Here is a 54,349-nt window from a genome sequence, read left to right on the forward strand (position 1 = left end):
CCATGGCTGCTCCAGATAGTTTCCAGACAACCTCACTCCTCCGCCTGTTTAAAGGGCTCCCTTCCCTTTATGTGAAATGTCAGAAGGCCAACAAGTCCTGGACAAACAGTAAGACCTGCACATGGTCGTCCATGCTGCCCTTTATTGTATCTCACCCTTCTGTGATGCTGGAGAAAGAAATTTCCCCTCGCTGGGACCAGTGAAGTTCTGTATTATCTCATCTTATCTTGTTCAGAAAGGACTGAGCACCCGTGACCACTTCTGATAAGATAAAATACTGACACATCCTCACCATCACTGCCAGCAGCCTGTTGCTGCTAGCATCCACCACACATCACACTTCCAGTCAGCAGAAGAGCTCTCACGACCATTTCCAGTGGTTTCACACCAGTGCTGAACAGGATCCATGGATCTGGTTAGAATTCACTCTGCAATTTGCGCTTCTTTGATATTTTGCACTGTTACCATTTTGCAGGAATACTGTGCATATACTCCAGGTCTCCCACTTCTTTGTATACTGTGTATTTCTGTGAGTGTCCATGCGTGTCTCTGTAGGTAGTGTCCTTGTCTGTGCATAGGGTATGTGCTGTGCTGCTGACTGGTGTGATGCTACACGGCATCGCTGCTCTGTGCAGAGACAATAGAGATTCTTGTCTACTTTCAAGTCTCAGACATATTAATACTCTTCCCTCCCATTACTATAAATGATGACTGCAGGGACTGAAGAAAGCTGATGGGGTGAGATGGCCGGAATCTGAAGGTCTCACAGTGTGAAAAACGATGAGAAGGCGGAAAGGCAAAGGCCCACAGACCTGCCAAGTGCCACAACTGCAGGGAGGAGCGAGGGAGGAAGACCAGGGGAGTGAGGGATGAAGATCTAGACTGGGGGAGAGAGGGATGAAGACCAGTAGATAGAGGGATGTAGAACAGAAGAGAGAGGGATGAAGACCAGGAGAGGCCTGCCAAGTGCCACAGCTGCAGAGAGGAGAGAAGGAGGAAGACCAGGAGAGAGAGGGATGTAGATGTAGACCGGAGGAGAGAGGGATGAAGACCAGGAGAGGCCTGCCAAGTGCCTTTGACAGTTCTTTTGATTTCCCCATAGCTCAGTACCTAGCAAAGTCAGAACAGCCCAGTATTAATTTAAATCGACTATTTACACACAGACACACAGATACTGATTTCAAGAGAAATCACAGGTGTGGATACTTACCTTCAACTACCCTTATTTTTAACCTGCTTTTGTCAGCTTGTTTGTATATTGTCAGGTCCAACATGTGACGACATGTTAACGTTTGTATCAGGGCCCATTCGGGTGATTTCTGTTACCATTATGACTTAAAGGGGACACACAATAATGTGATAATAATAAATTGCTTTGCCTGACTACTGACCCTAAATAAAAGAGAACTTTTCTGCACGATCAGTCATTTTTTCCAAATATTTTATAAATTCTGCCAGGGTCTGTAAGTTTATGATGAGTTTAGGGAGTTTAAAATGCATAAAAGCACCACATAGATTTGTGTACTGCATCAGGAACCACTATTTAACCAAAATTATTCTTTTTAAAAATTCACTAGGCAAGGCATGCCAGACATGTAAGGCAAGATAAGACGAATTCATCTACTTATATAATTCTGCTGAGGTTAATTTTAGCATTTATTTTTTATTGAAAATGACAGTTATGCTGTCAAAAGAAAGGTCCAGAAAGCCACACCAAAAATATTATGTCGCGTCACTAGCGACACCCCCCCCCCCCCCCCGCCGTTAACTACCCACCCGAGCCTCAGACAATACAACAGGATAAGCAAACGATACAATCTTTTATTAAAGACAAGAGACTTCACTTAATATACGGGGGAAGCACAATATCAAACACCGCAACGGGGAGGGAGAGGACATGCCCTACGTACACCTTTTCCACTGAGTACACCCCCACAGATTCAACACTCCCGAATTACCATGCGAATGATCACATTACACAGCAAATAAGTACAACCCATCACAGCAATCTGGCGTACACATGCAAGTATACCACACCTCCCAAAACCTTAGATTAGTATCAAACCACACACCCAGTTACAGACAGGTGACCATAGCGGTGGCAGCCACACACGCCCCCTTAGTGGAAACTTCCCCCGCCCCTTTCCCCACATAAAGCAAATAAATAAAACTTAGTACTGGTCGGCAGGCCCCTCCGACCAGTACATAAAAACACAGACCCGGATCCGCCCAAGTACTTCACCTCCCGTTGAAACAGCTTGCATTTCTGTGGATGCAACTTCAAGCCATGGTGCCCCAAACGCTCAAAAACCTGTTCATGGTGCTGCAGATGTGTATCTAAAATCACCTGAATAAACAATAACATCACCCAAATACTGTAGATCAACAGGAAGTCATTCACCTGCCCCCCCAAACACCTCTGCATCAGGCGCTGGAAGGTAGCAGGTGCATTGCAAAGACCAAACGGCATCCGTTCCCACTGGTAGAGGCCCTTGGGTGTCGTAAAGGCAGTCTTCTCCTTATCCTGGGGATGAACTTCCACCTGCCAGTAGCCACTGGCTAAATCCAGCGTAGAGTACCACATCATGTACTGGTCGGCAGGCCCCTCTGACCAGTACATAAAAACACAGACCCGGATCCGCCCCTAAACCAACCTCGATTCATACAAACTCATGTCCAGTTGCTAACAACCCAGCGAAAGTCAATACCGGCATTCCCCCCCTACGGCGATGGCGTCATCAGCGTCCTACGTCGTCTTCAGGGGAAGCAGGAAGACAGAAAATCCAGCTTTCCAAGGTTCCAGTCCGTGCCCAATTGCAGGCTCCGTACACCGCGGCTTGAAGCTTCACTTGGGATTTACAATACAGCCAGAACTTTCCCGGAACGGTGGTGCTTGAGAACACAGACGATCCCGACGTCACCCCCCCGTCCGGCCACTGGCACCTTATCCTGCGCTGGCGGGACACAGCGACCGCCTGTCCGATCTCCAATCCCGCCGCCTCCGAAGGTAGAAGCCTTGTCCGTAGCCGCTCACGAGCACTTGTCCAGCGAGCTCATTCCATACCCCGTGTGCAGTTGGGTCCTCCCTCTCCTCCATACCCCACCTAATTTATAATAAAACACAGCCTATCCCCGCCCAGCACCCATTACTAACCCGTAAATTAGCAATCGAGATGTTCTTGGTGCTGGGAAGGGAGATTTGTTAATTAACAATCAAACCATAACAAACAGGGAAAAAAACATTCAATTATAATCCAACCAACGGCACCCCGCCAGCTTAAATAAACCCTCGATACCCCTCAATCAACACGACAATTACAACCAATCTTTTCATGGATAAGGAAGCTTAACAAGGCAATCAAGAGGTAAGAAACAAATTGGATGATAAATTATTGTTTTGAGGGTATTTTATGGCTGATTTAAGACACGGGTCGGCACCGACCCGTCTAACATAAGATATAGGAACAGAAAACTAACACCATAGCAAGGTTAAATAAGAAAAGGATTTCATTTTTTGGTCAAAGTTCCAAGTGTCAACACTGTGCTTCACCCACTTTAAACATCACCATCCACTGCTGTGTGGTATTCTGGCTGCAGACAGTGACACAGCGGCCTGAACAGGCCCTACGGCAGGCCGAGAGGGACATAATAGGTGTGCAAGACCTAAAACCAAAGCCAATAGTTGTGCTCATAAGTTTACATACCCTGTCAGAATGTGTGAGATGTGTACCACTCTTTAAAGAAAACATGAATGATCATGCAAAACACATTTAATTTATTTTGAATGGGATTCAGATTAAATTATAAGGCATAACAAAATAGCACAATCATTAAATGAAATATAGCAGCAAGGATAATAATGAGATGGGCCTGTTTAAAAGTTTGCATTCCCTTAGTTCTTGTTCTGCTTTTGCTCATTGGCCTTGTTGGGTCCAATCCAAACAGTTTATGGTTGTGACATTGAAGTTTAGTTTTGGCCTCTTCACTCCAAATGACTTTGTTCCAGAAGTTTTGCGGCTTGTCTAGAAGCTGTTCGGCACATTGTAAGTTGTTTTGAGGCAAAGCTACAGTAAGAACTTTTGTCTTGCAACTCAACCACACAGCTCATTAAGTGCCTCCTTATTGTGCATCTTGAAAGAGCAACACCACTTTTTTGCAGAGAAGCCTCTATTTCAGCTGAAGTGGATTGTGGGTTTTGCTTTGGATCCCGACAACTATTCCTGCCAGTTGTGGCTGAGATCTTGGTTAGTCGACCTGACCGTGGCTTGGTATCAACAGACCCCCAAATTTTCAACTTCTTTTTTAGAGTTTGAAAGAATGGATGAGAGTATAAGATCTGTCAACGGCTCCACACAAGAAGACTGAATAAAAAAAAAACAAAACGAAAACAAAAGATGGAACTAACCATCTTAGAACAACCTCACACATGTGGCATGTTTCTGATGCTCATCCTCACCACCACTGCCCACAGCCTGCAACGCTGCTGCTAGCGTGCATCACACATCACACTTCCAGTCAGCAGAAGAACTCTCACGACCATTTCCAGTGGTTTCACACCAGTGCTGAACAGGATCCATGGATCTGGTTAGAATTAACTCTGCAATTTGCGCTTCTTTGATATTTTGCACTGTTACCATTTTGCAGGAATACTGTGCATATACTCCAGGTCTCCCACTTCTTTGTATACTGTGTATTTCTGTGAGTGTCCATGCGTGTCTCTGTAGGTAGTGTCTTTGTCTGTGCATAGGGTATGTGCTGTGCTGCTGACTGGTGTGATGCTACACGGCATCGCTGCTCTGTGCAGAGACAATAGAGATTCTTGTCTACTTTCACATCTCAGACATATTAATACTCTTCCCTCCCATTACTATAAATGACAACTGCAGGGACTGAAGAAGATGGCCGAAATCTGAAGGTTTCAGTGTGAAAAACGATGAGAAGGTGGAGAGGCAAAGGCCCACAGGCCTGCCAAGTGCCACAACTGCAGGGAGGAGCGAGGGAGGAAGACCAGGGGAGTGAGGGATGAAGATCTAGACCAGGGGAGAGAGGGATGAAGACCAGGAAAGGCCTGCCAAGTGCCACAGCTCAGGCAAAGACCCACAGGCCTGCCATGTACCGCCATTCAGCCAAAGGCCCACAGGCCTGCCATGTACCGCCATTCAGCCAAAGGCCCACAGGCCTGCCAAGTGCCACAGCCACAGAGAGGAGCGAGGGAGGAAGACCAGGGGAGTGAGGGATGTATAGCAGAGGAGATAGAGATGAAGACAAGGGCAGTGAGAGCCTCTGTAAATGCTAGCATGGGAGAGAAGCTGTACAGATACACAGACACTAATGTGCTTACAGTTTACCTTAAATTTACTGAGCACTTTAGGAGGTTGTTGGTTCATATCCCACGGCTGGAAGAGAAATCATATCACTGCTGGACCCTTCAGCTTGACGTAGCATGTACCTTTGGACCTAACATGACAGCTGTGTGACCATATTTTACCAGTCATCCTTTGTGAAAATAATAATGTTGGGCATATTTGATATTACATGCATGGCACAGAGGGGTGGTGAGGGCTTTCTCTGGTGGCTTCCAGCCATGGGGAACCACCAGGGTGGAGAGTTATATTCATATGCTGAGATCTCCAGTTCATCAAGCCTGAACCTGAATCAGAAATTTCTTCACATTTATTTGAGAATCACTGGCTGCAGTCTGTCACACTTGTTCAGATGATTGACTCCACTGTGTGCTACCAGCAAAAATAGGATTAGAATGAGATCAGTCACAAAGCAAGAGCCATATGAAAGCGATGAAGTAAATCTGCGGACGTGTGAAAAGTGTTTAGTCAGGGCTGCACAATTTTTTTTTTCGGGGGCAAGGACTCAACTGGGGGCACCTGCATCCCCTCTGTAAAATTGCTCTAATGGGAGGCATTTTCAATTGTTCGGGCAAAAGCGGCAGGTGCTCAGCCCCCGCCCCCCGCAATGCATAGCTGGGAGGGCTTACACTCCAGCACAGAGAGGAAGCCCCCACCTTTAAATAGGTCCGTTTCTACACCGCGCACAGACGACGCTTCTAAAGGGTTTATGACAATGACCTGCATCCGCATCCTCGCCGGTGTCCTCTTCCTCAGCGCTTTGGCGGAATCAGGTATGACTCTGAGTTACGTTACTGCTGATTCTTAATGACAGCATGCTTACACGTCCTCTCTTCACTCCTTCTGATTTTGATGCTCTTGCATCCCTACAGCCATCGTGGACCGCTGGGAGTACCGCGAGGTGTACTTTCAGAACTTCAACGAGGTGAGCGGTGAAGCACATTTATTACCTTAATATTAATAATACCTTAATACTCCAGTCATCACCCTGCAAAGTGAATACATTCACACTGCAGCCTCTCCATCACACTGCTTGGAGATAATTGACTAATGGATCCATTCTCCTTTACATTCTAGATGTTAAGCCACGGACAGGCGTATCATAATAAAAATGATGAAAAATTCATTCTGTATGTTAATTCTGACGATGCGGGTCTATCATGTTTCTGTGGTTAACTAACTTTTCCCGGCTCATCCACCCGCCCGCCCCAGACCATCAAAGACCTTCAGGAGCTGGAGGCTCTGCTGGAGGAGCAGGGTCTGGACCTCTGCCTTGCTTGCAAATGGATTGTGGTGACAGTAGAGCACGGCTTGGGGAGCGATAAAAACCCGGTAATGACTCCCCCCTCCATTGGCCTTTTTGAACCGGTGAAGGACCCCAGAGGCAAAGGGGGCATCAGCGTCCCAGCTGACGCACTTGTGCATTAAATAGATGCTCTGGATATTTACATAGGACATTTTGAAAATGATCGATACATACAGACATCTGAAAGCCAAGCATAATCAAGGAGTCAATTATATTCATGACACTGAACAGTGTTTTCTGAAACTTTTTCTTCAGGGACTTATCCGAAAACTCCTACATGATGTGTGTGAGTTTTTCCCAGATTCATGTGCGTGCCAGAGATTCGTCAACAGCGTGCTTAATACGCTGGTAAGACTGATGTCGAGGACGAATGACGACGCGCCTCTTATCTGCCAAATTGTCAAAGCCTGCAAGTATGAGACTTGAGTCACAGTAAGTATGAGAGTAAGTGCACCTCACAGGCAGAGTTTGATACGGGGCGGGAGGGGGGACATCATTTAAATACAAATGTCTGTTTAGTGGGGTAGTGAATGAAGCCAATTTAAACACCCCTGCTCACAGGTAGCACTTAATGTCCTGCGTATGGAGACACGATTAAAATGTAGGTAGAGGGGGGTCTTCAGGTATGAACTCGATTGTACGCTAACCTGTGAACTTGTGTGCTGTTTGCTTTTAAAGGTAACCTGCAGAAGGATTCCTGAGATGCATCTGAAGGCCAGACACAGATGTCAGCTTCTATTCAAAATGTCATGCAAAGTTTAAAAAAAATAAAAATAAATAAAAGTAAGCAGCATTAAAAAAAAAACAATGGTCCTGTGATATTAACTTTCACCTCCCTGCGGCAGCGTCGGCACTCAGGTGGCACTGGGTGCTGCTGCATTTACACACATCCCACTCGCTTAGCTGAAGGAGTCTCAGTCAATTAGGGCAGCAGAAAAACTGGGATCCAACAGAAAGGATGAAAACTTCCATGGTTTTAATATGCACCATTAATTCAGGTCCATCACACTTACGGACAGATCCAAGTGATTTTTTTAAAGGGCACGAGACATCCATAACAATTCAGAAACCCCACACTTATAGCTCTACATCACCCTACACACACACACACACAAAGGGTGGACACACACACACACACAAACACACAGACACACACACACACAAACACACAGACACACACAAATCAGTACATAATAAATATAGTCCTTAACGCCAAGGGCTCCAGGGAAAGCATCCATCTGATAGATCTTCAGAAGCTGGTGGAGCAGGTGTCTGGTCTTCCTGGGGGGCGGGTGCGGCGTCACAGGGCAGGGGAAGTCCTGATCAGGCACAGGGAGTTTCGGGAGAGGACAGCCTCCTCCAGCACACCCAGGCTGTGCAGCAGAGCCTGCCGATCGAGCTTCTCCAGCCGGCGGGAACAGAGCCGGAGCTCCCGTACACAGGAGGACAGGCCATCCTCTGTCCCCGTGTCACAGGGCCGCCACACTGAGCAACCTGGGGGGGACAGTGCATGCAAACTGAGCAGGCTACACCGGCAAGGAATCGCAACCAAGCGTGCGACTCGTGGGATGAGAGACTGGGCCTAAGTGTTACTGTGGACCCGAGGTCAATAGCGCAGCAGGACCACGGTCACCGGGGCTAGTGGTCGATTGACAAGAGAGGACCCCCACCCAACAACCCTCAAACCAAGATGGAGCAAATGGCTCATATCAGAACCTCCAGATGATGACAGGTACAGCCCAAAATTAGCATTAAAGCAACAGCTTCTCAACCACAGCAGAAAATGAACAGACACACAACATGCACACCAACACCACATGGGTTTGTGTTTCCATGACGACACTTCCTACACAATACGACTCTGTCTGAGCAGGACCACGTCTCAGGTCGGCGTGAGGTCAGTGTGGAGTCGGCGTGGGTCAGTCCTACCCTGCAGGTCAAGGAAGGCCAGCATTTGCCCCGAGTCCCTCAGTGCACCCAGCCTCCGTCACACCGGGGTTCCCCGACAGGTCTAGGGACTCCAGAGATGGGCAGAGGGGCAGGCACCTGGGCAGGGGGGGGGGGGGAATAAACACTGAGACGCTGCCCTCAGACGCAGGAGATCACTGCTGTGCCTCTTCCGAAATGCAGCATGTGGAAAACCGGCATTTTTACACTGTTCTGCTGGACGTGGTTTTCAGTGACACCGTTTCACACACTTGACTTGACTTGAGGTTACGGTGCCTTCTGTGATCAGAAAGCTGCCAATTCAAACCCCAGGGCCGGCAGTGTGATGTCACCGTTGGAGCCCTGAGCAACGTCCTTAACCCCGAGCCGCTCCAGGGACTGTCAGACTCTGCCCTCTCAACTGTATGCTGCATTGGACAAAAACATCTGGCCCTTGATGTTTTTACACATAATCAGTGAACTGTGTTTTCCCCCAGTGCTAGAGGAAATCCAAGCCAGTTAGACCCCCACGCTGCTCGGTGAGGCATCATCTGTGCTGTCCAGTGCGAGTTCCCCTCCAGACCACTGTCACATGGCTGCATTTGTTAAGTTACTGAGACAATGAGGTGGACCCTAGGAGTTAGGGATCACACGTCAGCTCACTGCTGCTAGACTGACTCAGATTGCATGAAGGCATTTTCTTGGGGGTGGGGGTGGGGGCTATATCCTGCCATTTCTCAGATGTTTGGAAGCTCACTCCCTAACTGCTGGTCATCCCTCAAATCCTGGCTCTAATTTAAGGGGTGAAGATTCCCTGGCAGAAGGTCGCAGGACATAGTGTTTCCCCCCTTATGGACTCCTGGGACCAACGCTTGGTATTAGGTCCACTGTCCACTGCACTCACACTGTAATTTCATTTACAGGCACTTGGACCAGAGCCTCTTTGCAGTGGTATCCATTAAGTATAATAAGGATATAGAGACAATTTCGAATTTCAGGTTCATTTTCATGACCCAGAAAGACACGTACAATATGAATTTTGATGCATTTGTTGTGAAGGTGCGCCATCTGCTGGTCATGTTATTAATCTGTCTATCGGAATACTTAATGTAACCACATGGGGGCAACACGGAGATGGCAGCCCTTTTCCTGGAAACACTGAGGATATCCAGCCATTCATCCATTATCTATACCGCTTAATCCATCTGGGTTGTGGGGAAGCTGGAGCCAATCCCAGCATCTTCAGGCGAGAGGCAGGGTAAACCCTGGGCAGGCCGCCACTCACACACACTCACAGTCACACCCATGGGAAATTTAGAGTAGCCAGTTAACCTAATCTACATGTCTTTGGACTGCGGGAGGAAACCAGAGCACCCGGAGGAAACCCACGCATGCATGGGAAGAACATGCAAACTCCACACAGAAAGACACCCAGATCAAACCCAGGACCTTCTTGCTGTGAGGCGACACTGCTAACCACTGCACCACTGTGCCGCCCACACTGAGGATATCTGACTCATTAACATGGCTAACATGCTAACGTGGCTAACTTGGCTAGGGGGAGATGGCAGCACTGAGGATCATTTCTCTTAGCACCGGCGGGCTAAACAACTTCCTCCTTTCCCCCTTTAGATACCCATGCACTTGGGTGGGGATCTAACCTGCATTCTTAACCCCTTGCTTGACAGATCTAGGCCCCGCTCACAATGTAAAATGTCTCAAACCCTTTACTTCCTTTGTGGAGCAACATTGTGACATTGATCCCTGGAGGTTCACATTCCTTTTTCTCACATGGAACCCGAACCTACAACCATATAGATGACTTCATAATGGATAAAGCTCTTATTCAATCTATCATTGCTACACAGTACTCAGCCAGAATACTCTCGATATCTCATTTAATACTAAACCTAAACAGTATAGAAGCTGGCAACTCTACCCTTTACTCCGAGCTGATGCAGATTTCTACGCGCACGTTTGTGAATCGATTTGTTTCTTTCTTGAGACGAAAAAGACTGATCATGTCAGCTGATCATTGACATCATGTGACGTGTGTTTTGCATGATCACTCATTTTCTTTAAAGAATGGTGCACATCTTACGAATTCTACCAGGGTTTTTGAACTTATGAGCACAACTGTATCAGGGTAACGTGGACCGTATTGGCTTTGGTTTTAGGTCTTGCACACCTATTGTCCCTCTCGGCTGAGTGATGTGCTGTCATTGTTGAAACCTGAGAAAATCAAATTCACAATCCGTGGAGCACCCAATCGTTGTGGTAGGTCCTGCACCGGCAGGGGCCTTCGGTCCCGAATCGGCAGGAGCCTTCGGTCCCGAATCGGCAGGAGCCTTCCTCTAATGAACCAGCTGGCAGTCAGGGCTTCTGAAATTCATGGTAGTACTGAGTCTAACCTGGTTGCACGCGGTTTAGCTAGAATTTTTGTATCTACAGACCTAAGACCTAAAGCTGAAAGGCAGCACAGTGCACGTTAACCTGATAAATAGTAAGAAAGGGAGCCGGTACTATCTGTCAACGGCTCATAATGTGAAGAGACCAACCAAGTTTTAAAAAACGGAAAACAAAAGAGGGAACTATCCATCTTGCACCATGCCTGCAACGCTGCTGCAAGCGTGCATCACACATCACACTGCCAGTCAGCAGAAGAGCTTCAGAGGACTTGAGCATCCATGGCTGCTCCAGATAGTTTCCAGACAACCTCACTCCTCCGCCTGTTTAAAGGGCTCCCTTCCCTTTATGTGAAATGTCAGAAGGCCAACAAGTCCTGGACAAACAGTAAGACCTGCACATGGTCGTCCATGCTGCCCTTTATTGTATCTCGCCCTTCTGTGATGCTGGAGAAAGAAATTTCCCCTCGCTGGGACCAGTGAAGTTCTGTTTTATCTCATCTTATCTTGTTCAGAAAGGACTGAGCACCCGTGACCACTTCTGATAAGATAAAATACTGACACATCCTCACCACCACTGCCAACAGCCTGCAATGTTGCCGCTAGCATCGACCACACATCACACTGCCAGTCAGCAGAAGAGCTTGAGAGGACTTGAGCGTTCATGGATGCTCCAGATAGTTTCCAGACAACCTCACTCCTCCGCCTGTTTAAAGGGCTCCCTTCCCTTTATGTGAAATGTCAGAAGGCCAACAAGTCCTGGACAAACAGTAAGACCTGCACATGGTCGTCCATGCTGCCCTTTATTGTATCTCACCCTTCTGTGATGCTGGAGAAAGAAATTTCCCCTCGCTGGGACCAGTGAAGTTCTGTTTTATCTCATCTTATCTTGTTCAGAAAGGACTGAGCACCCGTGACCACTTCTGATAAGATAAAATACTGACACATCCTCACCACCACTGCCAACAGCCTGCAATGTTGCCGCTAGTGTGCATCACACATCACACTGCCAGTCAGCAGAAGAGCTCTCACCACCATTTCCGGTTTACTTGGTCCTCCTGTTCTCAGTGTGACAGTGTCCAGGTCAATCAAACTGGACAAACCCATGTCAGCCTTTGATTAAGCTGTAATTTTCATGCTGGGAGTCTCATATTGACCTCTGCACGTCAAACAGCCTACAGATGAAGGCCCTTTGTGGCTGATGGACTCCAGTGCAGGTTTGTGAGGCAGGCAGCAGTGCAGAGAACATTTTAACCTACTGCAGAACAGTTTGGTATCACCAGCAATTGCTATAAGACGACACAGGAAGCACTGCCACCCCATAACACTGGCAAAAGGATTTAATTGCCAATGTATCAGTGTGAATGTCATCTTTTGCCATTGGCATTTGTAAATATTGTAAAGTCATTATCATTGAGTTCTGAGTTTGATCATTTGTTTCATTTCAGTGCCTTTTATCTAGTTTTGTAGTTAACTTGCTAACTAAGCTGCCTGTATGTTTTGAAATGGTCAAATCGCTTGAGCAGCACTCATGCTGTGACAGGATAATAGATCATTTCTTACAAAAAGAAAGGAGGGCAGAATTTACAAATAAGTTAAATAAGTTAAGTAAAAAAAAAATACTTTTTTTGGTCAAAGTTCCAAGTGTCAACACTGTGCTTTACCCACTTTAAACATCACCATCCACTGCTGTGTGGTATTCTGGCTGCAGACAGTGACACAGCGGCCTGAACAGGCCCTACGGCAGGCCGAGAGGGACACAATAGGTGTGCAAGACCTAAAACCAAAGCCAATAGTTGTGCTCATAAGTTTACATACCCTGTCAGAATGTGTGAGATGTGTACCACTCTTTAAAGAAAACATGAATGATCATGCAAAACACATTTCATTTATTTTGAATGGGATTCAGATTAAATTATAAGGCATAACAAAATAGCACAATCATTAAATGAAATATAGCAGCAAGGATAATAATGAGATGGGCCTGTTTAAAAGTTTGCATTCCCTTAGTTCTTGTTCTGCTTTTGCTCATTGGCCTTGTTGGGTCCAATCCAAACAGTTTATGGTTGTGACATTGAAGTTTAGTTTTGGCCTCTTCACTCCAAATAACTTTGTTCCAGAAGTTTTGCAGCTTGTCTAGAAGCTGTTTGGTACAATGTAAGTGGCTGTTTTGAGGCAAAGCTACAGTAAGAACTTTTGTCTTGCAACTCGACCACACAGCTCATTAAGTGTCTCCTTATTGTGCATCTTGAAAGAGCAACACCACTTTTTTGCAGAGAAGCCTCTATTTCAGCTGAAGTGGATTGTGGGTTTTGCTTTGGATCCCGACAAATATTCCTGCCAGTTATGACTTAGATCTTAGTTAGTCGACCTGACCGTGGCTTGGTATCAACAGACCCCCAAATTTTCAACTTCTTTGTTAGAGTTTGAAAGAATGGGAGAGAGTATCAGATCTGTCAACGGCTCCACACAAGACCGAATTAGAAAATAAACAGAAATGAAAACATGGAACTAAGCATCTTAGAACAACCTCACACATGTGGCATGTTTCTGATGCTCATCCTCACCACCACTGCCCACAGCCTGCAACGTTGTCACTAGCGTGCATCACACATCACACTTCCAGTCAGCAGAAGAGCTTGAGAGGACTTGAGCATCCATGGCTGCTCCAGATAGTTTCCAGACAACCTCACTCCTCCGCCTGTTTAAAGGGCTCCCTTCCCTTTATGTGAAATGTCAGAAGGCCAACAAGCCCTGGACAAACAGTAAGACCTGCACATGGCCGTCCATGCTGCCCTTTATTGTATCTCACCCTTCTGTGATGCTGGAGAAAGAAATTTCCCCTCGCTGGGACCAGTGAAGTTCTGTATTATCTCATCTTATCTTGCTCAGAAAGGACTGAGCACCCGTGACCACTTCTAATAAGATAAAACACTGACACATCCTCACCTCCACTGTCCACAGTTTGCCTGCAATGTTGCTGCTAGCATCGACCACACATCACACTTCCAGTCAGCAGAAGAGCTCTCACGACCATTTCCAGTGGTTTCACACCAGTGCTGAACAGGATCCATGGATCTGGTTAGAATTCACTCTGCAATTTGCGCTTCATTGATATTTTGCACTGTTACCATTTTGCAGGAATACTGTGCATATACTCCAGGTCTCCCACTTCTTTGTATACTGTGTATTTCTGTGAGTGTCCATGCGTGTCTCTGTAGGTAGTGTCCTTGTCTGTGCATAGGGTATGTGCTGTGCTGCTGACTGGTGTGATGCTACATGGCATCGCTGCTCTGTGCAGAGACGATAGAGATTCTTGTCTACTTTCACATCTCAGACATATTAATACTCTTCCCTCCCATTACTATAAAACACAACTGCAGGGACGGAAGAAGATGGCCAGAATCTGAAGGTGTCATAGGGTGAAAAACGATGAGAAGGCAGAGAGGCAAGGGCCCACAGGCCTGGCAAGTGCCACAGCTGCAGAGAGGAGCGAGGGAGGAAGACCAGGGGAGTGAGGGTTGAAGATATAAACCAGGGGAGAGAGGGATGATGACCACGAGAGAGAGGTATGTAGAGCAGAGGAGAGAGGGATGAAGACCAGTAGAGAGAGGAATGCAGAGCAGAGGAGAGAGGGATGAAGACCAGGAGAGAGGGGGATGTAGAGCAGAGGAGAGAGGGATGAAGACCCTAACCCTAACCCTAACACCCCAGAGCCCGTAACCCTAAGCCCCTGAGCCCCTAGTCCTAAGGCCCATGAACCCCTAACCCTAAGGCCCGAGCCCCTAATCCTAACCCTAACCCTAACACCCCAGAGCCCGTAACCCTAAGGCCCCTGAGCCCCTAATGCTAAGGCCCGAGCCCCTAATCCTAACCCTAACCCTAACACCCCAGAGCCCGTAACCCTAAGGCCCCTGAGCCCCTAGTCCTAAGGCCCCTGAGCCCCTAACCCTAAGGCCCGAGCCCCTAATCCTAACCCTAACCCTAACACCCCAGAGCCCGTAACCCTAAGGCCCCTGAGGCCCTAGTCGTAAGGCCCATGAGCCCCTAACCCTAAGGCCCGAGCCCCTAATCCTAACCCTAACCCTAACACCCCAGAGCCCATAACCCTAAGGCCCCTGAGCCACTAATGCTAAGGCCCGAGCCCCTAATCCTAACCCTAACACCCCAGAGCCCATAACCCTAAGGCCCCTGAGCCCCTAATCCTAAGGCCCCTGAGCCCCTAACCCTAACCCTAACACCCCAGAGCCCGTAACCCTAAGGCCCCTGAGCCCCTAATGCTAAGGCCCGAGCCCCTAATCCTAACCCTAACCCTAACACCCCAGAGCCCGTAACCCTAAGGCCCCTGAGCCCCTAGTCCTAAGGCCCCTGAGCCCCTAACCCTAAGGCCCGAGCCCCTAATCCTAACCCTAACCCTAACACCCCAGAGCCCGTAACCCTAAGGCCCCTGAGGCCCTAGTCGTAAGGCCCATGAGCCCCTAACCCTAAGGCCCGAGCCCCTAATCCTAACCCTAACCCTAACACCCCAGAGCCCATAACCCTAAGGCCCCTGAGCCACTAATGCTAAGGCCCGAGCCCCTAATCCTAACCCTAACACCCCAGAGCCCATAACCCTAAGGCCCCTGAGCCCCTAATCCTAAGGCCCCTGAGCCCCTAACCCTAACCCTAACACCCCAGAGCCCATAACCCTAAGGCCCCTGAGCCCCTAGTCCTAAGGCCCCTGAGCCCCTAACCCTAAGGCCCGGGCCCCTAATTCTAACCCTAACACCCCAGAGCCCATAACCCTAAGGCCCCTGAGCCCCTAATCCTAAGGCCCCTGAGCCCCTAACTATAACCCTAACACCCCAGAGCCCATAACCCTAAGGCCCCTGAGCCACTAATGCTAAGGCCCGAGCCCCTAATCCTAACCCTAACACCCCAGAGCCCATAACCCTAAGGCCCCTGAGCCCCTAATCCTAAGGCCCCTGAGCCCCTAAACCTAACCCTAACAACCCAGAGCCCGTAACCCTAAGGCCCCTGAGCCCCTAGTCCTAAGGCCCCTGAGCCCCTAACCCTAAGGCCCGGGCCACTAATTCTAACCCTAACACCCCAGAGCCCATAACCCTAAGGCCCCTGAGCCCCTAATCCTAAGGCCCCTGAGCCCCTAACCCTAACCCTAACACCCCAGAGCCCGTAACCCTAAGGCCCCTGAGGCCCTAGTCGTAAGGCCCCTGAGCCCCTAACCCTAAGGCCCGAGCCCCTAATCCTAACCCTAACCCTAACACCCCAGAGCCCATAACCCTAAGGCCCCTGAGCCCCTAATCCTAAGGCCCCTGAGCCCCTAACCCTAAGGCCCGAGCCCCTAATCCTAACCCTAACCCTAACACCCCAGAGCCCGTAACCCTAAGGCCCCTGAGCCCCTAGTCCTAAGGCCCCTGAGCCCCTAACCCTAAAGCCCGGGCCCCTAATCCTAACCCTAACCCTAACACCCCAGAGCCCATAACCCTAAGGCCCCTGAGCCCCTAATGCTAAGGCCCGAGCCCCTAATCCTAACCCTAACCCTAACACCCCAGAGCCCATAACCCTAAGGCCCCTGAGCCCCTAATCCTAAGGCCCCTGAGCCCCTAACCCTAAGGCCCCTGAGCCCCTAACCCTAAGGCCCGAGCCCCTAATCCTAACCCTAACCCTAACACCCCAGAGCCCGTAACCCTAAGGCCCCTGAGCCCCTAACCCTAAGGCCCAAGCCCCTAATCCTAAGGCCCCTGAGCCCCTAACCCTAAGGGCTCAGAGGCCCTAACCCTAACGCCCCTGAGTCTGGTAATGGACATCAGTTCACAGTTCTGAGCTCTGCTCTTGCAGTCCCTACACACCCCTCTTCAAAACGGCTTTTTGTGGTTCTGTTTGCTGACCTAGCCAAATCGAGTTTCAGTCTCACACCCAGCAACATCCCTGATGGGGAACTGAGAGAGGTGGCAGTGAACCAGGAAGCAGAACCCCAGACCATGAGGACCCCTTTAAATAGGCCCGGCTCTGCTTGCCCAGGGATCTCTGCGGGGCCACTCTGACAATGACACGCATCTATGTAAAGATGAGTTTAATGCCAAAACAAATATATAAGAAATAATTTATTTGCCATGAATTAAGTTTATGATATTGAATGAAATGTGTGATCATGCCCCAATCAGTGAAAGTGTGTTCCCTACCCCTAGACTCCAGAGGGTTATATTTGAAAAAAATAAAAGAATAAAGTGTGTAAAATATAATGCTTTCAGTGCTGCTACGCTCAACAAGGCAGCCCAAACGACGTGACAGGCAACGTGCTGACTGCCCCTCCCACCCCCAAACACTACTCCAGTCAGTCAGGCATTTGCTGCACTAGCTCATTGCAAAATGGCTAGTAACGTTAATGCAATTATCAGACCAGAAATAGAGGATCCTCCTATAACCAACAGGTCTGGAGTTTGGGAGCACTTTGGTTTCCCTGTAAGTTATGAGGGTGATGGCAAGAGAGTGGTGGATAAAATGTGGACACACTCATCTTTCTGGAAAAAAAAACTTAAAAATTGATTGAAACTGAGTTCCATATAAAAACAAAATTGTTCTTTTCTTTCTATTAGTTTATAAATACTACAAAATTAAATTACATTTTTTTATCAGGAGCTTTTTGGTTTTGGTTATAAAGGAGGTTTTGTTTTATTTGCTGCTAAAAAGAAACGTCAGAAGATGGGTGAAGAATAGCTTCATCATTGTTTAAAGTAAAAGAAAAAAACAAGATCATACTTTTTTGATGTTTTAATAAATAAAAAAGTGAAAAAAAGCAAAGAAATTATCTGGCTTTTTTTTTTTGCTGTATCGAAAACATACCGAACCGTGACACCACCGTGTCGTATCGAACCAAACCGTGATTTTTGTGAACCGTTACACCCCTAGTGTGTAGACTCCATCCATTTTCATCGTATGTTTGCTCTCAACATTGGTGGCTATATTCTTTCCCATTTCTTAACTCGGTTAACTCACATCACTTAACACAGCACTGCGAGCAAATTTTTGGTCTTGGTCTTTTCTGGTCTTGAATTAAAACCTGGAGTCCTCTATGTCTGAGACTGAGACAAAATTGACTCAAAATAAAGTGGATTCTGAGACAAGACCAAGACCGCAAAAAAAGTGGCCTTGAGCCCAAGACAGGTCTTGAGCACCACAACACTAGTTATTACATAATGTTATACACCATGCAATGACACATTATGTAATAACTCGACAAAATATTACAAATTTACATTATAATTTTATATTGCAACATTACCCTATTATTATCATCATTATCATCATTCACATTTTATTGAGTTATTACATAATGTGACACTATTACATAATGCATTGAACAGTGCCTAACATGTCACGTTTTGTGTTAAGCCGTGTTAAACTCTAGGCCTATCTCCTTTTCCTGTATGTCTGCGTATTTCAAAGTCAATAACGTTTGTCATAACATATTTAATAATATGTCACTGCTAACACAGCCCCTCCCTGCATCCCACGTGTGTTTGCATTGCTTCCTGCTGATGGTTAAGTGTCTCATCAACGCGGCACAAAATGCACCCACGCAGCCTGCGATGGACAGGGTCAGTAAATCACTGGAAGTGATGTCACGGCAGATGGGGGAAGACCCATACACACAGGCTGTCATGCTCCGTTTGAGTCTCCATCACTCAGAGCTGCTGTCATCATGTCAGAAGCACAAGCCAGCTTCATGCCTTCACTGGGTGATGAGGTTCTCTTGCCTATTTTTTAGGAACAAATAAAAAATTTGCTGACCGACACATGCAATGAAATTGGATTCCTGAGAATGATCTGCAAGCATCTGTTGGGAAAGTTTATTGACGTTTTGGTGGAGGAAATTTCGACCAGTGATAATGTGAACACCATCTGCGCCGCTGTTAAAGCCTGCTAAGGTAACACCTGAAGTTAAGGGAAGGCAGCACTTATCTCTCACAGGGCTCCAGCGCATCACTTAGTACCTGAAATACAGAGAGGGGAAAAAGACAACAGAAATTACAAACAGCTCACCATGGTGCTTCATACAAACATACAAATCATGGGATGGCATCATTTCTAATGTTCCTTTTTCTGTTTGAAGGTCTGCCACAGATGGGCCATGCGAGATGGAAAAGACTACCCTCCACAGGACCCATGTCTTGTTATATAAATTTGATCTCATCTTAGGCTTTGACAGATCAGAAATCCTTTCCTACTCAAACTGAAAAAAACAATAAACAAATTAAATGCAGAAATCTCAAGAACACACGCCTGAGAATGTCATCATTTTTGTTCTCACTCTTGAACTGGATAAATTACACAGCTATATAAAGCAGTGTTCTTCGGGCTGTGCGTGTCTATCCAACATGCCTAAAAAATGAGCAGATGCGTGCATATACAGTATATCGCCATAGTCAATAACAGGCAAAACCTCGATTCAACCAGTTTTAATTTTACATAAAAGGAAAAACAAGATTTATTTCTATAATAAAATCCTAAAAGAGATTTCAACTTTTTTGCTACATACTTAATGTGTTCCTTACAAGACAGGTGGTCATCAATTAAAAATCCTAGATATTTAAAATTAGATACCAATTCTATTAGTTGACAATCTCTCATTAAAATTTTCCCAGCCACTGCTAATCTATCTGTTTTTGAAGTGGTGAAGAGCATAAATTTTGTTTTATCTGCATTTAAACTGAGTTGCAATGAAATCCCTCAGCTCCAACCCACAAAGAAGAAGAAGAAGACGGAGACACGGTGGCAGGTGTGTAATCAGCAGGTCAGGGATCTGTTTCCTGGAGGTTGTTGGTTCATATCCCACAGCTGGAAGAGAAATCATATCGCTGCGGGGCCCTTCAGCTTGATGTAGCATGTTCCTTTGGACCTAACATAACATAAAAACTGTGTGATCATTTACCAGTCATCTCTTGTGAAAAAAATAATGTTGGGCATATTTGATATTACATGCATGGCACAGAGGGGTGGTGAGGGCTTTCTCTGGTGGCTTCCAGCCATGGGGAACCACCAGGGTGGAAAGTTATATTCATATGCTGAGATCTCCAGTTCATCAAGCCTGAACCTGAACCTGAATTTTCTTCACATTTATTTGAGAATCACTGGCTGCAGTCTGTCACACTTGTTCAGATGATTGACTCCACTGTGTGCTACCAGCAAAAATAGGATTAGAATGAGTTCAGTCACAAAGCAAGAGCCATGTGAAAGTGATGAAATATATCTGCGGACGTGTGAAAAGTGTTTAGTCAGGGCTGCACAATTTTTTTTCAAGGGGCAAGGCCTCCTCTCGTTTGTAAATTTCTTATGTTCTTATGTTCAACTGGGGGCACCTGCACCCCCTCTGTAAAATTTGCCTCTAATGGGAAGGATTTTCAGCTGCTTGGGCAAAAGGGGCAGGTGCTCAGCCCCCGCCCCCCACAATGCACAGCTGGGAGGGCTTACACTCCAGCACAGAGAGGAAGCCCCCACCTTTAAATAGGTCCGTTTCTACACCGTGCAAGACGACGCTTCCGAAGGGTTTATGACAATGACCTGCATCCGCATCCTCGCCGGTGTCCTCTTCCTCAGCGCTTTGGCGGAATCAGGTATAACTCTGAGTTACTCTGGAGACACTTTCTAATTTATATAAACTGATAGAATGACAGAAGCTTGGTCTCATGGTGAAAGGTGACGGATGGACCAGATTGGCCATGTTATTATATTGACCCACATGTGCCAAGCTTAAAATGGGAACATAATCTATGTCCTGATCATCTGTAAAATCAGAAATAGTGTTTGTTTCTTAATTATATCAGAGAGTACATTAGCATGCTCTGTGCCACCACAACATTTATGTGTAACCATAGCATTCACATTCACATTCACATTCACTGTACTGTTTAAAACAAACTGTTTAAATGATTGAATTCCCCAGCCTTCTGGGAATGCACAGGGCTTTAGTAGTCACCGCCGACTCAGCCGCAAACTTTGTACAGGTATTTCTGTACATGATTGAAGAACAAAAACTGATTAAGTTTTGAGGCAGATTGCTCCAAAGTTGAAGCAGCATTGCTTTATGATAACTAAAGAGGGCAGTTCTGACACTTGATCTCATTCAGATGATTACTCAATAACCATTAAGTGACAACAAAGGGAAGAGTGAAAGCTCGCGACATTTGATCTTGTGAATAAGACAAGTAGCAGCGCTGTGGGGCAGCAAAGGAAGGAAACGGCAGTTGTAAAAAATATTTGGTCCTGTGAACGCAGTAACTATAAAGGTATTGCATGAATCTTTTTCAAAATTTGCAGACATTGTAGCAGTGACAAACTGGAAGCGGTTTTGAAACTGAAGCAGTGCCACATGACGATAGCAAATAAAAGGGTTGTTTCAGACATTTGATTATGTTAGCTTGATAATGTTACGCTCGCGGTGCAGGCAAGCAGGAAAGGTTATCCCAAAAACCTGCATACACACCGGCCCTTTGCGGATAAGATTGGGTACCCCTGGTGTAGATGCATCCGTTGATGCAGCTACATCCATCTCTGATCTCTGGCCAGCTATATTTGGCTTGCTGGTATTACAGGTGCAGTCTTCCTTGTGAGAGCTTGCTGTGTCTTTGTCCTCTGGTTAAACCGCTCAGTGTGCATTGCCTTGACTTCTGTGTGCCCGAGGTGCAATGATAGCACCCAGTCAGGATGACACTCTAGCACAGGGGTATTCAACTAAAATTTAAAGAGGTCCAGTTAGAGAAAATTTCTTGAAACAAAGGTCCGGAATATCATAATGTCTAACTATTTAGTGTGATATATATTTAAGTAGCCTATTAGTTGCATCAACATTGCATTTAATCAGTACCTGACTGTCAAATCAAATTAATTCAGTACAATTCAAAAACGTTTTGACAATATTTATTGTCACGTGACACAGAACTTCGGCCAGCTGGCTGGAGTGAGATGGTCAATTCGAGATGTCTACACACACATGTAACAGTTCTTATACCTTGTAAATAGTCTGCTTTTGTATTTAACCATGTAAATACACCTTTGACGTAGCTAATTTTAGGTTTTATAATGGAATAATATAGATTTGCCGTAAGATTTCCATCGTGAGTCTGAAAGCGTGAGTGTCATGCCAGATGCTTGACATTTGGCAGCCATGAAAACGTAATTTTTTTGTTTAGATTATTTATATAACAGATAACATTATTTTATACATAATGTTAAAAAGCAGAAACTTCAACGAACATGAAATCAACAATAAACTACGTCTATTTATTTATATTATATAATACGTATACTGTATTTAAAAACTTTTCAGCTGTATGATTTCAGGACAGACCAGTCACTCTGTTAGGATCATTACGAATTTTTGGTTGCGGGTTTTAGCTTCGCTGCTGCTATTAACACTAATGGCACATCAGCGCAGACAAAGGGCTGCATGAGCCGAACTACGTCTAGCTTGGCGGTTAGAGGTGTTTGATGTTCATTGGCGTGGGAAACGGCGGTTCTACAGTTCTACTGCTAAACCACTACCGAAAAGACCACAAAAGTTGCGCCGGATAAAATAGAAGCGTCAGGTTTTAAATAATAACTTAATGTTTTGGCTATCGGTCCGGGTTCGTATAGGACAGCTTCTGGGTCCGGACCCGGACCGCGGTCCGTCTGTTAGTAACCTCTGCTCTAGCATTTCATACGCAGATTTGCCTGGAAAAAAAAAACATACAGGATTTCTCTGATTGGTTATGTAGTTATGGAGTCAGGTCGTTGTATTACGTTAGCAGTGTAGCAAAAACTGAATAGCCCTAGGCTATGTGTGCGCAGCATGCGGTAATCACAGTTAGCGTTTCGATTATAACTTACCTGTGTAGTAATTCTAGAAATTGTACAAGTTGAAGAGTGTGGGGGCGAGTACAGAATAGATGGCTGGACCAAATGACAGGGCTGTCCAAGGAACAAAAGGCCATCATTTCTGACAGCACCAAATCCAATTTATTCTTAATTTATGTTATTAAAATCGTATTTAGCAGGGTGAGGAGGATCTCTCCAGTTTTTACTTCTGATTCTTAATGACAGCATGCTTACATGTCCTTCTCTTCGCTCCATCTGATTTTGATGCTCTTGCCTGCCTACAGCCATCGTGGACCGCTTGGAGTACCGCGAGGTGTACTTTCAGAAGATCAACGAGGTGAGCGGTGAAGCACATTTATTACCTTAATATTAATAATACCTTAATACTCCAGTCATCACCCTGCAAAGTGAATACATTCACACTGCAGCCTCTCCATCACACTGCTTGGAGATAATTGACTAATGGATCCACTCTCCTTTACATTCTAGATGTTAAGCCACGGACAGGCGTATCATAATAAAAATGATGAGAAGTTCATTCTGTATGTTAATTCTGACGATGCGGGTCTATCATGTTTCTGTGGTTAACTAACTTTTCCCGGCTCATCCACCCACCACCCCAGACCAGCAAGGACCTTCAGGAGCTGGAGGCTCTGCTGGAGGAAGAGTTTCCGGACACCTGCACTGTTTGCAGATGGATTGTGGAGACAGTAAAGCAAGGCATGGGGAGCAATACAGACCCGGTAATGACCCCCCCCCCCCCCCTCGGACTTTTTGAACCGGTGAAGGACCCCAGGGCAAGCAGCGTCCCACCTGACGCACTCGTGCGTTAAATAGATGCTCTGGATATTTACATAGGACATTTTGAAAATGATCGAAAATGATCATTTGAAAGCCAAGCATAATCTAGGAATCAATTATATTCATGACATTGAACAGTGTTTTCTGAAACTGTTTCTTCAGGGATTTATCCGAAAACTCCTACATGCTGCGTGTGACAACACATCACTCTTTGTAAAAGGTCTGTGCAAAATACTGGTCACCAACCTGAGTGACAAGTTGGTAGATGAGCTGTCGAAGACTAAAGACGATGCACCTCATGCCTGCTACAAGCTCAAAGCCTGCAAGCATCTGTAAGTATGAGAGTAAGTGCACCTCACAGGCAGAGTTTGATACGGGGCGGGAGGGGGGACATCATTTAAATACAAATGTCTGTTTATTGGGGTAGTGAATGAAGCCAATTTAAACACCCCTGCTCACAGGTAGCACTTAATGTCCTGCGTATGGAGACACGATTAAAATGTAGGTAGAGGGGGGTCTTCAGGTATGAACTCGATTGTACGCTAACCTGTGAACTTGTGTGCTGTTTGCTTTTAAAGGTAACCTGCAGAAGGATTCCTGAGATGCATCTGAAGGCCAGACACAGATGTCAGCTTCTATTCAAAATGTCATGCAAAGTTTTAAAAAAAATAAAAATAAATAAAAGTAAGCAGCATTAAAAAAAAAACAATGGTCCTGTGATATTAACTTTCACCTCCCTGCGGCAGCGTCGGCACTCAGGTGGCACTGGGTGCTGCTGCATTTACACACATCCCACTCGCTTAGCTGAAGGAGTCTCAGTCAATTAGGGCAGCAGAAAAACTGGGATCCAACAGAAAGGATGAAAACTTCCATGGTTTTAATATGCACCATTAATTCAGGTCCATCACACTTACGGACAGATCCAAGTGATTTTTTTAAAGGGCACGAGACATCCATAACAATTCAGAAACCCCACACTTATAGCCCTACATCATGTGCCCACAAACACACACAAACACACAGACACACACAAATCAGTACATAATAAATATAGTCCTTAACGCCAAGGGCTCCAGGGAAAGTATCCATCTGATAGATTTTCAGAAGCTGGTGGAGCAGGTGTCTGGTCTTCCTGGGGGGCGGGTGCGGCGTCACAGGGCAGGGGAAGTCCTGATCAGGCACAGGGAGTTTCGGGAGAGGACAGCCTCCTCCAGCACACCCAGGCTGTGCAGCAGAGCCTGCCGATCGAGCTTCTCCAGCCGGCGGGAACAGAGCCGGAGCTCCCGTACACAGGAGGACAGGCCATCCTCTGTCCCCGTGTCACAGGGCCGCCACACTGAGCAACCTGGGGGGGACAGTGCATGCAAACTGAGCAGGCTACACCGGCAAGGAATCGCAACCAAGCGTGCGACTCGTGGGATGAGAGACTGGGCCTAAGTGTTACTGTGGACCCGAGGTCAATAGCGCAGCAGGACCACGGTCACCGGGGCTAGCGGTCGATTGACCAGAGAGGACCCCCAAATCTCCAGACCACTAGGGGTACAGCCAGGGATACCAACAGGGGGGTTGAATTTGGGTCAGTTGTCCCCGGGGGGGGGGGGGGGGCAAAAGCACCTTCTAACCTGCTTGAATATTTTTTTCACAAATATTTGTGAAAATTTGATATAGTATTTGTGAATGATTGTAGTTTATTTATCTCCCTAATTTTCCTTAACATAGTGGTGAAAAACAATTATACTTTCCCTCTCTAATTCAAAAATGGGTTTGATCTGCTCTTTTAAATGGCCTTTGGACCAGGGACTTTGGCTTTCCCAACGCACAACAGAACTGGGATCTTAATGCTGAATAAGCATGGGAAACGTAAAAAGCTCATAGGTTAAACCTCACAGAATTTCAAATGAAACTACACCAGCATGCCAAAACAATGGAGGATAAACAAGTCATTTTGTTAGTTATTGATAGGCTCGATAATACACAAACATAAACAAATATAATTCCAAATGCTCAATATTTGCTAATTCTCTCTTTTCCCAGACATTTCCGCGTAACTTCCAAGTTGCCCTGGTGCTTGTGGTCAACCAATCAGCAAGCTATGGCTGTAAGCACCAACCAATCAGCAAGCTATGGCTGTAAGCACCTCCCCAGTAGATCGTGTTTGAACTTAAGTGCCCATAATAAGAGTTCTATCACCGTGTACAAATAGATAATGTGTTGTGTGTACATTATAGTCAGTCAGTGACCAGTGCACAACTGGGAAATGTGTGTGGGGGTGGGGGAGAGGTGTGTGGGCAGGGGGGCCTTGGAAATCCTGCCGCCTGCGGACCCACAGCAGGCCTGGGTACAGCCCATGGTAGTGTCTGACCTGCTGAGCTGTCGGCCCACCACTTGGGAGGGGACCGGATCCAAGCCATATCTTCTGCACTTACCCACTTGATTAGTCTAATCCCTTATGATTGGCACATTCCCTGCCGCATTTAAGCAGGTTGGGGTAACGCTGCTGCTTAAACTCATGCGATCCTTCACAGACTGAGAACTATCGGCTGGTCTCCCTCCTCTTATTCTTGTCCAGTACTCAAACGTTCTGTCCTCAATCAAAATCTCCGACTTACTCACCAAGAACAACCTACTGGACCCACTTCAGCCTGGTTTCACACCTGTCCTGATCCTTCTAGACCTCTCGGCAAATCCTCCCGGCCACCCTTCCTCTTGGCATCACAGGGAATGCGCTGCTCTGGACTGACTCATACTCGGCAGAGTATTCCAAGTAGCTTAGCATGCAAAGGTGTCTGAATCACATCAGGTAACTGGTGTTCAACGCTCTGTCCTTGGTCCTCTCTTCTTCGCTCTTTACCTTTCTAGATCAGTCATTCTCGTGGCTTCTGTGAGGGGCACTACTATGCCTGTGACATCCAGATCTGCTTGACCTTCTCTGCTGATGGCACCATGGTCTCTGCCCAGATCTCTCTATGCCTGGTTGACATCACAACCTAGATGAAGGACCATCACCTCCAGCTTAACCCGTCCAAGACTGAGCGTCTTGTCTTCCCAGGAAATGATCAGACACACAACATGCACACTGATACTGCACGGGTTTGAGAGTTGTTTCCATGACGACCCTTGCCACACAATACAACACTCTGAGCAGGACCACGTCTCCTGTCATTTCATGTTGTAGGGGGTCGGCGTGAGGTCAGTGTGGAGTCGGCGTGGGGTCATTCCTACCCTGCAGGTCAAGGAAGGCCAGCATTCGCCCCGAGTCCCTCACTGCACCCAGCAAGGCACCGAGGCCAGCCTCCGTCACACCGGGGTTCCCCGACAGGTCTAGGGACTCCAGAGATGGGCAGAGGGGCAGGCACCTGGCAGGGGGAGGGGGGGGAATAAACACTGAGACGCTGCCTTCAGACGCAGGAGATCACTGCTGTGCCTCTTCCAAAATGCAGCATGTGGAAAACCGGCATTTTTACACCGTTCTGCTGGACGTGGTTTTCAGTGACACCGTTTCACACACTTGACTCACAACAATACGGCTGTTTTCTATCATTTTGTGCCTTAATTTGTTACGGGGGGTTGTGTGTGACTCAGCAGGTTACGGTGCCTTCTGTGACCAGAAAGCTGCCAATTCAAACCCCAGGGCCGGCAGTGTGATGTCACCGTTGGAGCCCTGAGCAACGTTCTTAACCCCGAGCCGCTCCAGGGACTGTCAGACTCTGCCCTCTCAACTGTATGCTGCTTTGGACAAAAACATCTGCTGAATAAATGTCATGCATTTTGAAGGCAAAGAGAAGGAGCAGAAACACACCTGGCCAAGCACAGGACGTCCGCGTCACTCAGGCCGTTGGCAGACAAGCTCAGATGTTGCACGGTGCAGTCCCCCTGCGAGAGAAGCCAAACGTGAGCGGGGACCAGGCAGGGGGGCAGAGAGTGAGCGTGACGTTAGACGGGAGCAGGGGGTCAGGCAGCAGCAGGTTGGCGACTCGGGTTACCTGGGATAGATGCTTAGCCAGGTGCTCGACGCCAGGGAGGTCAGCTGGGCCTGTGCACACGGCCGAGAGCTGGATGCGAGTCAGGCAGTGAAGAGGCAGGCTCTTCAGCACCAGCTCAAGTCCGGTGGAGCCCAGTGCATTGTGGGAAAGGCACACCGAGCGAAGGTGACCCGTACCTGGATGGGGGACACCGTCATTATGGGTGCTGGTAAGAGAAGGCTAAGCGTTCAGGACCTCCAGATCCTCCAGGTATAAGAAGCAGATTCAGGGGCCATAACCAGCCACCAACCGGGAACTGAACCAGAGTGTCGAGCCAGGCATTGATAAGGAAAGGCTGCCCAGCACCTGGCCAGCTGCTGGCATTTAACCCGATTGGTTAACCTGGCCCACAAAACCCTTTCTGGAGAATCATATGGGGGCTTCCTCTTTCTGCTGGACTGTAAGCCCCACCAGCTGCACATCACAGCAGGGGTGTGTGTGTGTGTGTGTGTGTGTGTGTGTGGTGGGGGCAACTGAGCATCTAGCCCTTTAAATTCTTTTAATTTCCTGAGGTCCATTTAAGGCGACCAGAACATAGTGGGTCACAGAACGAGGGTCAGGAAAGGCTCACCCGCAAGTGCGCTGGCCAGCAGGAGGCGATGTTGCTGCAGGAAACGAGCAGTGAGGCCACAGGCTTGCAGGGACAGAGTGGCCAGCAGGGGGCAGGCTGACAGGACAGAGGACAGAGGCTGCGATACCCAGTCTCCCAGAGGGTTAGCACTCAGGTTCAGCTCTTCCAGACACTAGAGAGGGGGGAAGGAGATGAGATACACAGCCAGGTCTGTGTGTAAGACACAGACAGACCATTAGATCAGCAAGGAAAGAAGCCTCAGTCTTACTGGAAACGCTGCCGCGTTTTGGCTGTCCAATACCGCACTCGCCTTCTTCAGCCCCTCCCCTGTGATGCAATTGGCTGAAATGTCAAGGAGGCGGAGCTTGGGCATGGTGATCACAGCAGAAACAAGCTCGGGCATAACGTCATCGTGGAGGCGGTTGCCCGAGAGACGAAGTTCCGTTAAGGAGGCCTGTAACTTTAGGGCACGAAGTAACGGGGCGAGGCCAGCAGGGGGCAGACTGAGGCCACAAAAAGTCACAGAGGGGCGGCCATCCTGTGCCTCACACAGGCGGGACACGAGCCTGTTCTCAGCTGTAAGGTAGAGCAAACAAAACGAGATAACAGGACATAGAGAAAGCCGGTTGCACAGAATCTGTCAGGGTGCCTATAAACAGGGGCGACAGGCAGACTCACCCACAGACAGACTGTCACACGCTTTCCTGTAGCGCTCAGGCAGGGGAGGGAGGTCCCAGGAGCAAACCTCAGCCAAGACCTGGGGGAGGTTACAGCCCCGAGTCAGGGGGCCTGCACGGCCACTCCATGCCCATAAGGGGGGTGCCGATTCGCCCCCTCCCCACCCGAAGGACACCCGGCCTCACCTCTTCGTTGGTCTGGAGCACGGCCAGCAGCGGGTCACTGGGGCACAGAAGAGCACCCTCTTTCTGCAGGGAGAGCTGTGGCAGGAGGCCGCAGGCCTGGTAGTAGCGCTGGGCGGCCTGGGCACAGAGCCAGGAGACGGTGCAGCTGTCCGCCTCACTGAGAGACACACGGGGGGCATCAGCCGACATGCGTTAAGCCCCTCACGGGGGGGGCACGGAAACACCAGGACTTTGGATAAAACACATCGGCTAGGAAACTCAACACAGGCATCCCCCACCTTACGAACGTTCACGTTACGCCACTCCGCCTTTACGGAAGACCTACATTAGCATCTGTTTTTTCCGACGGAGAGAAACCCATAGAGGAGAAAAACAAAAAAAGCATTTTGCATTTGTTCATCGGTAAGCCAATTGCAGCTATACAGTCACGCGTCACATAACGATGCTGTGGTCAACACCGGACTGTACGCCTGGTGACGGCGGTCCCCTGAGATCATGATGCAGCTGATCGTATCGCCTAGCAACATGATAACGTCATAGCACATGGCTCGTGCGTTTATGGTGATGCTGGTGTGAACAACCCAATTGCACTGCCAGTCGTAGAAAAAGTATAGCATATACAGTTATGTACAGTGTATAATACCGCGCTCTACTTTCAGATAGCGGGGGAAACCTGTGCAGACAATTTACAACTAAGAAGCAGCACTTTTCAGGACCGAACAAGTCAGAGAGCCCTCTGCTGGCTGAACATGAAAATGGTTCTAAAAACAGTCAGGTACAGAAGCAGTATTGAGACACTGACCTGTGAGGAACCGGGATCAGGAAGACATTGTCCTGAACTTTGACCCTCATTCTGATTGGAGCAGGCATAGAGGTAGGCATACTTTGAGGTACAGAATGTGGCTGGAAGAGACAGAAAATGTGTTATTTTCTTAAAAAGAAATATATTTAAAAATGTGTTTTTACAAAAAGGCCGTGTTCCCAGGGGAGGGGCAGTGTGATGAGGGGGGGGGCCTACCTGTGTGCCGTGTGCAGCGGGGGCCGCGTTCCCAGGCTGCTCCTCCATGGAGGGGCTCTGAGACCGGCTGACCTCCTTCCTCCCGAGCTGAACCAGCCCAGGAAGCTGGGTCATCTTCACCTGCCGGCTCTTCTGGCTCATCTGATTCAGAGATCGCCCCCCTTTGGAGGAGGGGGTAACTACAGGAGACAACAAGAGAAAAGTGTGGGGAATATACTATTTGTCTAGCTGCTTTTCCTTCAGTATCCATGTTCAGCACCATTAACCAGAACAGTAACAACATCTAACCAATTTAAGTGTCTCAGTCAACAATTAGCGCCGTAGGAACCCGATTCTAGCAATCAGAACCCATACGAGTCCGATCACCTACCACCCCCCGACGGATCCAATGAGTTGCCATGACGATGGTCACTGGCCTCCCGCCTCCTCTCTGGCTGCTCCGCCCAAACTCTCCGCCTCTTTTTTGGCTGAGCTTCGCCCAAATCATCCTCCAGCCAATCATCTTCCACATAGTCCTCCTCTGGAACTAGTGCTGACCTGCAATTGGCTGGTGCTGCTGGTGTGCTGCTGAAGCAGGGCTCTGATAGGTTCTGGGAAAGGAGGCGGGTCTGCGCACTGCCCAGGTTGCGAATGGTCCTCTGGTAGTCCTCTGGCCCACAGTCAGGGGGCAGTGGAGAAGCCAGCCGGCAGTCTTGGCTGGGAGCACGTGCTGGAGGGGGCTCTGGGAAACGCATGCGAGGGCGGACGGGCCGCAAAGGGCTTATGGACCCGTCAGAATCACTGTGGTTCGAAGGGCTGTCACGCTGGGGGGGGGGGGGGGGGGGGGGGGGCGCAGTATGAGGTCAGAGATACACACACAGAATGGCAGAATCCTGCACCGAAGCCCAAGCCCACACAAAGGAATACCCCATAAAGAACTGCGTCCTCTGTCCCTCGCTGCCGACGGCCCCTGTCCAAATGGCACCTCCTGGTGGGGCTCTGCGGTACTGCATCCGACTCCCTAGACCTCTGCTCCTCCGGGGAAGAACAGGGCTGCTCAGAGAGAAGCAGGGGCTCGGAATTCTCAGCGTCATACAGCTGGCTGTCTTGCAGCACTCCTGTAGGTTTCGGCATGACCGGAGCAGTGCATGCTGGGAAAACAGGAGTCCCAACTTTACACCCGACACAGCCCTCAGAGCGCTAGTGCAGCAGGCCGGCCCCCGGCCCCTCCTTACCCATTGCCATAGCAGCCTTCAGTCGCCGTTCCATGACGGCACACTCGTCCCGCGTCTCCTGGTCCAGCTCGCGGCTGTACGTCCTCCACCACTTCCGCAGACAGTCCAGAGGGGTCAAGCCCTGCGGAAGGGGGGGGGGGTTCAGAGTGACGACCCATGCGGTGCTGCAGAGCGGGCCGGCCCGGCGGGGGGGCTGACCTTGGCGTTTCGGAGCACGGCGGCGGCCCCCCGCTCCAGCAGCAGCTTGGCCACCGGGAAGTGACCGCAGCCGAGGGCGTCGTGCAGCGGAGTCACCCCCTCACACAGCGGGCCCCCAGCGTCGTTCACGTTGGCCCCTCGGTCCAGCAGCAGTGCCACCACCTCTGAAATGGGGGGCATTTCAGCATGGCTTTAATACACCGGCCCCCCACCCCCTTGCTCACCGACCCCCCCACCCCTTTGCTCACCCAGGTGTCCATGGTTACAGGCCTCGTGCAGTGGGGTCCAGCCGCAGTAATCCCTGGGGTTGATCGGGTGGCCCTATTGGAAAAGGCGCATCATCAGCCGCTCAGTGCAGAGACGGGCCGGGGGTCTGCCAACCGGGCCGGGGGTCTGCCAACCGGGCCGGGGGTCTGCCAACCGGGCCGGGGGTCTGCCAACCGGGCCGGGCCTCACCTGCTCCACCAGGAGGCGGACCTGCTTGAGGTTGCCGTCGATGCAGGCCCGGTGCAGGCACGTCTCGCCCTTCTCGTTGCGCTTGTTCCACTGCACACAGAGCCGCAGCATCATCGAACCCCGGCCTTACACAAGCCCCGCCCCCGACACACTGCCTGAAACTCACCCGGGCAGCGCGCCTCCGGCCCGGAACCAGCTTATCATATTCCTCCAGGTCCTCGTCTGCTGGAAGACCCGCATGTCAGCATCACCATTACCATGGTAACACCAACCTGTCCCCCTTCTGGGCCCAGCGTCACCTGAGTCAGACAGCTGGATGTCACTATCCTCCTGAGGCTCGCTGCTGCCCTCTTCCTCCTCCTCCTCCTCATTCTCCTCTCCCTCGCTCTCATCCACAACCCCAAGCTGCAGGAGTCGTGCTTCTGTGTCGGCACACTGGGCCGACCCGGATCGCTGCTGGGCGGCGAGCCACGCCTTCAGGACACGGCGCTGGGGTGGGGGGTAGGACACAGGTGAGCAGTCAGTCACCTGATTAGCCAATCAGCCAATTACACATGATCACTTATGACACAGAATAACAAGACACCCCCTGGTGGCCCCCAAAGCGCAGCACCCTCACCCACCTGCATGGAGTGGAGCCCAGCTCCCTCCACACAGCGCAGAGCTGAGCTGTAGCAGCGCTCCACCTCCTCCGGGGGCGCCCTGCTGTCCTCCACACACATGGCCATGTTTAGCCAGGACTCACACTCCTGCCAGGGGACGAGCACACGGGTGGGTGGGCGGAGCCAACGCACACACACATAAACAGACACGCAGGTGCACACATATATTTATATACACACACACACACACCTACCTCCTTGGGGCCGCCCGGCCTCAGCTCCAGCTCCCGCTGGTAGTGCTCCAGGGCCTCCTGGGGTTTCCTCAGGTCAGTGTAGGTGGCAGCCAGGGAAACGTGAATCACAGCCAGCTCCCGGGCCGGCTTCCCCAGCGCCACTGCACTGGACAGCTGGGGGCACGTGGAAGACAGCAGGAGTAACCGGTCTGCTAAAGAGCAGAGCCCAAGTAATAGCAGGCGGACACCTCCCTGACCAAGCCACCCACCAAACCCTGACCAGACACCTGACTGTGGCCCACATACCTGTGACTGGTAGGCCTCCAGCGCCTTGCTGTAGCAGCAAACCTTAGACAGCAGGTCGCCCAGTTGCTCCCAGAGCCCCAGCGCCTCCTGTGAGGGCCCGGCGCCCAGCTCCGACAGCGCCTCCTCCAGCTGGCACCCCCGAATTGCTGCGGAGATGCGGAACGCGGAGATCTTCACCACCTGCTGCGGAAGTGTCCCGAGACTGTCAGCGCGGAAGCGTGACACCCCACCACACGCCCACCTTGCTTCAGCATCCGCCTGACGGCCTGTCTGTCTGCGGGATGCTGTGAGCCCAGGGTGAAGGCCTTCTTCAGCGAGCGCCGGGCAGCGGCAAAGTCCCCCAGAGACAGCAGCACCTGGGCCACGACGGCAACGGTCACGCCAGTGCACCAATCGGGCAGGTGCCTCCCTACGGCGCTTCAGAGAAATGCCAACGACCACAGGAGCCTCAAAGCCAACCATCACGCAACAAAAGCGGGTATCAGAGGCACAGACGAGCACTAACGACGAGTGCCTCTTGTTTCAGGAACCTAACCGGTGTCAAGTGCAAACAAACGAACAAGCGAGTATCCTTATTGCCACCGAGATGAGTCTTTGATCTCTTTGGTCGTGGTGATAAACAGAATAACCAGGACAGCTAAACATAAGACAGAAATACAGTCAAAGACACATAAAAAAATAGACACAAATATGCAGTGAAACTGTCGGACGGGTGAGCAGTTAACAGACGTCAGCGGAGGCGTCACCTTGCCGATGCTGCTGCAGCACTCGCTCTCGCCAAACCTGTCCTTCATCCTGCGGGCGCAGTCCCGCGCCTGCTCCAGGCAGCGCACCGCCTGCGACGGCCGCTCCCGCCGGAAGTGGATGCTGCCCAGGTTGAAGTTGGCACGATAGAGGTCCTCCAACAGCTGGTTCTTCCTGCGAGGACAGACATGGGGGGGAGCAGGGAGAGATGAGACAGGGAAGCCGGTTGTGACAGGAAGGCGGGCTGTGGGGGGAGGGGTCGAAGGTCAGGAGGCGGGCAGCCCCTCACTCAGCGATGAAGATGCTCCTGCGGATGAAGTCGCTGCACCGTTCCGGCTCCTTCAGGCCGTCGTACACGAAGCCCAGGTTCAGGAAGAGGCGTGCGCGCATCTCACTCAGCTCGCGGGCCGGTACTGCGCCTGCAGGGGGCACAGACGAGGTGAAACTTGTCAGTGCAGCCAGAAAACATGCTTCATCTTTAAGGACTCAGCTGTGCTACAGACTACAGCGTTGTTCCACATGACGCCTCTAAACATGGACTCCCAAGCAAGCACGCTCACCTTCCAGACGCTCATCAACGATGGAGAGGCTCTTCCGGAAGGCGTCCTCTGCGTGCTGCAGGCTCTCCCGCGACTGGTCCGACTCAAAGCGGAACAGGAAGGTCCGGCCGATGGTGGCCAGCGCCCGCTGTTCCTCGGCAGAATCCCGGACCGAGCGCGCCAGCTCCAGGTGACGGCGCTGATGCTGGAGCAAGGAATCGGCGACTTGTCAACCCGCGAGCTGGGAATGTGTCAGTCAGACACGCACAAACGCCACTTGCACACACCATGAGAGAGTCATCTGTCCATTACGAATAGAAACCAGATAATTTTTCTATTTATTATTTGTATGGGGGATAACTCGGACGACCTCACCTTCAATGCGGCCTCGATGTTGCCAAGCTCCGCAAAACACTCCCCTATCTTGCGATTGGCCACGGCGCTGCCAATCACATCCTGTAGGACCTCTGATAGGGCGAGTTCCTGCCGATGTTCCTCAATGGCAGCCTCAAACTCACCTGAGAGAGGCAGCAGAGTGCTCACTGACCCTGACCATTTCATAAACTTTTCAGTGTCTATCTGCAACATTAACCGAGTCTGATGATAGAAGGTTGCTGCTAATGACAGACCGTCACAGAGACACTAGAGCACAGTGTGCAGTACGAAGCATCTCCCTCTATCCGGACCAACACTGGGGCCGGCGGCTGTGTCTCACCGATGCGGGCCAGGGCTTCTCCCAGCTGGTTGCACAGACTGGCTTCTTCCTTGAGGTTGCTGGTACTCTGCGCCTTGATTTTGGCTTTTGAAAGCTCTGCATTAGGAGTCAGAAGGGAAAAGTGTCTCGATATCAATTGTGTTCGTTACTATATAACTAAATCATAATATCACCCTTGACTGACACTAGAGTGTTTATTGTGTGTAGTAGTGGAAAAAAATAAAGCTAGGTGCCGTTTCAGCTACTATCACAAACATTAAAGGAATATTTTTATAATAAAATTTAACACCGTGATCTACATAAGCAGCCTACACGCAAATGTCCTCTGTAAGTGCGGATATCATCATAAAATGCATGCCATGCAAAATAACTTTTTATGTGACAATGAGTAAAATAAATTCACTGGGCAAGTACGTTCGCGAAGAAGCGAATGCGTTTGTTGAGATATTTAGTTAGCTCACGTTTGATCTCCCGCGTCGGACTCATCCTGTCCACTCGGATACAACGACGTAGCCAGGTCGCTGAAAATGACAGCCAAGCTGTGAAAGACTCTCATCCGCCGGGTCTCGCAAACTCCTGCTTCCCGGTGACACGATCACCGCCGGATCCGGACAGACATCGACAGCCGCCCAAGAAATACCGGCGATTCTTCCCGGCTCCTACTTCGCCATCCTGCTTTCGCGTTCGCGGGACGGCTCAGCCAATCACAGTTTCTGGGATGCGCTCATTGGCTGATGCGAGTGTGACGAAAATATCCCACAATGCACTTATATGAACCGGATGGATTGTTGTTAATGTAGTATAGATTCGATTGTTGTTTTTTGTAATCGTTTTTCTCACTGAATTGTTTTTGTTCAACTTTTCTGGTGGTAAACAACCGAGTGTAAATGAAAATACTGCATATAATTAATTACGCGCATTCCGTGTATTTGTAGAAACGCTTGAAGGACTAACGCATCACCCGGCTGCACCTTTCTGCTGATGGGAGCGCGAGACTGAGCACTGAAACCATCCTACCAGTTTAGGCGGGAGCGTGAATAAAACATTAGCACAGCTCCGCTTTTCCTCTGGGGCGGTGTTCTGTCATAAAATACTACCTACCGAGACGTGCTATCGAGCCTTTCTGCGCATGTACAGTTCCACCGTTTTGGAATTAGGGTTAGGTTCTGGCGGTTAGGGTAAGAGTTAGGGTTAGGGCTATCGATTAGCACTACGGTAGCATTTTTCGACAAGGCAGCACATATCGACAGAACAGCGAGTCGTCGTAAGGTTTGCTGTGGCTCCCTCCCCCCCGGAGATTAATTGGAGTTACCAAACTGCTCATGGGTGTGCGCAGGGGCGTTGCTTAAGATTTTGGGCCCCAGATCAGCAGGTTGATGGTTGGCTGGGGATTATTTGGGCGAAGCACAGCCTAAAAAGAGGCGGAGAGTTTGGACGGAGCGGCGGGAGGGGAGGTAAGTCTCGCTTCTTTCATACTGGAGTCAGTTTGTGGATGATGTGATTTGGAAGAAGGTCTGGCTTCTCCCTAATAAATATTTAATTACCAATAAAATTAAGGAAATTTATTTTAAACTTATTCACAGATTCTACCCAGCTAAATGGTTTATTAAACGACGGTTTAAAAAGGACATTGATATTACCTGTAACTTCTGTAATGAACACCCGGAATCTGTTGTGCATTTGTTTTGGCATTGCCCTGTTGTCACGAATTTCTGACAAAACCTCTGTAATTTTATTTCTGAACGTATTGTTAAAAACTTTATTTTACTGTGGAAAAACGTATTGTTTGGTCTCACAGAAAATGACACATTTAAAAAGTCTCATGTTTACATAATTAACCTTATTATTTTGATGGCAAAATTTCATATTCATAAATGTAAATTTGCGAGTAGTAAGCCATGCTTTATTGCCTTTGAGAAAGAGTTCAAACAATACATCTGTTCGATTAAGTACTCTTCAAAACAAAAGGCAGTTAGGACTTTAACGGCTTGTTCTGTATTAGGAATCTTTATATAGATGATCTTTTTTTTTCTTTCTTCCCCCCTAGCGTTAAACTCTATATTTGATGTTTTATATTGGACTTGTATGTCTGCTTGAAGTTAATAATAAAAAAAAAAGTCTCGCTTCTTCCGTCCGAAGTGAACGACGCTGTGTCAACGCCTTGGATCCGTTGGGGGGCGGTAGGTGATCGGAGTCGTACGGGTTCTGATTGCTAAAACTGGGTTTTGAAACTGATTACTGAAATTGGTTAGATGTTGTTACCGTTTTGGTTAATGCTATCCGAAAGTAGAGCGCTCCTGTGAAACCTTTTGTAAGCTGAAATGGTGTAAAGTGATGAAGCAATTACCATTAATCTATATCGGAAACATTTCCGAGTGTTTCCAGACCCCAAAAAGCTTCAATTAACGGAACCAATACTGCCATGCGCTGCGTAAGGACAGGGATGCGTTCCGAGAAAGGCATTGTTAGGTGGCTTTGTTGTTGTGAGAATGTCATTGTGCACTTACACAAACGTAGATGCTAATGTCTACTGCACACTTAGGCTATATGGTATAGCCTAAACAACGATAAAAAAAGTACAGGAAATGTACTGTACAAAATACTGGATAATGATGATAAATGTATGTGTTATAATTGTATTCACACCAGCATCACCACAAACACACGAGTTATGTGCCATGATGCTACACTATGATGTCGCTAGGCGGGATTTTTCAGCTCTACTATAATCTTTCATTCCATCAACAAAAACAGATGCTAATGTAGGTCTTTCATAAATGCGGAGTGGTGTAAAGCGAACGTTCCTAAAGCGGGGGATACCTGTGTTGGGTTTCCTAGCTGATGCGTGTATCGAAAAAGCTGATTCAGTTCGTTTCAATCGTATTTGTATAGTGCATTTTCACAATATTACATCCTCTCAAAGTGCTTTACATTATCCCCGACAGTGTCAAGGAAATATTCTTTGGGAGGAACCAAACTCTTAGGGGGAGTCCGTCCTACAGGGGCCAGCAGAGGAAGTCAAATGAACAAGATGGCAAAGTCCCAATTCACACTGACCAAATTTTAAGATTTGCAGGGGGCAGACATGCCGATGCTGCTTGTGGTAGAAGGATGAACAGTGGTACAGCAGCAAGGAAGGAAGGAGAGACGTCACAAGGACAAGGGCGGGCAGGCCGGAAGGACGTCACAGGTAGCAGAGACGTCACAGGCAACGGGTAGGCAGAATATCTTGATTTTGTTTTGGAGGGGGGTCTCCAGGCAGCACATCCCAGGAGGGGTAGGAGAAATAAAAAAGTGCATTAGCCAAAGTAGGGGAGACTAGAGGCAGTGCAAACAGTTAGGTAAGTGCAATGTGCAAGCTCCGGCAGATACGGCTATGGCAGCATAAGTAGGAGGGAGAGGCAGGTGGGAATGCAGGCATGGGGAGTCCCTGAAAATGTCAGCATCCAATTCCTCAAGGGGGTGTGAATCTAGAGTTTTCAGTAAATCTGAGGCTTCTGTTCTTGCTGATTTAATGGTCTGTCTGTGTCTTACACACAGACCTGGCTGTGTATCTCATCTCCTTCCCCCCTCTCTAGTGTCTGGAAGAGCTGAACCTGAGTGCTAACCCTCTGGGAGACTGGGTATCGCAGCCTCTCTCCTCTGTCCTGTCAGCCTGCCCCCTGCTGGCCACTCTGTCCCTGCAAGCCTGTGGCCTCACTGCTCGTTTCCTGCAGCAACATCGCCTCCTGCTGGCCAGCACACTTGCGGGTGAGCCTTTCCTGACCCTCGTTCTGTGACCCACTATGTTCTGGTCGCCTTAAATGGACCTCAGGAAATTAAAAGAATTTAAAGGGCCAGATGCTCAGTTGCCCCCCCCCCCCCCCCCCCACACACACACACACACACACACCCCTGCTGCGATGTGCAGCTGGCGGGGCTTACAGTCCAGCAGAAAGAGGAAGCCCCCATCCTTAGGCCTCTTTAGATAGGTCTGTTTCTGCCTGCTGCCCATATGATTCTACGATCTTTATACCGACCTGGAGGTCCTGAACGCTTAGCCTTCTCTTACCAGCACCCATAATGACAGTGTGCCCCATCCAGGTACGGGCCACCTTCGCTCGGTGTGCCTTTCCCACAATGCACTGGGCTCCACCGAGCTTGAACTGGTGCTGAAGAGCCTGCCTCTTCACTGCCTGACTCACATCCAGCTCTCGACCGCACGCACAGGCCCAGCTGACCTCCCCGGCGCTGCTTTAGCTGTTAATCATGCAAATCTAACCATTAATCAGATTATCAGCCATTTCCTACAGAGTTTTACTGGTAGCTTCATATGCGGAGAATTTGTTTGACGTTTTGGTGACGGATGTGTAAAACCCTAACCCCACCTTTTCACACTTCATGTGTGAACTGTGAAGAAGATCGCACGGGAAATTGCACTCATGTGCACCGTCGTGCTCCTGCCAGGCCCCCCAGCCCCCCGCAGCCCCCTCCAGCTCCCTGCAGCCCTAGACTGCGCAGAGGCCCCCTTAGACTGCGCAGAGGCCCCCTTAGACTGCGCAGAGGCCCCCTTAGACTGCGCAGAGGCCACCTGCTCTGCCGCTGCGGCGCTGCCTCGGCTCCCAAGCACCACTTGGTTTTTGCAGCTTCGCTGCGCCACTCAGAGTTCACACTGATTGGCCTTTCACCTTGTTCGCTGACCTTGAGCAAAGCGGCATCCAATCAGATATAATCTTCAGTTTGTGCCGGGTAGGTCTGGCGACTTGGAAACCAAACTGCTTAACAACATGGAGGAGAAACTAATAATCGCAGTATCCTGAGTTAAGTGCAGAGACAGGGATAGCAGGTTGATTTTAGTAAGCATATTTAGCTAATGAAACTAAACACACTTATGTTTTGACCTAACACTGAGAGATCAAGAGCCTTTTTTTGGCTTCAAGCCACAAAACACTTTATAGTCGCACATTTTTATGGCCAGTGCCCGTTCGTGGCACTATTCACCCACTCAGCACCTTTCAGAAGCACCAGGGGGTTTGCCGCAAATGTTTCGCCTGTGCCAAGCGGTTCGGCGCTTGCTGTGTGGACATCGCCGTGGGCTGTACTCACACTCGGCCCGGTTGCCATGTACCGTGCCTGAGCACGATTGTCCCCCCTCCCCCATTGATATCGCTCACATTGCACTTAATGTTTCGGGCCACACTGCACCTCTTGTCGTCATGTTCGTTACATTTTTGTTGCTACCCAGTCTGCCTGACCCCCTGCTCCCGTCTAACGTCACGCTCACTCTCTGCCCCCCTGCCTGGTACCCGCTCACGTTTGGCTTCTCTCGCAGGGGCACTGCACCGTGCAACATCTGAGCTTGTCTGCCAACGGCCTGAGTGACACGGACGTCCTGTGCTTGGCCAGGTGTGTTTCTGCTCCTTCTCTTTGCCTTCAAAATGCATCACATTTATTCAGCAGATGTTTTTGTCCAAAGCAGCATACAGTTGAGAGGGCAGAGTCTGACAGTCCCTGGAGCGGCTCGGGGTTAAGGACCTTGCTCAGGGCTCCAACGGTGACATCACACTGCCGGCCCTGGGGTTTGAGTCGGCAGCTTTCTGGTCACAGAAGGCACCGTAACCTCAAGTCAAGTCAAGTGTGTGAAACGGTGTCACTGAAAACCACGTCCAGCAGAACGGTGTAAAAATGCCGGTTTTCCACATGCTGCATTTCGGAAGAGGCACAGCAGTGATCTCCTGCGTCTGAGGGCAGCGTCTCAGTGTTTATTCCCCCCCCCTCCCCCTGCCAGGTGCCTGCCCCTCTGCCCATCTCTGGAGTCCCTAGACCTGTCGGGGAACCCCGGTGTGACGGAGGCTGGGTGCACTGAGGGACTCGGGGCAAATGCTGGCCTTCCTTGACCTGCAGGTTAAGACTGACACCCACGCCGACTCCACACTGACCTCACGCAGACCCCCTACAACACGAAATGACAGGAGACGTGGTCCTGCTCAGACAGAGTCGTATTGTGTAGGAAGTGTCGTCATGGAAACACAAACCCATGTGGTGTTGGTGTGCATGTTGTGTGTCTGCTCATTTTCTGCTGTGGTTGAGAAGCTGTTGCTGTAATGCTTATTTTGGGCTGTACCTGTCATCATCTGGAGGTTCTGATATGAGCCATTTGCTCCATCTTGGTTTGAGGGTTGTTGGGTGGGGTCCTCTCTTGTCAATCGACCACTAGCCCCGGTGACCGTGGTCCTGCTGTGCTATTGACCTCGGGTCCACAGTAATACTTAGGCCCAGTCTCTCATCCCACAAGTTGCATGCTTGGTTCGTGTGGGTGGGTGTGTGTGTGTGCGAGCGGGTTTACCTATCCTTATGGGGACATAATGTCCCCATAACGTGATAAATATCTGGGTTTTTTTTCCCTTATGGGGACTGGTTTCCTGGTCCCCATAAGGGAAAACTCTATTTTATAAAAATCGGTGACTGCTATGAAAAAACTATTTTGTTAGGTTACTTATGGTCATGGTTAGGGTAGGGGTTAAGGTTGTCAGAGTTAGCGTTAGCATTTTTCCCATTGAAATGAATGAGCGGCCCCCATAAGGATATCTTTACCCTACATATGTGTGTGTGTGTGTGTGTGTGTCCACCCTTTGTGTGTCTGTGGGTGTGTGTGTGTGTGTGTCCACCTTTTGTGTGTCAGTGGGTGTGTGTGTGTGTAGGGTGATGTAGGGCTATAAGTGTGGGGTTTCTGAATTGTTATGGATGTCTCGTGCCCTTTAAAAAAATCACTTGGATCTGTCCGTAAGTGTGATGGACCTGAATTAATGGTGCATATTAAAACCATGGAAGTTTTCATCCTTTCTGTTGGATCCCAGTTTTTCTGCTGCCCTAATTGACTGAGACTCCTTCAGCTAAGCGAGTGGGATGTGTGTAAATGCAGCAGCACCCAGTGCCACCTGAGTGCCGACACTGCCGCAGGGAGGTGAAAGTTAATATCACAGGACCATTGTTTTTTTTTTTTAAAATACTGCTTTTATTTTTAAAATTTTGCATGACATTTTGAATAGATGATGGCAGCGGTATCTTGCCTTGAAAAGCGCCTCAGGAATCCTTCTGCAGGTTACCTTTAACAGCAAACAGCACACAAGTTCATAGGTTAGCTTACAATCCAGTGCCTAAAATGAGGAGGTATTGCACTTTAAACCGTCTCAGGGTTGTGGTGACTCACTTGCAGGCATTGAGGTTAATGCAGGCCTGCTGGGGGCTGTCAGTCGTCGACAGCTCCTCCACTAGCATGTCACTCACTTTACTGAGGAATCTTTTGCACAGGCCCCGTAAAAATCCGATTTTGTCACACATCTGATTCAGCACATCTTTTGCATTCTCCTGAAGGGACAGTTTTGGAAAACACTGTTAAATTTCATGAAAATATTTGACTTCTTGGCTTTCAGATGGCTGCATGTACCGATCATTTTCAAAATGTCCTAAGTAAATATCCAGAGCATCTATTTAACGCATGAGTGAGTCAAGTAGGAAGCTGTTTGTCCGCTTTGCCCCTGGGGTCTGGGGTCCTTCACTGGTTCAAAAACGTCAACGGGGGGGGGTCATTACCGGTGTCTTATTGTCCCCTATGAGCTTCCTTGCTTTCTGTACGATCCATTTGCAAGCCCAGCAAAGCCCAGGAAGCTGCTCCTCCAGCAGAGCCTCCAGCTCCTGAAAGTCCTCACTGGTCTGGGGTGGCGGGTGGATGAGCCGGGAAAAGTTAGTTAACCACAGAAACATGATAGACCCGCATCGTCAGAATTAACATACAGAATGAATTTTTCATCATTTTTATTATGATACGCCTGTCCATGGCTTAACATCTAGAATGTAAAGGAGAATGGATCCATTAGTCAATTATCTCCAAGCAGTGTGATGGAGAGGCTGCAGTGTGAATGTATTCACTTTGCAGGGTGATGACTGGAGTATTAAGGTATTATTAATATTAAGGTAATAAATGTGCTTCACCGCTCACCTCGTTGATCTTCTGAAAGTACACCTCGCGGTACTCCCAGCGGTCCACGATGGCTGTAGGGAGGCAAGAGCATCAAAATCAGAAGAAGTGAAGAGAGGATGTGTAAGCATGCTGTCATTAAGAATCAACATTAAGAAGCGAGAAAAGGATGTGTCATGCTTTCATTACGAATCAGCAGTAAAGCCCGATGAGGTCCTCTAACTTTCAGAGCTGGCGGTCTTTATGAGAAGATGGATATAGCATAAAACGATGCAACTACAAGTTGTTATGCTTATTTTTAGTAACATAGCCAAATAAATATTAGACCTAATGATAAATAATTGAACTGTTTGTTTTAATGTAGAAACGAAAATTTCCTGGTTACACGTGGGTGTTGGTCATAGCTGTAGTTACTGATGTCATTAATCAAACACAATTTATCCCTGATTTCATAACTCATATTCCATCTCTTTAAGTGAACTTATCTGTAAAGTAAATTACTACTAAAAAAATTATAATGATAGCATGGCCAATCTGGTCCATCCTTCACCTTTCACCATGAGACCAAGCTTCTGTCATTCCATCAGTTTATATAAATTAGAAAGTGTCATCTCCAGTGTAACTCAGAGTTATACCTGATTCCAACAAAGCGCTGAGGAAGAGGACACCGGCGAGGATGCGGATGCAGGTCATTGTCATAAACTCTTCGAAAGCGTCGTCTGTGCGCGGTGTAGAAACGGACCTATTTAAAGACTGGGGCTTCCTCTTTTTGCAGGGGCGTAAGCCGTCCCAGTAAGTACACCTAGCTGCAAACTGGGCAATGGGGCGGGACTAACTGAAACCAGCAAAGTGAGATGGTGTTGCATTTTAAACTAGTGACCTGTGCGGGACGGATTTTTCAGTCAAGCTCCCGCCCGCAAAATCCCGCAGGTGAACATATAAGTAGTTTTATTTTTACCGCTTCTTCCCGCTACTCTGTTATTTGTTTCACTTGCTTCCCTTTTGAGTATATATAAAAAAGAAACGGAAAATAAACAAATATGTTTCGTTTTATTTTAGTTTAATTAAATGGAATGATGAACATGGACACGAACGAGGAGCTTTTCAGATTCGCCTGTAAATTATTATTTTAATTTAGTCGTTCTTGTTGCTTTTGTGCAGTGGATAAATGAGTATTTGTTTTTAATAAATTAATTTTAAGATTTTGCGGGAGTCCCGCGATTAATTCTTTTCTCCCGCAACCCGCACATACATGAGGACCTTACCGCCCGCACCCGCATTCACCCATCAAATCACTCGGTGCGTTGGGTCCCGCGGTACTCCCGAGGGAGTGCAGGTCTCTATTTTAAACCTTAGACAATCCATTCTGTTATTGAAATGTAATAGGACTGTGTAGCAGGGCCTCATTCTTATTACAGACTGGGCTGATAAATGGCAGTTAAAATTAATGTAGATAAATGGGATCAACTGAAATTAAGGAAGCTTAATACAAGGATGATGCATATTGATATTTTTTTCTTTCCAGTGCTACAGTGCATTTTACACTATTTGCTACAGTCAAATGACAAAGGAAGTAACACCATTATCTGTATTCAGGGCTCCCGAAAGCATTGTGTACTTCACTGTGGTCATTACCAACAGCTGCCCATTACCAACAACTATCTTTAGTTACTGAAGAACCAACTTTAAAATCACACACCTACACAGAAATGCATCACATCGTTGGTGTGTATACTGGCACTGCCATGTCCCACTTTCACCAACGTGTGTTAAGGTTAAATCAAGGGAAGTAATGCTAAGATGATATAATGCCCCTGTCAGACCTCACCTTGAATACTGTGTCCAGGTTTGGTCACCTTACCGCATAAAGGATGTTGCTGCTTTAGACACGGTCCAACGCAGGGCTACAAGGATGATTCCTGGCCTTTGGGGGATGTCTTATGAGCAGAGGTTGGCTGAGCTGAATTTCTTTAGCCTTGAACAAAGGAGACTAAGAGGTGACATGATCCAAGTATATAAGGTTGTAACAGGTCTAGATGCTGTTCATCCAAATTGTTTCTTCAAAATAAATTCTAATTCAAGAACCCGTGGCCACAGTCGGAATTTAGCGGGGGGGGGGGGGGGGATTTAATGTGGATCTGAGAAAGAACAACTTCTCCCCGATTGTAATTGGAGTATGGAATAGTTTGCCCGATGGGGTAGGGCAAGTTAGGATCCTAGATTCCTTCAAATCTGAACTTGAGAAGATCCTGCCAACTTTAAATTATTAGTTGAATTTTATTTTCTTAATATAGTTAATTAAGCAAACTTTATCATTCATTGAAACACACAATGAAACCTTGCCAATGCCATGTTGTCTCCGAAAACAGTATCTGATGTTCGACTTTTCTACATCAGAACATCTTCGTATATGGAAAATGATCACATGACATAATTGGTCTCTCTGCATGGGACACACCAGATGAGAATGGTCTAGTCTCTGAAACACAGCAATTATTTTTAGTTTTACCATTCAGACTTACCTTATGTGACGATTCCAAATAATTCACCAATGCATATTTTTATAACAAGTAGTCAAACAGCGTGAAATAAATATTGACTAACATCCTACATTCAAATATTTTTTTCCTGATAGTTAAACTGTATAAAATACTGTACCGTTTAGTAGAATGACGTATCACTGTGGTAGAGAAAAGACGAGATGAGACAGTGTCACCAGAGTTGCTTTTTAATGCAAGTCTTAATATGAACAAGCCACAAACAGCAAGCACACCGTGACAAGCATGTCGCTGAAACACAGGGGGTCTTACAGCACATTAGGTCGCACACACAGGGAGAAGCTGCACATTACAAAGAAACATGTGAGGATCAGACAAAGAACACAGCTAAGGGTACACATGACAATCAGTTTCGCAGAACAGCCATTTGCAACTAGACATACACAGATGCTATAGACAAGGCCCACAAGCATGCTGGAAAATGCTAATGGGCTCCGCTATGCGGCGCCATCTCACCGGAGCTACAGTATATCAAATGACAAAGGAAGTCACACCACTGCCTTCTTCAGGGCTCCCGAAACTATTGTGTACTTCACTGTGGTCATTACCAACAGACGCCCATCACCAACAAAACTGAAGAACCAACTTTAAAATCACACACCCACATAGAAATAACATTTTAGGGAAGTATGTAATTTAATCAATTAAAATTACATATTTTAAATATGTACAATCTCATTACATCATTGATGTGACTATTTGGTTCTAAGGTCACATGGGGCCGGTTTCCCGAACTAGGATTAAGACTAGTCTTGGACTAAATTTCCGTTTCAATGGAGATTCACCATTGTAACTCAAAGCTAGTCTAGGCTTAGGCTTAATCATTGACTGGGAAACTGGCCAATAAAGTTTAGTTCATATATATTTTCTCCTACAGATCTAACAGACTTTCAAATATCTGTAAAACTGGACAATACATAGGGAATCCACTATTGGTCACTTAGTCCAATTGAGAAGTAAAGTTATCTGGTTCACGGAAGTGCACTAGGTAACATACAAGGACCTTTTAAACATGCAGTCCCATGCATGTCATCTTTTCTGTTATATTTAATTTATTAGATGTTCTTATCCAGAGTGACTTACACTCACTAATCGCAGGTTCCGAAGCTCTCATCCAGGGTGACTTACACTCACTAATCGCAGGTTCCGAAGCTCTCATCCAGGGTGACTTACACTCACTAATCCCAGGTTCCGAAGCTCTCATCCAGAGTGACTTACACTCACTAATCGCAGGTTCCGAAGCTCTCATCCAGGGTGACTTACACTCACTAATCGCAGGTTCCGAAGCTCTCATCCAGGGTGACTTACACTCACTAATCCCAGGTTCCGAAGCTCTCATCCAGAGTGACTTACACTCACTAATCGCAGGTTCCGAAGCTCTCATCCAGGGTGACTTACACTCACTAATCCCAGGTTCCGAAGCTCTCATCCAGGGTGACTTACACTCACTAATCCCAGGTTCCGAAGCTCTCATCCAGGGTGACTTACACTCACTAATCGCAGGTTCCGAAGCTCTCATCCAGGGTGACTTACACTCACTAATCGCAGGTTCCGAAGCTCTCATCCAGGGTGACTTACACTCACTAATCCCAGGTTCCGAAGCTCTCATCCAGGTTGATTTACACTCACTAATCCCAGGTTCCGAAGCTCTCATCCAGGGTGACTTACACTCACTAATCCCAGGTTCCGAAGCTCTCATCCAGGTTGATTTACACTCACTAATCGCAGGTTCCGAAGCTCTCATCCAGGGTGACTTACACTCACTAATCCCAGGTTCCGAAGCTCTCATCCAGGTTGACTTACACTCACTAATCGCAGGTTCCGAAGCTCTCATCCAGGGTGACTTACACTCACTAATCCCAGGTTCCGAAGCTCTCATCCAGGGTGACTTACACTCACTAATCGCAGGTTCCGAAGCTCTCATCCAGGGTGACTTACACTCACTAATCCCAGGTTCCGAAGCTCTCATCCAGGGTGACTTACACTCACTAATCGCAGGTTCCGAAGCTCTCATCCAGGGTGACTTACACTCACTAATCCCAGGTTCCGAAGCTCTCATCCAGGTTGACTTACACTCACTAATCGCAGGTTCCGAAGCTCTCATCCAGGGTGACTTACACTCACTAATCGCAGGTTCCAAAGCTCTCATCCAGAGTGACTTACACTCACTAATCCCAGGTTCCAAAGCTCTCATCCAGGTTGACTTACACTCACTAATCCCAGGTTCCAAAGCTCTCATCCAGGGTGACTTACACTCACTAATCGCAGGTTCCGAAGCTCTCATCCAGGGTGACTTACACTCACTAATCCTACAAATAAGTCATGAGTAGCGCAAGGTGGGGAGCCAGACACAAAGTTTAAATGGCACTGCGTAGCGCTTAGTATACACTGCTTTTTGAGATCATGACAATGCAGCAAAGAAGGGCTTTTCTCGTAAAGCTCGGATGTCCAGTGTATGAAACTCCTTTGTCCGAGGAATGAGTGCCACAGACCGTGTTTCCATTGTCTTAAGTTCAGAAAGCTGACCAAAACAAAATCTGAAAATGTTAGACCCTGAAAAACTCTCCACAAGTCCACGAGGGGGCGCCAAGACTGAGAGTGGCAATGCAATACACAGTATCATTGATATTTTTGCTCGAACTGGCAATATAAACTCCTTCCTGTTCCCAAGTAGCCAGGTTTTTGAGAAGTGCTTCAAGAAACTTTTCGTATCCAAATTTCTTCACATCAACAGACTTATTGAGGGCTGCAAGATAAATGTGAGTCAGTGAAAACCTCAACTCTGACGGCACATTTACCAGAACAATGTAGACAGCGGTTCTTTTATGTTTATTTCTGGTAGCCCAAGCGGATTGTATATTTCAGAATCATCCAGATAACGAATGAGTGCAATACTAAAATCATTCTCAGAAAAAAAGGAGTTTTCATTGTAATGATTTCCATCATGAAAGGACTCTTAAATGCACTTAAAAATGCTATAATGTCTCTGTTACAGAAAACCTGCTGTAATGACTGCAGAACTGGAACATACTGAAAGCTTCTGCTATGACTGGAATCTAGGAAATATCCTCTTGGTTCAACAGTCTTAAAATTCCTCTTGAAAAATGCTCTTCTCTTGAAAGAAGATACATGAGGGCCACCTTCACCAAGGGCTTCACTTATCGGGTTTAACGTGCATATTTCCTTAACCAATGCAGATATTACTGCAGGTCGAATAAATGAAATGTTGTGGAGCCTGAGTGGTGAGGGGATCTGAAGCAGATCTAAATAAATCCAAAAAATCTCTTGTGGTCCTTTGAGTTTAGTTCTGTTTAGTTTTCCCCAAGAAAGCTCTTTTCGTTTCCCCCTACGCTCATGCTCACCTTCTTCCTCACCCGGGCGTGACAGAATGACTCGATTCGGCAACATAAGAGGTGTGTCCTTCGTCAGCTGCTAGCAGCCGGCCTGGAAGGGGGCGCTGCTCTGCAAGCAGGTTAAGCTAGCAGCTGGCCTGATGCCGGATAGCCTTCCCTTATCAATGCTTGTCTCAGCTTTCTGGTTCAATTCCCGGTTGGTGACTGGTTATGGCCCGTGAATCTGCTTCTTATACCGACCTTGAGGTGCTGAATGCTTATCTCCAGCATCTGTGACAGCAGTGTCCCCCATCCGGTTGCAAGCTACCTTCACTCAGTGTGCCTTTTCCCATAATGCACTGGGCTCCACCAGACTTGAGCTGGTGCTGAAGAGCTGAGAGGGTCTTCGCTGCAGCCTGTGGGAAGGGGAAGAGCAAGATGTAGGCACAGTGAGATGTCACACAATTACCATATTAGGAAAAAGATGGCAGATGACACGGTGCGCATTTGTTGTTTAACCCTTATCTTAACCCTAAACCTAATCCCCTGATCCACCTGCGGTACCATTAATGTCATTGCACCCATATATGGTAACTGAATGACATCTCGCTCCGCCTACATCTCGCTCCGCCCACATCTCACCCCGCCCACATCTCGCCCCGCCCACATCTCACCCCGCCCACATCTCGCCCCGCCCACATCTCACCCCGCCCACATCTCGCCCCGCCCACATCTCACCCCGCCCACATCTCGCCCCGCCCACATCTCACCCCGCCCACATCTCGCCCTGCCTCATCCCGCAGGCTGCAGCAAGGTTGCTTGGAACGGCCTGCCTCTTCACTGCCTAACTCACATCCACCTTTCGGCCGCGCGCACAGGCCCAGCTGACCTCCCCGGCTCTGAGCATGTGACTACACACCTGTCTCACATAACCCGTGTTGTCAGCACTGCTTTACCTGTTAATCATGCTAATTGAACTATTAGTCGGATTATCAGCTGTTTCCTAGTTCTGCTAGTTAGTAGCTTTATATGCAGAGGATTCTGTTGAAGTCGCGATGATGGGCACGTAAACCCTAACCCCATCTTTTCACACCTTACAGCTCCGGAAAAACTTAAGAAACCACAGCACAATTTCCTGTTTCACTCACTATTTATGGGTGTGCGTCTGTGAATAATAGTCACTGTTTCCCATTAATGAAGGGCTACTTGCTTTATGAAACAGCCCTGCTTCTAGGAACCTGATACCAACTGTTCTAACAATGCACCTCACACTTGCACTTAATGTTTCCCACTAATGGAGAACAGTGAGAAACTGTCAGATAACTTGACGGTCATCTCTGCCATTAGGAAGTTGGTTCTGCCCTCTGTCTGGCTTGTTTAGTCATTCCCAGTGTCTTCTGTTTCACCTTGTTTTTCTCTACTGCAGCATGGGCGTTGCCGACATTAAATCTCAGGGGGACGTGTCCCCCTCACATTTCATAATTATTTGTTTGGACCCCCCCACATTTAACATAAAATATTAGTTTTATGCCAGTGTGCCCCCAACCCCCCCCCCCCCCCCCCCCCCCCACACACACACACACACACATTCAAAATGCTTCTGATGTACTGCAGTCTGGAAGAATCCTGGCCTGTTGCTTCCCACCAGCAGAACCAGGATTAAACCATCAAAAAAGTGCAGATTAAAATGTGTGTATATATATATATATATAGAGATATACAGTATAGAAATAACAGATTGCTACCTAATCTGTATAGCCTAACCAATCTGTTCCTTTCTGGTTGGTTCATGTATAGTGTTTATCTACGCAAGCATGTGCCAGTCGCATCATAGATGTCATGTCTGTGCTCTGTGCTCAGGTACGGTTAGTGATCACACTACACAGTTGAGAAGGGAGTCTGACAGTCCCTGGAGCGGCTCGGGGTTAAGGACGTTGCTCAGGGCTCCAACGGTGACATCACACTGCCGGCCCTGGGGTTTGAATCGGCAGCTTTCTGGTCACAGAAGGCACCGTAACCTGCTGAGTCACACACAACCCCCCGTAACAAATTAAGGCACAAAATGATAGAAAACAAAACCGCTCAGAGATACAGCCGTATTGTTGTGGGTAGAGTGTGTGAAACGGTGTCACTGAAAACCACGCCCAGCAGAACGGTGTAAAAATGCCGGTTTTCCACATGCTGCATTTCGGAAGAGGCACAGCAGTGATCTCCTGCGTCTGAAGGCAGCGTCTCAGTGTTTATTCCCCCCCCCCCCCCCCTGCCCAGGTGCCTGCCCCTCTGCCCATCTCTGGAGTCCCTAGACCTGTCGGGGAACCCCGGTGTGACGGAGGCTGGCCTCGGTGCCTTGCTGGGTGCGCTGAGGGACTCGGGGCGAATGCTGGCCTTCCTTGACCTGCAGGTTAAGACTGACACCCACGCCGACTCCACACTGACCTCACGCAGATCCCCTACAACATGAAATGACAGGAGACGTGGTCCTGCTCAGACAGAGAGTCGTATTGTGTGGGAAGCATCGTCATGGAAACACAAACCTATGTGGTGTTGGTGTGCATGTTGTGTGTCTGTTCATTTTCTCCTGTGGTTGAGAAGTTGTTGCTGTAATGCTTATTTTGGGCTGTACCTGTCATCATCTGGAGGTTCTGATATGAGCCATTTGCTCCATCTTGGTTTGAGGGCCGGTGGGGGGGTCCTCTCCTGTCAATCGACCGCTAGCCCCGGTGACTGTGGTCCTGCTGCGCTATTGACCTCGGGTCCACAGTAACACTTAGGCCCAGTCTCTCATCCCACGAGTCGCACGCTTGGTTGCGATTCCTTGCCGGTGTAGCCTGCTCAGTTTGCATGCACTGTCCCCCCCAGGTTGCTCAGTGTGGCGGCCCTGTGACACGGGGACAGAGGATGGCCTGTCCTCCTGTGTACGGGAGCTCCGGCTCTGTTCCCGCCGGCTGGAGAAGCTCGATCGGCAGGCTCTGCTGCACAGCCTGGGTGTGCTGGAGGAGGCTGTCCTCTCCCGAAACTCCCTGTGCCTGATCAGGACTTCCCCTGCCCTGTGACGCCGCACCCGCCCCCCAGGAAGACCAGACACCTGCTCCACCAGCTTCTGAAGATCTATCAGATGGATACTTTCCCTGGAGCCCTTGGTGTTAAGGACTATATTTATTATGTACTGATTTGTGTGTGTGGGTGTGTCCACTAGGGGTGTGAGATTTGAAGATATTAGATTATGAACAATTAGCATGTTTCTATAATCTGCCTCTACAGTTACAGCTCATACATGCATCTAAAGTTGTTTCGTCAGCCGAATCCTTTCTGACCCACCAGTGATCTGTTGTTAGTAAACCACAGGTACTGCCTTGTATTTCCTCCTCTCTAATTCTTCAACAGAATTCTCTGTATATAAAGCTACCAACTAGCAAAAACTCTGCCTGAAAAAAAATTGTGATATATTTTTGTTATATTCCGCACCTTCAGGGTCCCACCCTTTGTGTGGGCCCACGATGCCGGGCGTTTGTGAATAGTTTTATGGATGTCTTGGATCCAACAAAACACTTGGACCTGTCCCTAAGTGTGCTGCACCAGAATTAACATATTAAAATGGAAGTTTTAATCCTTTCTATTGGACTTTTTCTGCAGCTCTTATTGACTGAGAAACAAGAAGGAGATTCCTTCAGCTAAGCTACCACAGGGAGGTGGAAGTTAATATCACATGACCATTTTTTTTTTTAAATATTGCTTTTATTGTTTAATTTCGCATGACATTTTGACGATAGCAGCATTCTCTTGCCTTGAAAAGCGCCTCAGGAATCCTTCTGCAGGTTACCTTTAACAGCAAACAGCACACAAGTTCATAGGTTAGCTTACAATCCAGTGCCTAAAATGAGGAGGTGTTGCACTTTAAACCGTCTCAGGGTTGTGGTGACTCACTTGCAGGCTTTGAGGTTAATGCAGATCTGTTTTTCGTCGTCTGTCGTCGACAGCTCCTCCACCAGCGTATCCATGACTTTGCCGAGGAATCTTTTGCACTGGCTCTTTAAAAACCCGATTTGGTCACACACCCGATTCAGCACATCTCTCATACGATCCTGAAGAGACAGTTTTGGAAAATACTGTTAAACGTCATAAATGTATTTGACTCAAATTATCTTTACAGCTTCGGCTTTCAGATGTCTGTATGTATCGATCATTTTCAAAATGTCCTATGTAAATATCCAGAGCATCTATTTAACGCACGAGTGCGTCAGCTGGGACGCTGCTTGCCCTGGGGTCCTTCACCGGTTCAAAAAGGCCGAGGGGGGGGGGGGGGTCATTACCGGCGTCTTATTGTCCCCTATGAGCTTCCTCGCTTTCTTTACGATCCATTTGCAAGCCCAGCAAAGCCCAGGAAGCTGTTCCTCCAGCAGAGCCTCCAGCTCCTGAAGGTCCTCGCTGGTCTGGGGCGGCGGGTGGATGAGCCGGGAAAAGTTAGTTAACCACAGAAACATGATAGACCCGCATCGTCAGAATTAACATACAGAATGAACTTTTCATCATTTTTATTATGATACGCCTGTCCGTGGCTTAACATCTAGAATGTAAAGGAGAATGGATCCATTAGTCAATTATCTCCAAGCAGTGTGATGGAGAGGCTGCAGTGTGAATGTATTCACTTTGCAGGGTGATGACTGGAGTATTAAGGTATTATTAATATTAAGGTAATAAATGTGCTTCACCGCTCACCTCGTTGATCTTCTGAAAGTACACCTCGCGGTACTCCCAGCGGTCCACGATGGCTGTAGGGAGGCAAGAGCATCAAAATCAGAAGAAGCGAAGAGAGGACGTGTAAGCATGCTGTCATTAAGAATCAACATTAAGAAGCGAGAAAAGGATGTGTCATGCTTTCATTACGAATCAGCAGTAAAGCCCGATGAGGTCCTCTAACTTTCAGAGCTGGCGGTCTTTATGAGAAGATGGATATAGCATAAAACGATGCAACTACAAGTTATTATACCTATTTTTAGCAACACAGCCAAATAAATATTAGGCCTAATAATAAATAATTGAACCGTTTGTTTTAGTGTAGAAACGCAAATGTCCTGGTTACACGTGGGTGTTGGTCATAGCTGTAGTTGCTGATGTCATTAATCAAACACAATTTATCCCTGATTTCATAACTTATATTCCGTCTCTTTACGTGAACTTATCTGTAAATTACTACTAAAGAAATAATAATAATAACATGGCCAATCTGGTCCATCCTTCACCTTTCACCATGAGACCAAGCTTCTGTCATTCTATCAGTTTATATAAATTAGAAAGTGTCATCTCCAGAGTAAGTCAGAGTTATACCTGATTCCGCCAAAGCGCTGAGGAAGAGGACACCGGCGA

General features: G+C 48.2%; 2 protein-coding genes and 2 long non-coding RNA genes across 9 annotated transcripts; 1 reads left to right on the plus strand and 3 right to left on the minus strand.

The window, feature by feature from the left end:
• Positions 1-7,628: 7,628 nt before the first annotated feature.
• Positions 7,629-8,712, minus strand: LOC140578365 (uncharacterized). Its single transcript, XR_011982511.1, has 2 exons — positions 8,599-8,712; positions 7,629-8,163 (listed from the first exon to the last, which is right to left on the minus strand). It is a non-coding gene; the product is annotated as an uncharacterized lncRNA (long non-coding RNA).
• Positions 8,713-24,517: 15,805 nt separating this feature from the next.
• Positions 24,518-35,911, minus strand: tonsl (tonsoku-like, DNA repair protein). Of its 3 annotated transcripts, XM_023834684.2 has the most exons (28): positions 35,600-35,911; positions 35,139-35,234; positions 34,799-34,941; positions 34,445-34,628; positions 34,174-34,303; positions 33,887-34,058; positions 33,382-33,496; positions 33,141-33,286; positions 32,856-33,008; positions 32,623-32,748; positions 32,299-32,488; positions 32,166-32,221; positions 32,000-32,089; positions 31,792-31,864; positions 31,544-31,707; positions 31,346-31,466; positions 31,038-31,261; positions 30,502-30,934; positions 30,132-30,310; positions 29,916-30,016; positions 29,114-29,270; positions 28,929-29,007; positions 28,519-28,826; positions 28,251-28,422; positions 27,641-27,816; positions 27,457-27,530; positions 26,880-27,013; positions 24,518-25,002 (listed from the first exon to the last, which is right to left on the minus strand). In XM_023834684.2, exons 1-28 carry the CDS (start codon positions 35,622-35,624, stop codon positions 24,809-24,811), a joined length of 4,215 nt encoding a protein of 1,404 aa, XP_023690452.1. In that variant the 5' UTR covers positions 35,625-35,911; the 3' UTR covers positions 24,518-24,808. The 3 variants fall into 3 exon arrangements, 2 of the variants coding, with proteins under 2 accessions (XP_023690452.1, XP_023690453.1); XR_011982609.1 differs by lacking the exons at positions 27,457-27,530; positions 27,641-27,816 and having other exon boundaries at positions 24,865-25,002; XM_023834685.2 differs by lacking the exons at positions 24,518-25,002; positions 27,641-27,816 and having other exon boundaries at positions 26,881-27,013.
• Positions 35,912-36,461: 550 nt separating this feature from the next.
• On the plus strand, positions 36,462-52,656 carry LOC111855549 (uncharacterized). 4 transcript variants are annotated; one of them, XR_011982610.1, is made up of 6 exons: positions 36,787-38,353; positions 38,717-38,888; positions 40,450-40,523; positions 40,906-41,021; positions 51,254-51,386; positions 51,845-52,656. It is a non-coding gene; the product is annotated as an uncharacterized lncRNA (long non-coding RNA). The 4 variants fall into 4 exon arrangements; XR_002840917.2 differs by lacking the exons at positions 51,254-51,386; positions 51,845-52,656 and adding an exon at positions 36,462-36,592 and having other exon boundaries at positions 37,186-38,353; positions 40,906-41,954; XR_011982611.1 differs by lacking the exon at positions 51,254-51,386.
• Positions 42,109-43,910, minus strand: LOC140578420 (antimicrobial peptide NK-lysin-like). The gene is made up of 5 exons (XM_072699381.1): positions 43,731-43,910; positions 43,117-43,169; positions 42,711-42,830; positions 42,328-42,485; positions 42,109-42,223 (listed from the first exon to the last, which is right to left on the minus strand). Exons 1-5 carry the CDS (start codon positions 43,792-43,794, stop codon positions 42,220-42,222), a joined length of 399 nt encoding a protein of 132 aa, XP_072555482.1. The 5' UTR covers positions 43,795-43,910; the 3' UTR covers positions 42,109-42,219.
• Positions 52,657-54,349: the final 1,693 nt, after the last annotated feature.

This window comes from Paramormyrops kingsleyae, chromosome 14 (assembly GCF_048594095.1).
Source record: "Paramormyrops kingsleyae isolate MSU_618 chromosome 14, PKINGS_0.4, whole genome shotgun sequence".
Taxonomy (NCBI): Eukaryota; Metazoa; Chordata; class Actinopteri; order Osteoglossiformes; family Mormyridae; genus Paramormyrops; species Paramormyrops kingsleyae.

Excerpts from the sequence above, each read along its gene's own strand:
- tonsl (XM_023834684.2), bottom strand. The coding sequence starts at position 35,624 with ATGAGTCCGACGCGGGAGATCAAAC. Across the intron at positions 34,629-34,798 it reads ACATCGAGGCCGCATTGAAG|CATCAGCGCCGTCACCTGGA; the intron begins GTGAGGTCGTCC and ends TCCTTGCTCCAG. Across the intron at positions 32,222-32,298 it reads CATCCAGCTGTCTGACTCAG|ACGAGGACCTGGAGGAATAT; the intron begins GTGACGCTGGGC and ends GTCTTCCAGCAG.
- LOC140578420 (XM_072699381.1), bottom strand. The coding sequence starts at position 43,794 with ATGACAATGACCTGCATCCGCATCCTCGCCGGTGTCCTCTTCCTCAGC. Across the intron at positions 43,170-43,730 it reads CAGCGCTTTGTTGGAATCAG|CCATCGTGGACCGCTGGGAG; the intron begins GTATAACTCTGA and ends GCCTCCCTACAG. Across the intron at positions 42,486-42,710 it reads TAGGGGACAATAAGACACCG|GAGAATGCAAAAGATGTGCT; the intron begins GTAATGACCCCC and ends CTGTCCCTTCAG.